Consider the following 61,310-nt stretch of genomic DNA (forward strand, 5'->3'; position numbering starts at 1 on the left):
CACCTCGTTCTTCATCATCTCCACGTGGAACCGGTAAGACTGCTCCAGGGAGTAGGGGAGAAGCAAAAATCCCTAAGACAGTGGGGGAGGAAAACGGGACTGCCCGCACTGCAAGGCCGAGAGTAACGAACTATGGTCTAAGCCAGGGTTTCCCAACTCCAGTCCTCAAGGCACACCAACAGATCATGTTTTCAGGATTTCCTTTGTATTGCACAGGTGAAGCAATTATCACCTGAGCAATACTAAGGAAATCCTGAAAACATGATCTGTTGGTGTGCCTTGAGGACTGGAGTTTGGAAACCCTGGTCTAAGCAAGGGGCCCGTTAGGTGTTTCCGCTGCCAAGAGATGGGCCACATTGCTGCGTACTGTCCGGTCACTGCTGAACCCATGCAGTGCGACGTCACAGACTCTAAAAACCGCATGTCTATAGTTGCACGTGTAGTGAGTGTGAATGCCGGTCAAAGGGATGTGGAAAAACACTTATGTGATTTAACTGTTGATGGCAAAAATGTGGTGGCATTGTTAGCCTCGGGAAGTGTGGTGACTCTGGTGAAGGCCAGTCTGGTGTCAGCCCCGACTGGACCATCAGACAAATTTTCTGTAACGTGTGTGCATGGAGACACCTGTTCATACCTCACCACGGTCATATGCATTACTACTTCCTTTGGGTCTGTGCAACATAAAGTGGGACTCGTCCCTGCGTTATTGCATGATGTTATCTTGGGCCGGGATTTTCCCCACTTCTGGCAATTGTGGGAGAATCAGTTGATACCTCAGGGTAATAGTGTACATGATTCTTCTCCCAGGGCGCGTGTGGGTCCCGAACCCCTAGAAGAGGTCTTCCCGGAAGACTCGGGGGAAGAGTCTGCTGGAAATGACCTGCAGTTCCCGTTTTCAGTCATGGCGGGTGATACGGAGGAGACCGGGGAAGAGGAGGAGGCCGACAGCCGTTCCACCTCCCCGTTTGCCGGATTTGGAAGTTCAGAAAGATGACTTCCAAAGCGAGCAAATAAAGGATCCTACCCTTTCTCAGGCTAGGACAAATGTAAAAGCGATAAATGGGGTACTCGTAGAACCTGGCTCTAGGCTGGCATATCCTTACATGGTCCTGGAGAATGATTTACTATATCAGATAGAGAAAAAGGGGGAAGACACGGTGCAACTATTAGTTGTGCCAAAACCCTACCGGCGTCAGGTGCTGGACCTGGCCCACGGACATGTGATGGGAGGTCACCTGGGAGTCCAGAAAACCACCGAAAGGATATTACACTGTTTCGTTTGGCCAGGCATGCATCACGATTAGAGTTGAGCGAAACGGGTCGAAAAATTTCAAAAGTCGCCGACTTTTGGCAAAGTCGGGTTTCATGAAACAAAACCCGACCCTAGGATGAGGTCGGCCACGAGGTCGGCGACTTACGTGCCAAAGTCGCGTTTCAAAAGTTTGTTTTGCGCTCTTTTTCAGCCAATCAGGATCCACGGACACTGTGGGCAACGTGATGACATAGGCAGGGGTCACCAACATCTTTCAGAAGGGCATGCAAGTGATTGGCTTGCTTTGGTGGGCGTCACAGGGGTTATAAAAGGGCGTGCACGCCGACCGCCATCTTACTTCTGCCGATCTTAGCATAGGGAGAGGTTGCTGCTGCTGATTCTGTAGGGAGAGCGTTAGGCAGGGAAGAAGAAAAAAAAACTGCTTCTGCTGCTAGCGATTTTGCCTGTACAACACACCAGTCACTGTGTGTGCAGTGCAAGGGGAGGCTATATTGTGGTGGATCAGCGGTGTTGGTCGTTAGGCTGCCTTCTAAGGCTTCCTGACAGCTGCATTGCTGTTTACCCACTGCTCTGCAAACTGCTTTTTTAAAAGCAATCCCAATTTTTTTTTTGTCCTGCTGAAGTACTGAGCGTGCATTTTTTCACACCATACAGCTGTGTACGCTCCTCACACAGTACCGTGTAACGGCTGTTATCACAGCCACAGTGAAGCTATCTGTGTGTCACTGTGGAAGGATAAGTGGAGAACTTGTTCCGTTCTTACAGACCTACACTCTAGGGAGAGTCCTATTCTGCCCAATTCTACATACACCTTGTAGTTTGTGATACACTAGCCAATTTCTGCCTGTGACATAGCGCTCTGATATTCAGTGGGCCTCACACAATCCAAAAGTGTCCAGTGTCCACTAGTGTGTGCAGAAATTCAAAATCTCCCTTATCCTGTAGTCACTTTTTTCACACCTGTGCCATCGAGCCTGTGACATAGCGCTCTGATATTCAGTGGGCCTCACACAATCCAAAAGTGTCCAGTGTCCACTAGTGTGTGCAGAAATTCAAAATCTCCCTTATCCTGTAGTCACTTTTTTCACACCTGTGCCATCGAGCCTGTGACATAGCGCTCTGATATTCAGTGGGCCTCACACAATCCATAAGTGTCCAGTGTCCACAAGTGTCTGCAGAAATTCAAAATCTCCCCTGTCCTATAGACACCTTGTACCTTGTTTTACATTACTATATAGTTTGTTGGATTTTGTCTACATTTCTACCAAAAATGAGGAAGGCTGGTGGAAGAGGCCGTGGAATTGGGCGGGGGTTGGCAGCTGGTAATGATGGTGTTGGTGGTGGATCTGATGGTAGTGGCAAAAGCAAAATAGGACCGAATGCAGGAGGTGTTGAGCCTGCGTCATCGTCTGGCGCCACAAGGCCTCAAAGGCTTAGTTTTCTAGGAGTTGGCAAACCGCTTTTAAAGCCAGAGCTTCAGGAAAAAGTTTTGTCTTATATTGCTGACTCAGCCTCCAGCTCTATCGCCTCCTCTTCTTCAGTTGTAAAAAATAAAAGCACTGAGTCGTCATTGGAGGCTCATGTTCATGAACCACACCTTTCCTTGTGTCCTTCACCCCAACCAAGATTGAAGGATGACGCAGGCCATATTACTGATTACTCCATGGAGCTGTTTTCACATACCATGCCTGGATTATCAAGTGAAATGGTGAATTACCCAGGCCAAGATGAATCTGACATGGAGTGCACTGATGCACAGCCGCTGATAGATGATTCTGCTGGTACATTCACTCAGAGCACTACATTGTCCTCGTAGTGTACAGAGCCAGATTCTGACCCTGATGAGACTCAGGTGCCCCTTCCCGCACACTATACCACCATACACGGTGACACAGAGGAAGGTACACATGACATTGAAGAGGAGGTGATGGATGACCCAGTTGTTGACCCAGATTGGCATCCATTGGGGGAAGAGGGTGCTGCTTCCAATAGCTCAGATGAGGAGGAGCATCCACAGCAGACATCGACATCGCAACAGCTGTTATCTGGCAGGCCCGGAGCACTCCAAAGACAGGTTCCAAAAATCAAAAGAGTTGCTGGACAGCTTGTCCAGAGGGTCAAAAGATCACAGCGTGCTAGGCCGCAAAATGTCTGCCAAAGTAGGAAGAGTGCAGTGTGGCACTTTTTTGAACAAAATCCTCATGATCAGGCCAAGGTTATCTGTAAGAAGTGCGCAAAGACCTTTAGTCGAGGGAAAAATCTGAAAAATTTGAATACCAGTTGCATGCTTAGACATTTAACCACCATGCACTTGCAAGCGTGGACACAACACCAAACCTCAAGTGCCACATGTGCAACTGATCACAAAGAAGGTAGTCAACAACGCTACATTGTTTCCCCCACTGTAAGCCCACCGGTTAGCACAGCAGCAAATGTTGAGGTGTCATTGCAAGGCCACAGCAGTCAGGGAATCCCACTGTTATATCAACGAAATACTGAATCTAGGCCATCAGAAAGAACACCAACTCCATCACCATCATCAACCCTCGCTCAGTCCGCCCTGTCCACCGCTACTTCCACCATATGCAGCTCTCAAGTCCAGCTCACCCTCCCAGACACTATGAGTAGGTCAAGAAAGTACTCAGTCTCTCATCCGCGTACACTGGGTTTGAACGCCCAGATTGCCAAACTAATCTCGTTTGAGATGATGCCCTATCGGTTGGTGGAAAGCGCAGCTTTCCGCGAACTCATGGCCTATGCAGTACCACGCTATGACCTACCCAGTCGCCACTTCTTCTCTCGCAAAGCCATCCCAGCCCTCCACCATCATGTAAAAGACCACATTGTCCATGCACTCAAGCAGTCAGTGAGTGGAAAGGTGCACCTCACAACTGATGCATGGTCCAGTCGGCATGGCCAGGGCCGTTACGTGTCCATCACTGCGCACTGGGTTAATGTGGTGGATGCAGGGTCCACAGGGGACAGCGGTGGTGGGACAGTGGTGCCTAGCCCACGGTATAGGAAACAGTTGGCTGTAGGCGTTCGACCCTCCTCCTCCTCCTCCTCCAGAAGCGAAAGCTCGTCCACAGAGCGCAGTCGTACGAGCACTCCATCTGCAGCTGCCACTGTTGCACACGAGGTGTCCCCCTATCGAGCAGCTAGTGGAAGGCGTCAGCAGGCTGTGTTGCAGATGATGTGTTTGGGCGACAGACCCACCGCCGAGGTGCTGGCCGAGTACTTGAAACGACAAACTGAGTCATGGCTGGGCAGTGTACATCTTGAGGCAGGCAAGGTAGTTAGTGATAACGGCCGTAATTTTGTGGCAGCCATAGCCCTTTCAAAACTCAGCCACATACCTTGCTTGGCTCACACCTTGAACCTGGTGGTGCAGTGCTTCCTCAAAAATTATCCGGAGTTAACAGCCCTGCTCCAGAAGGTGCGAAGACTGTGCGCGCACATCCGCCGGTCGCCTGTACACTCCGTTCGTATGCAGAAGCTGCAGCGATTGCTCCACCTTCCCAACCACCGCCTCATTATCGACATTGCAACAAGGTGGAACTCCACCCTGCACATGGTGGAGCGGCTGTGCGAGCAGAGGCAGGCCATAATGCATTTGTGGGAGGATACACGGCCAGGCACTTTGAGAGCAGACATGGAGTTGACGGGTGTGCAGTGGTCGAAGCTGAAAGACCTTTGTAAAGTCCTTCAGTGTTTTGAGGAATGCACACGGCTGGTAAGCGCAGACGACGCCATCCTAAGCATGAGCATCCCACTTATGCGTCTGCTCATGCAAACTTTGACGCACCTTAAGGAGCAGGCGTCTGCAGCCAATGTTGATGAGGAGGAAGAGGAGGAGGGAATCCTTGATGACATTCAGCCATTGTCTGCTCAGGGACCTCTCCTGGACGAGGTGGAGGAAGAAGAGGAGGAGGATGATGATGGGGATGATTACTTAGGGGAGGAGGATGCATCTCGTGGGGCAAGTGAAAATGTTGGCGTGGCAAGGTCTGGTACAGGGTTTGTGCGTGACTGGAGGGATGTGGATTTGCCAGAAAGTGCTCATCCACCCAGCACTCGCAGTGCATCATTGACACCGGGAACATTGGCCCACATGTCAGATTATGCCTTGCAGATCCTAAAAAGGGACCCCCGCATTGCCAAAATGATGAACGATGACGACTACTGGTTGGCCAGCATCCTGGATCCACGCTATAAAGGCAAATTACAAAACATCATGCCACAGGAGAACCTTGACCTAATATTGGCTAATAAACAAGCAACTCTGGTAAATCGGTTGCTTGAGGCATTCCCAGCACACAGCAGCGGTGATGGTTCTCACACGAGCCGTACGGGCCGGGGGCAGCTTGGCAGAGGTGTTCGTGGTGCACACAGCAGAAGTGGCGTTGGAGACAGGGGTTTCATGACAATGTTGTGGACTGATTTTTCAAGTACCGCTCACACAACTGGTAATACTGCATCGATGGAAAGTGACAGGAGACAGCAGTTGTCAACTATGGTTACAAACTACTTTTCCTCCCATATCGATGTTCTCCCACACAGGTCATTCCCCTTTGACTATTGGGCCGCTAAACTGGACACCTGGCCTGAATTGGCACAATATGCCTTAAAGGAGCTCGCTTGCCCAGCTGCAAGTGTGCTATCGGAAAGAGTCTTCAGTGCAGCTGGATCAATCCTGACAGAAAAAAGGACCCGTCTGTCAACCCAAAATGTGGATGATCTAACCTTCATTAAAATGAACCATGCATGGGTTTCCAAGGATTTTGTCCCACCTTCCCCTGATGACACATAGGGTGACAGAAAAATGGCTTGCTTTGGTCCACCTCTTCCTGGGACTTGACCTATTTCGCCTTTTGCATCAGCTGAATGTCCAACATCAACACATGCCACTTTCTAAAACTCCCTAACTGTGCTGCCTCCCCCCCCCCATGGCCGGGGTCACCACCTAGCGCACGACACCGTGCGAGTGCCGTTGCCCTGGACAGGTGGGTAGGCCGACTCTTGGGCGCGGGCACTGGCACAGGGTCCCTCATAGTGCAATCAAGTGTCTCTGACGGTGGTGGTGCACACCCGCCGTCAGACACACCGCCGTACTATGAGGGGCCCAGTGCCAGTACCGACGCCCACGAGTGGGCCCCCCTTGCTTGGGCAGGGCCCCAGCATTTGCAATCTTTACCTCTCCCTGCTCCTCCGCTGTGTAGTCTGGGCCGTCAAATCCATACTGTGCCTGACACCGTCTGAGCCTGCCTCCTGATGTATAGACTTATATTTTGAATGTGTACGCTATCCATACATGTTATCTGGGGATACGGTACCCTTTCTCACCTTTGTGCAATCACGTGCAAGCCATACTGGGCCTAACACCGTCTGAGCCTGCCTCCTGATGTATAGACATATATTTTGAATGTGTACGCTATCCATACATGTTATCCGGGGATACGGTACCCTTTCTCACCTTTGTGCAATCACGTGTAATCCATACTGGGCGTGAGAACGGCTGGCGAGCTGTTAAGCAAGCTACAGCACCTGTGGTTTGCACACGTAAGTTTTTCATTTTTTCAGGAATGACGGTTAGGCCTAATTCCGGAACTGCGTTTGACCTGCACTTACTGGGAAATCATCGTTCGCGGGTAATAATTGTAATCAGTGATCCCCATCACTAACGTTGTTCAGCAGGTTATCTGCACCTGTAAGCGACAAACGCTGGCCTTTTCAGTGTAGCGCACATGCAGCCACGGACATGTAAGAGCATGACACACCAGTTATTGGCCAATCTCATGTGCCAGAGCCTCACGTGTCCCTCTAGTAAGCCGGACTCGGACCGCGGGGCGTGACGGAGTCTCGTTCGTTAACGGAATTAAGCTTGCAATGTGTGCATCTGTTCTGTAGCTGGCATGGTTGAGGTTTCCCAGGTGGAGTCGAATTTAACCGTAGGCTCCACTCCTGGTGGTGCCCTTCTGGACATTCCTTTAAGGTTCAGCTTTGCAACCATACTGCCCACGTAAAACAAACACTTTGCCTTCATGAACGCTGTTTGGAGGGTCATGACTCATGGGAATAACGCCGCCCAATCAGTTAACCTGCTAGAGAGATCCTTCGTTGCTCCCAAGCATGACATCACACTCCCTAGGAGGAAGGTAATGCCACTGTGGCGACCGTACTCCTGGGGGCGATACAAGTGCACTGATACCCAGCCACTGCTCGATGAATCTGCTGGTACATTGACCCAGACCACTACATTCCCCTCGCACGCTACACGGCCTGAATCTGACCCTGATGAAACTCAGGTTACCCTTCCCATATACAGTTCCATCTTACACGGTGACAAAGAGGAAGCTGCAGATGAAAGTGCAGGTTCGGCCCACCCGCCATCAGACACACCACCGTACTATCAGGGGCCCTGTGCCAGTGCCGTCGCCAACGAGTGGGCCCCCCCTGCTTGCTCAGGATCACAGCTCTTGCAAGGTTGAAATACTGTGCAGTGAGATGGAAGATGGGGACGACGAGGAGTCCAGACTAGTACAGGGATTCCCTAGCGAGGAGACTTATTTGATTGTTTTCAATGTTGGGACAGCAATTTTTGGGGAGCACTATACTCTGGAGAATGATAGATGGGGCCCACCATACACTGGAACATTCCAAAGGTGGACATCAGACACTGGAGCAGCATTTACAGGGCCCATTATACACTAGAGCATTAGAAATGGGGTCCATTATGTTTGGAGCATTATTTGGGCCCATAAGACAGTGGAGCTTCATCCATGGGGACCAACATATACTGTAGCATTATGTGGAGCTCATCATATACTGTTTCAAACATTATATGGGACCAATGATTCTGTATGGAGAAATAGATGGGCCTCGTCATGAGATGTAAAAAGTGAAGTATTTTTCATTGTACTATACCGCTATTTCTCTGCCGTATCGGAGCATGATGAGTTGTGGTATGTGTTAAAGGGGCGCTCTTTCGCCCAGGGCACATGAAAACCTGGAGCCAGCCCTACCCCCCCACAACTTTAGCCAAATAACCCCCATTTTTCAGTGCGTAACTTGTATTATGAAGTTAATTAAGGTTGACAAGCTTAAGTAAGAAGAATTGATGCTTTTGGAATTCAAATGGGCACTGTAGGTGTGTTTCCTGTCCTCCTCTCACTGCCGACTTTTATTCCCCATTGACTTACATTGGGTTTCATGTTTCGGGACGACCCCGACTTTTCCCTATAATCGGCCGATCTTGCTCGACCCGACTTTTGGAAAAGTCGGGTTTCACGAAACGAAACTCGACCCTAAAAAACCAAAAGTCGCTCAACTCTAATCACGATATTCGTGCATATTGTGAGTCTTGTCCTGACTGCCAAGCCTCTGCGCCTAAGCCCCGGTTCTGTAGCCCTTTGGTACCCCTACCTTTTATTGAGGTCCCGTTTGAGAGGATTGTGATGGATTTAGTTGGGCCCCTTCCACGGTCTGCACGTGGACACCAACATATCCTGGTCATCTTGGATTATGCCACTCGTTACCCGGAGGCCATCCCTTTGCGTAACACGGTCACCAAGACGATTGCCAAGGAACTGGTGCATGTGTTTAGTCGGGTCGGTATACCAAAACAGATACTCACCGACCAGGGGACCCCCTTTATGTCCAGGGTAATGAAGGAGCTCTGCCGGTTGTTACAAATCGAACCGTTACGCACATCCGTGTATCACCCTCAAACAGACGGGTTGGTCGAACGGTTCAATAAAACTCTGAAGCAGATGCTGAGAAAGGTGATAGACAAGGATGGGAAGAACTGGGACTATTTACTTCCGTATTTGCTTTTTGCCATCAGGGAAGTGCCCCTGTCTTCCTGTGGATTCTCGCCTTTCGAGTTATTGTACGCCCGACGTCCTCGCGGACTGTTAGACGTCGCCAAAGAAACCTGGGAGGGTCAGGTCACTCCGTTTAAAACGGTGATAGATCACGCATCCCAATTGCAGGACTGTATTGCGGCTGTTATGCCTATCGTCAAAGAACACATGATGCAGGCTCAAGGAGCCCAAAAAAGAATCTACAATAGGGGCGCCAAGATCCGTACGTTTGCACCCGGAGATAGGGTGTTGATCCTGGTTCCCACGGTGGACAGTAAGTTCCTAACAAAGTGGCAGGGCCCCTTTAAGATTAAGGAAAGAATTGGTGAAGTAAACTACAAAGTATACCAGGCAGGTAAACGGAAACCTGAACAGGTTTATCATGTAAATCTGATAAAACCCTGGAAAGATCGGTCTGCCTTGTCAGCGGAGCTGGCCCGTCCCGTCTGCTCGCATACCGTACCGGAGGTATGGGTTGCAGAGACTCTCTCGGAGCGGCAAAAGACTGAGGTCAGGCAGTTTCTACTTCACAAGCAAAAGTTTTTCTCAGAAAAACCCGGGCAGACTACGCTAATGAAACATGACATCGTAACAGAACCTGGTGTCACAGTTCACGTGAGGGGCAATACCCCGAAACAGCTGTATGTGGATGGATACCATGTTTTGGCATAGGTGGTTTCCTTCACTGGAGACTGCCCTTCCCATGGTTGTTCCTTCCCGGGCAAAGACCTGGCTGGTCATTGCTTGCGTTGAGAAACACGTGATGGTGTCTCCGCGGCTTCTGTTTTGCATGTTTTACATATTTCCCATAAGGGATGGGGGCAGTGCTCTAGAATCACTGCGTTGAGAAACACGTGATGGTGTCTCCGCAGTGTCGGATGTTGATCTCCATGAGTTCATTCATCCTCCTTTTCACAGTTCACGTGAAACCCTACAGAATTCCGGAAGCACGCCGTGAAGCCGTTTCCCGAGAAGTGAAGGCAATGTTAGAGTTAGGTGTCATTGAGGAATCGCACAGTGCTTGGTCCAGCCCGATAGTGTTAATTCCAAAACCGGATGGCATCATCCGGTTCTGCAATAACTTCAGGAAACTGAATGCGGTCTCAAAATTTGATGCCTACCCTATGCCCCGGGTCGACGAGTTAATAGATCGGTTAGGAAAAGCCCGGTATATTATGACCCTAGACCTAACAAAGGGGTATTGGCAGATCCCTCTGGCGGAGGCTGCCAGAGAAAAGACAGAATTTGCTACACCGGAAGGTTTATTTCAGTATGTGTATATGCCGTTTGGACTGCACGGGGCACCAGCGACCTTCCAGAGACTGATGGATCGAGTCCTGAGGCCACATAGGCAGTACGCTTCGGCCTATTTGGATGACATTGTCATTTACAGCTTGGATTGGGAGACTCATCTCCAGAAAGTACAAGCTGTGATTGACAACCTGTGGGAGGCAGATCTAACCGCGAACCCCAAGAAATGTCATATCGGGCTAGAAGAAGCCCGGTATTTGGGATATGTAATTGGGAGGGGTATTGTTAAACCCCAGCTCGATAAGATTCAGGCGGTTCAGGACTGGCCGCAACCTGTCAACAAGAAGCAGGTGCAAGCCTACCTGCGGCTATTATCACCGGTTCATACCCAATTTTGCAACCATTGCTAACCCCCTGACGGATCTTACAAAAGGGAAAGACTCTGTCATGATTAAATGGAGTTTAGCGGCTGAAGAAGCCTTCCATAGCCTAAAACGGGCACTTTGCTCTCAACCCGTACTGGTGACTCCGGACTTCTGCAGCGAGTTTGTGGTACAAACAGATGCCTCTGATACCGGAATCGGGGCAGTACTGTCACAAGTGAGGGACGGAGTGGAACACCCGGTCCTCTATCTCAGCCGGAAGCTGAATAAACCCGAGCAAAAGTATGCAGTCGTAGAAAAAGAGTGCCTAGCCATTAAGTGGGCTCTAGAGGCCCTCAAATATTACCTGGTGGGCCAAAAGTTCAGGCTGATCACTGACCATGCCCCTCTCAAGTGGATGCACTTGCACAAGGAACGGAATAGCCGGGTGACCCGGTGGTTCCTTGCCCTGCAGGCCTACACTTTTACGGTGGAGCACCGCCCAGGGGTACAGATGGGGAATGCAGATGCCCTGTCCCGAGTGCACTGTTTGGCGCGTGTCATTGCTCGACTGAAGTGGTCTGAGCAGAGGGGGGAGGGATATGTGAGAATCGTGGGAATAGTGGATGAGGGCAGGTATATCTCGCCCAGATACCTTTCCTATGTGGCCTAGTCTGGTCAGTATCTCACCTGGTTACTAATGAATAATGGGAGGGTGGCTATAAAAGGATGCCAGGTGGTTGTGTGAGGGTCTCAGTCTGGGAACACAGAGAGCCTGTCTGTGTGAGAGACACACGTGAGTGAAAGCAGTGCCCTCTGTAACTATGGTTTGGCTGGATGGGAGAAGCCCGCCAGTTGGTAGTTAGGTTGTACCTTGTTTAGTTAGTGCCGGGCAGGTAAGGATTTACCATCAGTGTACGGTCCGTGTGTCCATTCTTACCATCAGTGTGCGGTCTGTGTGTCCGTTCTTGCCACCAGTGTACGGTCTGTGTGTCCATTCTTACCACCAGTGTACGGTCCGTGTGTCCGTTCTTACCATCTGTGTACTACGGTCCGTGTGTCCGTTCTTACCATCAGTGTACGGTCGGTGTGTCCGTTCTTACCATCAGTGTATGGTCCGTGCTTACCATCAGTGTACGGTCCGTGTGTCAGTTCTTGCCATCAGTGTATGGTCCGTGCTTACCATCAGTGTACGGTCCGTGTGTCAGTTCTTGCCATCAGTGTATGGTCCGTGCTTACCATCAGTGTACGGTCCGTGTGTCCGTTCTTCCCATCTGTGTACTACGGTCCGTGTGTCCGTTCTTACCATCAGTGTACGGTCGGTGTGTCCGTTCTTACCATCAGTGTATGGTCCGTGCTTACCATCAGTGTACGGTCGGTGTGTCCGTTCTTACCATCAGTGTATGGTCCGTGCTTACCATCAGTGTACGGTCCGTGTGTCAGTTCTTGCCATCAGTGTGCGGTCTGTGTGTCTGCTCTTACCATCAATGTGCAGTCTGTGTGTCCGTTCTTACCATCAGTGTATGGTCTGTACGTCCGTTCTTCCCATCAGTGTGCGGTCCGTGTGTCCGTTCTTACCATTAGTGTATGGTCCGTGTGTCCGGTCTTCCCATCAGTGTATGGTCCGTGTGTCCGTTCTTGCCATCAGTGTACGGTCCGTGTGTCCGTTCTTGCCATCAGTGTACGGTCCGTGTGTCCGTTCTTGCCATCAGTGTACGGTCCGTGTGTCCGTTCTTGCCATCAGTGTACGGTCCGTGTGTCCGTTCTTGCCATCAGTGTACGGTCCGTGTGTCCGTTCTTGCCATCAGTGTACGGTCCGTGTGTCCGTTCTTGCCATCAGTGTACGGTCCGTTTGTCCGTTCTTGCCATCAGTGTATGGTCCGTGTTTACCATCAGTGTGCGGTCTCTGTGTCCGTTCTTACCATTAGTGTATGGTCCGTGTTTCCGTTCTTACCATCAGTGGACGGTCCATGTGTCCGTTCTTACCATCAGTGTACGGTCCGTGTGTCCATTCTTACCATCAGTGTACTACGGTCCGTGTGTCCGTTCTTGCCATCAGTGTATGGTCCGTGTGTCCGTTCTTGCCATCAATGTACTACTGTCCATGTGTCCGTTCTGTGGTGTAATGACCACTGTGTCCACTAGGGGGCGCTGTGTGGATATCCCAAGAGAACGGATGAGTGGCAGAATCCTGAAGGATAGTTATGTATCTCAAAGTGGGTGGCTTTGAGATGGAGACTTGTGTATGTGTGATCAGCAATATCATTGCAGAGGTGTTGTTTCTAAGTGTAAGGGCAGAGTCACACTAGCGTATTTCTCCTGCGATAATCGCATCGCACTGAACGGACTGGCCGGCATCTCTCCTGACCTGAGCATGACAGCATGATGGATTACTATGCATATGTCAAGCCCAGGTCAGGAGAGCCGACAGCCAATGCGAGTTTTATGATGCGATTTTCGGATAAGAAATATGGCAGTGTGACTCCAGCCTAAGGGAGAAGTCTTCAGGTAACTAGAGAGATGGGCGGGTTCTGGTTACCTACAAATCCACCCAGGGGTGTGTCTGAAAACACCTATAGTAAAAGGCTTTGTTAGGCTACTTTCACACATCAGTTTTCTGCCGTCAGGCAGGATTCGGCTATTTTTAGAAAAAACGGATCCGGCGTAAATTTTGGACAACTGTAGAAACGGATCCGTTTTTCTGCCGGATCCGTCTAGCAGGTTATATCTGTTTCCTGGGGGCTGGGCAATTGGATCTGAGCATGCGCAGACTTAAAAAAACGGATCCGGTGGCTGGATCCGTCCTTTTCTGGATCTGGCGCCCATAGACTTTCATTGTGGCAAAAAGCCGGAAGCGTCGGATCCGGTGCTTCCGGCTTTTACACTGGAGACAAAACGTTACAGTAGCCGTTTTTTCCAGACGACGGAATGAGACAAATAGTCGGATCCGGCAAAAAACGGACGAACCGCAATGCCATCCGGCGCTAATGCCAGTCAATGGGGAAAAACCGGATCCGGCATTGCATTTCACTGGATCCGGTTTTACAAAAAAAAAGCCGGATCTCGCCTGACGGCGCAAAACGGATGTGTGAAAGAGGCCTTAGTGTGTGAAGGACCTGTGATGAGGTCATAGCCATGTGGCCCAGTGGGCGTGGCTACGGACCATATAAGGTGGCCAGGGTAGGTCACAAGGGGTGAATGCTGGGACCTGATTGGTCCAGTTTGGAAGGTCCCGTGAGGAGAAGGATCTCCTCACTAACAGCCTGTGGAGCGGCTGTGTGTGTAATGGCGGCCAGTGTCTGAGAGTCCCTAAGGAGTGAGTGGATGTCTGCAGCCTGGAGAAACAGCCATATGGGAACCCTGACGTGGGTGAGATAACACTGGGGCTGAATAGCCTGTTTAATGGACGCTATGCTGTAATGTGAAGCTATATAATGGACGCTATGCTGCAATGTGAAAATATATAATGGACGCTAAGCTGTTGTATATTGCTGCCGTGGTTTATGATGGTGAATAAACCTCACGGACTGATATGGTTTTATTGAAAATCCGTACCGGAAGTGATTTATTTGCTGCCAAGCGAGTGTCCCCCAACCTTGAATGACAGCGCTACCTCACAGGTCTTACCATCAGTGTACGGTCCGTGTGTCTGTTCTTACCATCAGTGTACTATGGTTCGTGTTTCCGTTCTTGCCATCAGTGTACTACGGTCCGTGTGTCCGTTCTTACCATCAGTGTACTACGGTCCGTGTGTCCGTTCTTGCCATCAGTGTACTACGGTCCGTGTGTCCGTTCTTGCCATCAGTGTACTACGGTCCGTGTGTCCGGTCTTGCCATCAGTGTACTACGGTCCGTGTGTCCGGTCTTGCCATCAGTGTACTACGGTCCGTGTGTCCGGTCTTGCCATCAGTGTACTACGGTCCGTGTGTCCGTTCTTGCCATCAGTGTACTACGGTCCGTGTGTCCGTTCTTGCCATCAGTGTTCTACGGTCCGTGTGTCCGTTCTTGCCATCAGTGTACTACGGTCCGTGTGTCCGTTCTTGCCGTCCGTGTGTCCGTTCTTGCCATCAGTGTACTACGGTCCGTGTGTCCGTTCTTGCCATCATTGTGTCATCAGTGTTTTTCTTGGATGGATAAATGACCAGGCTTCCTCTTCCCTTTGCAGTCTTAAATACAAACAGCACAGACTGTTCACTGCGGCATTCCATGTGCTGGATGTGTTTTTCATGGACCCATAGACTTGTATTAACCATTGTCATCTGTGATACCGGAAAAAGCAGACATGTCTCTATGACTTTTACACGGACACACCATGACAAACACGGACATGTGAATAGCACCAAGGATTATAATGAGCAAGTACGAATGAGGCCTTAGTTACAGTTGTGGCCAAAAGTATTGACACCCCTGCAATTCTGTCAGATAATCCTCAGTTTCTTCCTGAAAATGATTGCAAACGCAAATTCTTTTGTATTATCTTCATTTAATTTGTCTTAAATGGAAAAAAAACACAAAAGAGAATGAAGCAAAACATTGATCATTTCACACAAAACTCCATTAATGGGCCAGACAAAAGTATTGGCACCCTCAGCCTAATACTTGGTTGCACAACTTTTAGCCAAAATAACTGCGACCAACCGCTTCCGGTAACCATCAATGAGTTTCTTACAATGCTCTGCTGGAATTTTAGACCATTCTTCTTTGGCAAACTGCTCCAGGTCCCTGATATTTGAAGGGTGCCTTCTCCAAACTGCCATTTTTAGATCTCTCCACAGGTGTTCTATGGGATTCAGGTCTGGACTCATTGCTGGCCACCTTAGAAGTTTCCAGTGCTTTCTCTCAAACCATTTTCTAGTGCTTTTTGAAGTGTGTTTTGGGTCATTGTCCTGCTGGAAGACCCATGACCTCTGAGGGAGACCCAGCTTTCTCACACTGGGCTCTACATTATGCTGCAAAATTTGTTAGTAGTTTTCAGACTTCATAATGCCATGCACACGGTCAAGCAGTCCAGTGCCAGAGGCAGCAAAGCAACCCCAAAACATCAGGGAACCTCCGTCATGTTTGACTGTAGGGACCATGTTCTTTTCTTTGAATGCCCTTTTTTTTTTTTTTTTTTTTTCTCCTGTATACTCTATGTTGATGCCTTTGCCCAAAAAGCTCTACTTTTGTCTCATCTGACCAGAGAACATTCTTTCAAAACGTTTTAGGCTTTTTCAGGTAAGTTTTGGCAAACTCCAGCCTGGCTTTTTTATGTCTCGGGGTAAGAAGTAGGGTCTTCCTGGGTCTCCTACCATACAGTCCCTTTTCATTCAGATGCCGACGGATAGTACGGGTTGACACTGTTGTACCCTCGGACTGCAGGGCAGCTTGAACTTGTTTGGATGTTATTCGAGGTTCTTTATCCAACATCCGCACAATCTTGCGTTGAAATCTCTTGTCAATTTTTCTTTAAAGTCCACATCTAGGGAGGTTAGCCACAGTGCCATGGGCTTTAAACTTCTTGATGACACTGTGCACGGTAGACATAGGAACATTCAGGACTTTGGAGATGGACTTGTAGCCTTGAGATTGCTCATGCTTCCTCACAATTTGGTTTCTCAAGTCCTCAGACAGTTCTTTGGTCTTCTTTCTTTTCTCCATGCTCAATGTGGTACACACAAGGACACAGGACAGAGGTTGAGTCAACTTTAATCCATGTCAACTGGCTGCAAGTGTGATTTAGTTATTGCCAACACCTGTTAGGTGCCACAGGTAAGTTACAGGTGCTGTTAATTACACAAATTAGAGAAGTATCACATGATTTTTCGAACAGTGCCAATACTTTTGTCCACCCTCTTTTTTTATGTTTGGTGTGGAATTATATCCAATTTGGCTTTAGGACAATTCATTTTGTGTTTTTTCATTTAAGACAAATTAAATGAAGATAATACCAAAGAATTTGTGTTTGCAATAATTTTCAGGAAGAAACGGAGTATTATCTGAGAGAATTGCAGGGGTGTCAATACTTTTGGCCACAACTGTATTCTTGAAAGAGGCTTGTTAGCTGAAATGCTGCCTGGGTGATTATACTGAGATTGCTGCTTCCGTCTCCTTTTCTTAGATATTTAGATAGAATCCAGTTGTTGTTTTTCTTATCATTTACAATATATATAGATCTGTGACTCTATTATTGACAACTTTTTCCTTTTTCAGGTAAATACATGGAGAGTATGTCACCAGCAGGACAGATTTTCTATCATTGTATCTGATATTTGCTGCAACAAAAGGTTGTTGTGAAACCAACTACCGTAAGTCATAAAACTGCGGCACTGAAGTCGTTGTGAAACTACAAGTCCTAGCATGCCTTGACAGCCTGGAGTAGTGTAGGAGGGTGGATTGATATCTGGACCTGTCTGATGGAGAGAAGGCAAATGTAAAATGTGCAGTGCACGGTGCCTTATTGTAGCTTGCATATATGTGTGGGGAAAACAGCAATAATTAGCTAGAGACAGTGTAGTACTGAGTTTTGGCCACTAGAGGGAGATACAGGATGGTGAGAAGAGGACCTAATAGCAGCTGAAGCTAGGAAACGCCAAGTCATGTTGGGCGGAGTTACAGGGACTGAGAAGGGGAATTCCAGAGTAAGGGAATAAAAGGAGGGAGAGTTCCAGGGTAGAGTCAGAGAGTGGGGAGGTAGTGGTGGCCCTGACAAGACAGCTGCAGACAAACGACGCCTGGGGTACCGGACGGCTGGACACTGAAGGGGTAGTAAGTGTTGCAGTGGAGACAAACGACGCCTGGGGTACCGGACGGCTGGACACTGAAGGGGTAGTAAGTGTTGCAGTGGATGGATGGACTTGACAAGGAGAAGCGCTGTGGCCGTGGGCCTAACGGCAGCCACAGTGATAGAACCTAGAGGGCCGTCGCAAACAGGAGAAGGAGGAGGTGACAGGTATCCAGGCCAGTGTGCAGGAGCTGTCATATTGCTGTGGATGTTGGATAAGACACCCAATAAAGAGGACCTGATTGAATGTACGTCTGACTCCAGGCTCTTTGAAATTGGATGGGACCACCCCCTCCCCAGCCGGCACACGATCCTACAGTAGCAGCTGGATACCCGCAGGTTTCTGACACGTCCAATTTTCTTTTTTACTAAATAGTTGTAGTGAATTTATTTAACTTTTCTTAAAAGAACACTCCATGCAGAAATGCTACATGGTTCTGCCTAATCCAAAGGGAAAGAACATGATGGGTATCTGTTTTACAGGATGCATGGCAGCTTTCTTACAAAAATAGCGCAACGACTGCCAATGGATGGTGTCTGGTATTGCACCTGAGCTTTTCTGAAATACAAATGGCTTAGGCCTCTTTCACACTTCCGTTTTTTACAATCAGTCAAAATCCGCCAGGTTTTGAAAAAAACGGATCCGCAATTTTTTTTTTTTTTTTGCAGATCCGTTTTTTTCCCCATTGACTTTCATTATTGGCGGATTTTGACGGATTGCCGTCCATTTTTGGTAGACAAAATTTTTCTCTCTCTCTCTTTCTCTCTCTCTCTCTCTCTCTTTTTCTCTCTTCTCTCTCTCTCTCTCTCTCTCTCTTTTTCTCTCTCTCTCTCTTTTTCTCTCTCTCTCTCTTTTTCTCTCTCTCTCTCTTTTTCTCTCTCTCTCTCTTTTTCTCTCTCTCTCTCTTTTTCTCTCTCTCTCTCTTTTTCTCTCTCTCTCTCTTTTTCTCTCTCTCTCTCTTTTTCTCTCTCTCTCTCTTTTTCTCTCTCTCTCTCTTTTTTTTTTTTTCTCTCTCTCTCTCTCTTCACATCAGTTAAGAACGGATCCGCTTGTCTGCCTTTTTGGTGGATTTTAACTGACACAAAAAACTAAAGTGTGAAAGAGGCCTTAGGCACACTACCATGACCGGTAGACAGGTTTGGTGCTATTTTTGGGGTAAAGCAGCCATGTTTTTCTATCCCTTAACCCTTTTGAGCACTATGACATATTCGGCAATCACAGTGTGGGGTGAGCATGTGAAGGTGCCTGCTGTGTTATGCTGCTGTTTAACCCAGGGCTGTGGAGTCGGAGTCAGGTAAATTAAGGAGTCGGAGGTTTGACTTACCGACTCCACAACGCTGGTTTAACCATTTAGATACCACTGATAATCACTGATTATGGGGAAGCAGTGGGTTGCCTTGGCAGCCAGAAACCTAATGAGGGCTTCTGTAACTGCAATCTCAGTCCTATGAAGCCCAGCCCGTGGTTTGGCTTCATATGAGAACATCAATTCAAGTCCTCTAGGAAGAGTAAAAAATAAAAATGAATAAATAAAATGTTTTAAAAATGTAGAAACAAACGTTTAAATCAAGTCTCAGAAAATCATTTTTTTCCCAAGTTCTGAATTTTATAACCAGTAAAAAAATAACAAAAAAAACCTACGTTTGGTAATAATCTAATTGTACTGACTTGAAGAATCATGTGGTCAGGTCATGTTTACCATAAAATAAAGCCACTGAAACAAAACAAAATACCAGAATTTCAAGTTTTCAACATAGCTGGAATTTTATTCTCCATTTTCCAGTGTACATGATATGTATGTAAGCCCCCCCCCCCCAATACGGCTACACTGATGGAAAGAAAAAAAAAAAAAAGTTCTCTTATAAGACGAGGAAGAAAAAATAAAAGTGCAATAAGGAAACTTGGAATGGGTGGGGTTGAAGACTTAGTCCTATCTCAAAGTTGGATAGTGCTTATAAAAACAAGAACTTTGGCAATTTACTGTTTATTAATTTTTTTTTTTCTTTCCGTTTTTGAGATATTAACACTTTTTTTTTTTTTTTTTGTTTTTTTTTGGAGCTTTTTGCCTAGGAGGCAGACCACTGCTACTGCCTTTCAGTGGTTGAATGAACATGTGCAGTGTGTTAGGGCCTGCAGAACGCATCAAATAATATGAAAGGAGATATGAGGTGCGTTCGCAGCCCGGGGTCCACCGTGCAGAGATGGAACCTGCTGCTGAGTAATGGCAGAACAAGATGGTGGCTAAACGCTTGCTTACACGTGGGTTAACTTCACCCAGTGTGAATAGAGGTGAACTCTGCTACTCCACAGAGCCGCTGAAACAAACGCTGGAGCCTGTTGTACTCACAGAGCTCGGCAGAGTGATTGCTAATTAGGGTCACAGAGCCCTGTCCTAGAGACACCGGACTAGAGCTCCTCTAGACCATCAGCGCTTGGCGCCGCGGCTGCAGTGCCAGCAAAAGGTAATAATATATTTAATTGCACCAAGTGCACACAGTGCCGCTTCGGCGGATGCCACTAACCACCCAGGATGGGGAGGAAAGCACTAGAGGTGCGCACGGCGGTCACAGCTACCTGGTTTGGTACGACAGTGCCCGTAGCAGGGAGGCACAGTCGGACGCTAGTCTGCGTAGACTACTGGGAGCACAGTGGCTTGAGCATAGCCACCCATTGGCGCTGACTCTCACTCTGAATCCCTAACCAACATGCGTATCAAAGGGAGGGGAGTCTTAATGAGTCAGTCACCAGATACATGCATCCATCATCATACACACAAATAAGCATAAGAGTCTATACTAGCGTATGGCCGAGTAGCCATGCGACACTTTTTATAGTGGCGTCCTTCCGGGGCCTTCCCTGTGGTGGACCAATCCGAGCAGGAGCGGGACCTGCGCATGTGACCTCAGAGCTCCAATGAGAGGTCGTCCCACGGGCATGCTCAGTACCGAAAAGATAGGACTTAGTCCCAGAAGCATCTACTTGCCGCTGACTCAGGCATGGAGTTATAGCAGAGCCAGAAGGTGCAACCAGACGCCTAGCATCAGCCTGGGCAAGACGCCTGGAGCGGCGACCCTGCTGAGCAGGAATCTCTGTGGCTGCAGAGGAATGGGAGACCGTAGAGAGCATGACTCGAGATTCCCCCTGTGCAGTAGGGAAACTCTACGCCTAACATTACCCCCTCCCCCCCGAGCCTCGCTACCCTCAAATGCCGCAATAAGGAGCGGAGCGTGGATGTTCTCCACTGGCTCCCAGGTCTGAGCCTCTGGTCCATGACCCTTCCAGTCCACCACATAAAACATTTTACCACGCACCACCCTGCGTCCCATGATGGCATTGACCTGAAACTCGTCTGAAGACACGTCTGATGTCCCGGTTCTCCGAGTCAAGTGAACCGGCTTAAGAAGGGACACGTGGAAAGTGTCAGAGATGGCCAAGTGAGGGGGAAGGGCCAGGCGGTAGACCACTGCATTGATCTGCTCAAGGACCTTGAAGGGGCCAATGTAGCGAGGAGTGAACTTAGTGGCCTCTACCCGCAGCCTGATATTACGGGCGGAGAGCCACACTAAGTCGACAGGAACAAAGGTCGGAGCGGGGCACCGATGCGTGTCGGCGGAAGCCCTCATTCTCTCCTTAGAGGCCCGGATGGCATCCTGAGTGCGGTCCCAAATGTCACGAGCCTCCACCTCCCAGTCTGCCACCATGGAATCGGTGGACGACCCGGGCATAGGGTCAGGGACACGCGGATGCTGGCAGTAGTAAAGGAAGAACGGCGTCTGACCAGTGGAGTCGGCCACCGTGTTGTTCAATGCAAACTCCACCCATGGTACCAAGGATGCCCAGTCATCCTGCCTGGCCGAGACAAAATGTCGTAGGTATGTGACCAGGGTCTGATTGGCTCTCTAAACCAACCCATTCGTCTCGGGGTGGTAGGCCGACGAGAGATTTAGCTTACTACTGAGCAGACTACAGAGCTCTCTCCAGAAGCGAGACGCAAACTGGGGACCTGGGTCACTGACTATCTTGTCTGGCATACCATGCAGGTGAAAGATGTGTTTAATGAACAAGGCTGCCAGGCCTCGTGCAGAAGGTAGCCGCGAGAGGAGTACCAGGTGCACCACTTTAGAAAAATGATCGGTGACAACCCAGATGACCGTGCTGCCACTGGACTTGGGCAGGTCGACCACAAAGTCCATGCCGATCATCTCCCAAGGTCTGCCCGCCGCCAGCAGGGGGTAAAGTAGCCCGGCAGACCTCTGACAAGACCTGTCCTGGGCGCAGGAAACACATGCCCGAATATAATCTCCCACGTCTCGTGCCATGTGCGGCCACCATTATGTCCTCACCAAAAGTTCGGTGGTCCGCTTCGTTCCAAAGTGACCTCCCACCCTGGATGCATGGGCCCAAGAGAGAACCTCTGGCCGCAGACGGGCGGGGACAAAGGTCTTACCCGGGGGCACCGATTCAAGAGCGACCGGGGCCACAGTCCTCAAGCTCTCGGATGGGACAATTAGCCGAGGCTCAGTCTCCTCTTCCTCCAGTGACACCATGGAGCGAGAGAGAGCATCGGCCCGGACATTCCTCTCACCGGACAGATGGTGAAGGGTGAAATGGAATCAGGAGAAAAACAGTGACCATCTGGCCTGGTGGGAATTCAGCTGCTGGGCTGTTTGTAGATATACAAGGTTTTTATGGTCGGTGTACACTAGGAAGGGGAACCGCGCACCCTCTAGGAGATGTGTCCACTCAGAAAAGGCCAACTTCATGGCCAACTCCCTGTCCCTGATGGAATAGTTCCTCTCCGCAAGTGAAAAGGTCTTAGAGAAGAAGCAGGGATGCTTCCGACCTTGAGCGTCCTTCTGATAAAGGACCGCTCCTGCACCGACGGACGAGACATCTACCTCCCAGGATAAATGGTTTATCCACATCGGGACGGTGGAGGATGGGAGCACCAGCAAAATGTGTCTTGATGGCGGAAAGGGCCTCGGAGACCTGTTCATACCATACTTTAGGATTGTCTCCCTTTTTGGTGAGAGCGACCAAAGGAGCCACCATGGTGGAGAAATGGGGAATGAACTGGAGATAATTAACGTACCCCAAAAAGTGCTGTAGCGCCTTAAGGGAGTGGGGTTCTTGCCAGTCCATTACCGCCTGCAATTTGGCCGGATCCATAGCCAAACCCTGGGCTGAGATGATATAGCCCAGGAAAGGCAAGGACTCCTGCTCAAACTGGCACTTCTCCAACTTGGCGTAGAGGGAGTGCGCTTGCAGGCGGTCAAAGACCTTGCAGACGTCTCTCCGGTGGGAAGCCAAATCTGGAGAGAAGATAAGAATGTCGTCCAGATAGACGACCACCACCGAGGTGGAGAGCATTTCCCGGAAGATGTAATTTACAAAGTCTTGGAAGACTGCTTGGGCATTACAGAGGCTGAAGGGCATTAACAGATACTCATAGTGGCCATCCCTGGTGTTAAAGGCCATCTTCCATTTGTTCCCCGCACGAATACATATCAGATTATAGGCTCCCCACAGATCCAACTTGGAAAATACCTTCACTCCACGTAACCTATAGAAAAGTTCCGATATCAAGGGCAGAGGATACTTGTTCTTAATGGTTATGGCGCTAATGCCCCTGTAGTCGATGCAGAGGCGTAATTCTCCATTCTTTTGGGCAAGGAAGAATCCCGCTCCCGCCGGTGACACCGACTTCCTAATGAATCCTCTTGCCAGATTCTCCCTGATATACTGAGACATGGCCTCTGTCTCTGGGAGAGATAGGGGTAGACTCGACCCCCGAGGAGGCTTGGCATCGGACAAGAGGTCAATAGGACAGTCGTAAGGGCGGTGCAGCAGAAAGGTCTCCTCCGCCTTCTTGGAGAAAACATCTGCATACTGCTGATAGGGCTTGGGAAGCGAGGAGAGATCTGCGGGAACCTCAGAGGTAGCGACCTGTATGCAGTCCCTCAGACACCTACCCTCGCAGGACTTGCTCCAACTGAGAATTTTCCTCGAGGACCACTCTATATGAGGAGAGTGAACTCGTAGCCAGGGAACCCCTAAGAGGACCTGGTCAATACCTTCAGGCATAACAAGGAGAGATTAGATCTCCTGATGAGGAGACAGTGAGAGCCTCAGTGGAGCCATCTGGTGGGTGATCTGGGACGGTAGTGTCGCACCATTCACCACTCTGATAGTGACTGGTTGGGTTAGCAAGACCAAAGGGATTGCGTGTTGTTGGGCGAAGGCAGATGACATGAAATTGCCCTCCGCCCTGGAGTCCACGCAAACTTCGATGAACAGAGTGGAAGAATTGAACTCCAGCGCCCCTTTAAACAAGAGCTTGGAGGAGAAAGTTGCTGTGTCTAGTAGGCCCTCCTCCGATAACCACTAGACGCGAGCATTTCCTGACCGCTGTGGGCACTGGTTGGCAAGGTGACCAGTCTGCCGACAACGGAAACAGACCGGGAGTACCCGTGCGGACCGGAACTTGGAACCCGTGCGGGACACCTCCATGGCCTCTGGAGACTCGGGCGCCAGAGCGGTAGGTTCCAGCGGTCTAGCAAAAGTTGGGGCCAACCTATACGGTTGACTGGACTTGGAGCGCTCCAGCCCTCGCTCCGTGAAACTAAGGTTAATTTGGGTGGAGACAGTAACGAGTTCCTCCAGAGTGGTGGGCACCTCCCTGGTGGCCAGGGCGTCTTTGACATGATCAGCCAGACCTCTCCAGAATATAGGTATGAGAACCTTATCTGGCCACTCCAGCTCTGGGGCCAGAGTCCTGAAGAGGATGGCATACTGGCTGACCAGAGACTAACCCCGAGTTAGGGCCAGCAACTGAAGTGCGGTGTCGTGCGTGACCTGAGGCCCCAGGAAAACCTGCTTCAGAGTGACCAGAAAATGGGTGGCATTCTGTACCAGGGCATCCCCACGCTCCCACAGCGGGGGGGGGGGGGGGCCACTCCAAGGCCCTGCCCGACAGGACGGAGATGATCAATCCCACCTTAGCCCGCTCAGAGGGAAATCGTGTGGCCAGCAACTCTAGGTGAATGGAGCACTGACTCACGAAACCCCTGCATGATGCACTATCACCCGAGAACTTCTCGGGCAGCGGGAGGCGGGACAAAGTCGGAGCAGGGATGTCCGTGGAGACACGGGAGACAGCCGCTGTTGAAGCAGCCACAGAGGCTGAGGTAACATCCGCAGCTGAGGTGGACCACTCTAGCGCTGCCAACCTGCCTTCCAGCTGCTGGATGTACCTATGCGGCGACCCTGCTGAGCAGGAATCTCTGTGGCTGCAGAGGAATGGGAGACCGCAGAGAGCATGGCTCAAGATTCCCCCTGTGCAGTGGGGAAAACTCAACGCCTAACACAGTGCTTACGAGCTCGTTACTATTGAGCTTGAAAGCACTGCTTTTGAAGCTGGTCAGAATCACCAGAGTGTGCTCCTTTTACATCCAGCTTCAGGGCAGCGCTTACAAGCTAGAGAGCAGTGGTGGTCGGTCTCCCAGTCAACGTCCTGTAAACAAAAGAAAGAAGTCATGTTTAAGGGGTTGACCACTTTCAGAAAAAAATGGGGCCCAACCTGTACAAAATGCCCAAAAAAAACAAGCTCTGAAAGTACTCACCCTCCCTGGGTCCAGTGACGGCTCTGGTCAGGGCCTTGACAGCAGGGACGACATCATGTCTACAGCACACCTCGCCGCTCTGGCCAGTCACCGAGCTCAGCGTCGCATGCTGTCACAGTGACGTGTGCTGGTGGCGTGGCCATTGTAGGCAAAACACTGGGATTGGTGCAGTGTCAGGGAGTCAGAGATAGACCCAAGGTGGAGGGAGAACCTGCTGAGCTTTTTTATGCAGCTTCCTGAAAGTGGACAATCTTTTCATTTATTTTTTTTCCTTTAGTTTACATGTTGTTGCCTAAGAGACCGACCACCGCTGCGGTCTAGCGTGTAAGCTCTGCAGTGAAGCTGGCCAGGATTAGCAGGTAAGAGTGTGCACCAGCCATCCTGGCCAGCTCTAAAGTAGAGCTTAGAGCTCAGTGGATAAGAGTTTGTAAGCAAGGGCATGTTCGGATAAACCCCAGCGGTGGTCAGTCTCCTAGGCAATGAGCTCTCTAGAAAGGAAAAGTGATAATAGCGCCAGAAGAACTGCGCATACTCGGCCACAAGGTAACAAGCTGCATAGAAATGTATTACTTTCTCAAGAAGGGCTGCAAATGGTAATAAGTAGTAGATGGCAGCAGTGATCGTCGTCCCCGACACTATCGGACAATGTCCATCTGCGACCTGAGGAATAACACTCTACACTAAAACTCTTTGGTGTCTAGGGTAACCAAGCATTGTGACTGGTTGCTATGGACTACGTAAGCTTTTATTTTATCCAGCTTTCATCACTGTCTCAACTTTAAATAAACTTTATTACACCGCAGATGCAATAAACAGTACACATGACCTATATTATCTATTTGGGGTTCGCAGTCCGCCATGATGTCGCGTTTCCCATCATGCCCTGCGAGCCACAGACAGTGAGCCGACCACGGGACCAAGCCCCAGCTCTCCGTCGGATTCCCAGCAGTCACGTGCGCAGTCATGTGACTGCTTGATCACCTGACGCCTGAAGCTTGTGACTGAAACGTTACTTGTGAGAATCGGCCAATAGGAGAGGAGAGTGGGCGGGATTATGTTTATAAGAGGTCGTTCGCTGGCGGAGGGTTAGGCTGCGACTCTGACGCTGCGGACAGGTGAGCAGGTGCGCGCTGTGCACCCTTGTCGCCACAACACTCTGCAGCCGCCATGTTTGCTTTCCTTGTAGCAGAAAGGAGTTGGTCACTTGGCTCCTCTCAGTGCAGGTGTCTCACCTCTGCCACTCACTCTGAGCCCGGGTGTCTCCTCCATGACAGAGGCAGGGCTCTATGTGGCACTATTGCTCTAGGCTGGAGGGGTGTGATGACTTTATTCAAGTGCCCCCCCCCCCCCCCCCCAAAAAAAAAAAAAAAAAAAAAACAGTTTACAATCTGCAGCTTTCTTGTGACTGTCCCCAGAGCACAAGCAGCCGCAGTAATAACACTGGTGTGAATGGTGACCAGCAGTGTGCAGGGCTGGGTGTGAGGGCACACTGGGGTTATTGAGCCTTTACATGCATTGTTGTGGTTGCTCTATTCATAGGGCCGGACCCCCAGCAATCAGCATGTTATCCCCCAGCTCTTGTGCATAGAGGCTAGCTTGTGCCCTCAGCTCTGCTACATCTGTGCTATAGGTGCCGCCTATTGTCTTGTTTTCTAGTCGTGTAGGCGCTTCATTACATGTCTGCTGAGCGATGGCGTCTTGGATGCTTGGGGCCAGATTGTGCAATGTTATCTGATGTCCCAGACAGACCTGTTCGCCCTCTGTATTCCCAGACTCCTGTGTCCCATAGAAGTGATTGGTGCATGTGCACTAATGCCATTTATATAATTGCTGTTGGGGGGCCTAGCTGTCTGTTTAGAAGGAACAATTCATATACAAAAGGATCTGTTGCAGAACTGATGTGGGGGTCTGTGGCTGCTCATCGTGGGGTCTGTATGGGTTCTCTTCCCAGCTTTTGGTATTGAAGGTTATTTTCTGAATCCCAACTACTCAGAGCTCAGATGGACCTCATAATGAAATAATAATCTTTATTTTTATATAGCGCTAACCTATTCTGCAGCGCTTTACAGTTTGCACACATTATCATCACTGTCCCCGATGGGGCTCAGTCTAAATTCCCCATCAGTATGTCTTTGGAATGTGGGAGGAGAACTGAGAACCTGGAGGAAACCCATGCAAACATCTGCAAACTCCTTGCGAATGTTGTCCTTGGCCCCTCTCTGGCATCATTTACACAAAGGACCCATCTTGCACATGAATTTGGTTTCTGTTCCTCAAAACTGAATGTGGAAGTGTGAAAAGAGTGTGGGATCAGCAGGACTTGGGTGTGTACGCTCATCCTTGAGTTAGTAGCTGCCACAGGGGCTGTTGCGTTTGGGTAGGTTTTCTTCTAGTAGTTTCCTATTAGCTCAGTTTCAGGCAGCCATAGTATTTGCCAGACCCTTCTTGATGGCTGGTGTAAACTTTGCTAATTCTTCATGATCTCTTGCTTCTGATTTCCCAGTCTGGGAAAGATGGGTGACACCCTTTCTATGCTGCCAGTTGGAGTTACTAAAAGTTCCAGATTCTCCAAATTACGGACGATTATGTTCATGTCTGCTATTCTGTAAGCTTAATAAATTGCTTTATGAAACCAGATCGGGCTGCGGGCGGGGGATTTCCTGCTGGTGAGAGGACAATGTGACTTGGTTCCAAGTTTTCTTTCACTTCCTCGTTTAGAAACTCCTTAGTCACTTAGCACCATGGAACTAGCAGAATGCAGTCAGATCATGCCCTGCTGGAGTTTGTACTTGTCCCTCTTGTGCCAGCCATGGGTCATAAATGAACGATGGTTGGGGGTGGGTGAAGTTGTAAACTACAATAGGACTTATAAAGAACTTAACTTCAAGATGGATTCTATTTCTTTGTTTGTTTCATCCCCCCCCAAATAACCCATGTAGTGTGTGGGTCCTCTGCATCCACTTGTATAACTGCATATTCCTAAACTGCAAGGGCAGGGCCTCTCCCCTCTGTACCAGTCTGTCACTGTCCATTTCTTGTATGTATCCCCTCAGTCACTGGTGCTCAAACACACAGGATTTTGACTGGCTTGTATCCATGGGTTAAGTGAATTTTGGGAAGCGTAAAGTGGTCTGCTCTCACTGTGAGGAAAGTATGATGGAAGGAGGGGGCACTGGTTACAATAACACTTATTGGTACAGAAAGCTGAATTATAGCAATAAGACACTTCAGGATTTTTTTATAATTCTGCAGAATACAGGCTGCCTCCTAGGCTTATCTGCTTTACTACAGTCTGCCATAGTTTGATAGCATAGTCTGCTGATGGGTTAGGGGGCTGCTCTGTAGCATCAATGATGCGCTAATGTTTCCCACTCGATAAGCATGGACATGTCACTGTCTGGTCTGTACAGTGGCAGGACTCGCTGCAGCCGATAAGAGTGTGACAGTCAGCACCAGAATCCAGAGGTGGGACTAGGAAGGACACCTGGGGGCACCTGAAGTATGGAACCGCAGTATTTACACTGGGGCATCTTTACAGCACCATTCCAGTGTCTTATTTAGTTTCAGTGCTGGAGAGGTGCCACTAAAGTAAGGTTCCTGACCCTAATATTATACGTGCCACCCATCTTCAGCTCTTCCCAGCCCTGCTTTGGTGCAGCACCACCATCTTGTGACCACAACTTCTGACTGACCAGAGAAGTCAGAGGAAACGGTCACAAGCTCTGGGTAAATCTATGGGAGCCTCGTTCTGGCCCTCATTTACTTAGATGGAGTTGTGACTTCTGGCTTGCCTACCAAACACTGAGGTGAACCAGCAGGTCACATCCTGCAGAAAATGACCAATAAAGATGAAAATGGCAACTGGTAAGTAGAAGATTAGGGGTGACGAAGTTAGAGTGGTGCATTAGTTTTTGTATGGAGATGGCATATGGGGTATACACGCCATCAGTTTGTAGTTGTGGGGGTCCTACATATATCTGATCTGAAAAACTTGCACACTCACTTCTATGGGAAACTGCTGGCGTTGGGATTGGGGCCACACATTAGTTTTTGTACTGGTGACATGTAGTTCTAAGCCACAAGTCTGTGATCATCAGCGCAGCAGTTTCCTTTCAAATATTGCACTTATTTTTGGAATATCCAGATAATGTGAGAAAAATCTATTTTCATTGTGAAAACACAAAGATCTCATATCTCATCCAAAGTCTCCTCTTCCTGCTAATATCAACCAGGTTGTTACTTTCATTATCCAGCAGGCATATGAAAAATTACAGCTGAAACACTTGATTGCTGTGGGCAACAGTTCAAGGGGTTTTCCCACAAAAAAAGTTAATTTTAATTAATGGATCTTGTAAGAAGTTCCACAATTGGATGGGATAAATAAAATGTTCCTGTGCTGGGATAATCTTATAAATGTGCGCATGCTGTGTGCTGTATAATGTCTGCTGCAGACCTCTGTGGTTGTCATTGCCAGATTGCTATGAGTGCTGCCCCGTGTATGGGTGCTCATAACAAGTGAGCATTTCTGCTACACACAGGCGATCTGATCATTGCCTCTGTAGCAGACTGCAGCTTTTATTCTCCTATGGAGACTATTGAAGCATGCAAAAAGTAAAAAAATGAAAATATAAGTCAAATGACTCCCCTTTCGCCCCATTCAAAATAAAATAAAAATCAAACATACATATATTTGGTATCACCTTTTTCAGAATCTCCCGATCTATCAATATAAAAATAATTAACCTGATTGCTAAACTGCATAATGAGAAATTAAAAAATGTTTTTGGTTGCTGCTACATTGCAATAAAACGTAAAAGCAGGCGATTAAAACATTGTATCACACTGAAATTGTATCAATAAAAACATATATGAGCACAAAAAATCCCTCAACCAGCCCCAGATCATGAAAAATGGAGACGCTACAGATCTTTGAAAAACGACGCAATTTTTTTCTTTAACAAATTGTGGATTTTTTTTCACTACTTAAATAAAAAAAAAAAAAATAGTCACACTTGATATGTGCGATCTTGTAATGACCTGGAGAATCATAATGGCAGGTCAGTTTTGGCATTTAGTGAACATGGTGAAAAAAATAGAATTGTACTTCACCGCACTTGGATTTTTTTTTTTCCCATTTTCAAGTACACGGTATGTTAAAACCAATGGTGTCGTTCAAAAGTAGAACTTGTCCCGCAAAAAACAATCCCTCACATGGCCATATAGACTGAAAAATAAAGTTGTGGCTCTGGGAAGATGGGGAGCAAAAAAAAAAAAACAGAAAATGGTCCAGGGGTTAAGCTTTTCTTTTTCACAAATGTTAAACTTATCAATTTACCTGTATGCTACATAGATGGTCTATGGTGGCAGGAATAAGTGAATCTGCACACATGGATCATGTCTATTGAGGTGATGGGGTGGGCAGGGGCATGAATGATTCACGTTCATTTGTGGAGGGGAACGTGTCACAGAGGGTGTATTAGACACAGCGTTTAAGTTACCCAGAGAAGCATTTTGATATAAGAAGGAGCTCTAGGGTGGTACTTGTCTGAATATTTTTGGGAATGGGACTCGGCAGTGCACATGGCGCCGGGAGAGGAGGCTAGTGAATGGATTTGAGATTCAGGATATATAAGAAAAAGGAAATGAAACAAAGCCTATTGCTCAAAAAATTCATGAGATTTCTGCATGGCCACTAAAATGAGAAACCACCAGTCAATCTGATATAGATTATCAAGAGTTGATTACTCTAGAGCTTTGTACAATATTTGACAAGTCTATAAAACTACTTGCCTTATGTAACAAAGTGCCCCATGCCAATATACAAGGAATGGGGGATGTGTGGTCGTGCAGTGCTGTAATGGTTTCCGAAAGGCACCAAACAAAACCGCAGTCAAAAAGGTCCCATAAAATATTTGCTTTATTGGATTACAAATATAAAAGGTAAACAACCAGGTATATTGAGAAAGAGGTGGGAATAAAAATGCAACCACCCATGGATCACACATCAAAATCGGGCACAATCCCCACCCATCCACACTGCAGCAATAGATAGCCCATATTAAATGTATATATCTGGCTAGAGACAATGCATAGTAGCAGAGCAAGTGCTCATATAGCTAAGCAAATTCATTTGCCACAAAGAGAGGACAATATATGAGGGTAAATTACCTACAGGCTGCAGAGGTAGTGAGGTGGGCCGCCCCGACGCACGTTTCGGAGGGCAAACCAGTGAGTTGCCCCCTGGTTAAGAAGTGTTTGCGCTCCGAAACGCGCGTCGGGATATATATATATATATATATATATATATATATATATATATATATATATATATATATATATATATATATATATATATATATATATATATATATATATTTTTTATTTCTCAACTTATTTTTATTTAGATTTACATGGCCTTCTTTTCACATATATAATGCATGCTGCAATTGTGTTATGTAATGGTTTCTGGTAGAACTGGATGCCCACTATGGGCTTTTATATTATCCAGATTCTGCAATACAGGTCTGTTTTGTGGTACGTGCACACACTGTGGAATCTGCTGTGATTTGGCCCTGCGGATCTGCAGCAGTTCCACAGACATTGTACAGTACAATGTTAGCCAATGGAATTTCAAATCCGCAGTGCACATGCTGCGGATTTTTCCGTGCGGATTTGCTGCGGTTTTAAATCCACAGCATGTCAATTTTCTGCGGATTCCGCAGCGGTTTGCCACCTGTTCGATTGTCCAGGTGTCAAACCGCAGGTCACTTTACCTCCGGTTTTACCTGCAAATCTGCGCGGAAAAATCTGCAGCGTGTACACTCACCCTTATGGTGATCAACTTTTCCAAATGTGGAATACTAAAAGCTGACATTTAAGTCTCCAATTTCCTTCCAAAAAAGAAACCGTAGTATACAGAGGCGTATATGACTGCGTTGGCACCGGCACTATAGCATCTATTGCTGCAGTGATTGTGTGCGAGAATAATCTAAAAACCACAGTGCAGGGGCCGAGCTGATAGTAATATAATAGAGGAAGAAATCTGCTGATAGCGGTGACAGCGGTTTATCACCAGGATGGGAAGTGACAACTCTCGGCAATGAAAGTGAAATTAACAGGAAGTAGATAAAGCGGGCGCTGTGTGATGGCGGCGTAACTGTAGATGGTGATCAGATGGGGCTTCTGTCATTACTACCTCTGCTTTTTCTTCTACTATACCAGGTGCAGAAGATCCATCATCATGTAAAGCACTAATAGAGATCACATTGCAAACCTTGTTCTGCATCTGGTAGTCGTGATGACCCCATGTAGGCATATATGCTGACAGCACTTGGTGAAATGATGTATTGGCACCCCAGATGACACCTTTCTGACAAACGGCCTTATTTATGCATATTCTTTTTTTTATTTCAGAATGGTTCCTCCTTGGTCTCTCCTGCTGTTGGTCGCCTCCTCTCTTGCATTACAATGCCCTGATGGGACAACCTGTGGTGAAGAAACACTGTGCTGTGAGCTGTTTGATGGGAAGGGCTATGGGTGCTGTCCTGAGAATGAGGTAAGATGTGATGGCAGTCATCAGATTAAACTGCAGGAGGAAGCCTTGTCCCTGTGCCCTTGCCATAGCTTTAAATGGGCTTCTCTTGGGGTAAAACATGGTGGTTACAGTAATTGTAAGAAAATGATCATTGGGTCTGCAACAAAATCTGAGACTTCTGCCATATGATCTGTCACATCTCATACAAAGAAACCATGGCTGCAATGTATTAAAACTCAACCCAGTTTTGCATCAGATTTGACCTCTATGGACATTTTTTGAAGCGAAGACTGCAGCCATACTGTGTGACTTCTTAATCTGATTGTGTGCAATGCTCACACTGTCACGATCCCCTGTAGGTGCAGTGAGTGAGTGGAGCCACATGACCACGTCTGAATTTTCCATACTTGACGTACGTGCGGATTTAATTCTCATCCGCTTCTCTCATTGTACCATTGAGAAGCACTGGAGTCTAATCTGCATGTGGGCAGAAGTATGAAAGTCCCATAGATATGGTCATGTGCCCCCACTTGTGCTGCAAATACAGGAGAAACGTGGCTGAGCATTGCAGGTATCTGAACCAAGTGACTAGAACCTGTTCTTGCTAGCATGGAGAACCCTGGATGCTAGACTCTAAAACATGGTGGAGAAACTCACAAAAGTAACCTTAGATCATCATCAGAATTCCCAGCATTATGAAATGGGTTCCCGAGTGTGCCTGGCACAGTCCACATGATGGTATTAGTCATGTTGCAGATAAATCTGTAGTAATCCAGAAAGGTTCTCATTGTTTCCAGGTTGTGACTCGGTCCCTCCCAATGATCACATCTGGGGTATTCTGCTCCAATGACGAGGGTTGTCCTGACGAATATTCATGTGTTGTCACTCCGCAGGGAGACTCTGCCTGCTGTCCATTTACTCAGGTAATTGTGCACATTTCCTGTATGGTGGAGGCAGTGGTAATGCTCTGCAGCTATAATCCTTGTGTTAATACAAGGGGCAATAAATGGGCCAATTTTGAGACCTAGCTACTGTAGACTTGTGACCTATTAGACCATGACCTACAATGCTTTAAAGGGAACCTGTCAGCAGGTTTTAGTACCCCAACTGATCTAGTATGTTAGGTTGGTGTAATGCAGATTAAATCCAAACCTTTTTCTCAATTCTTTATTTCATTCAGGAATTGCTTTTCCAATTGTTATGGAACTGATCTGCAAGTACAGGGTACTTGGCCCTGCAATCTCAGGATTCTGGGTCACTCCTCTGACCTGCAGAGGTCGCTCGCCAGCGCTGTCACAGTAAAGTCTTGATGGGCTTAGCTAGACCCAGATGATCGATCTGTGCATGTGCTGCCCAAGGAGTTGACAGCACTTGAGACCTGCAGTGTGGGAGGCAGGTCACTCAGACAAGAGCAACTTGTCAATCAGTGACTGCGGTGGGTGGAAAAGGGAGAGAGCCCCCTACACTTGCTGCTGATTTATAGAAAGAATTGAAAAAACAAAGATGCTGACTTTATCTGCATTAGTGACTTGTACTTAGTAGTTAAAAAAGTATTAAAAAATAAAATAAAACCACCAGAAATGGCTGGGTGGGGGTGAAACACTGCCCCTTTAGGCTCTGTACTGTATGTAGCAAGTCGTGTTCTTTTAAAGGGAACCTGTCAGCAGAACTGTGCACAGTAACCTACAGTGTCAAGTTGGTGCCGTTATGCTGATTAAAATGATACCTGGGTTGATGAAATCATCTGTTTAACTGAAAACTACAAATACAGATTAATGAGATCCTGTGCTTCAGGGTGGCCTGTGGGGGTGTCTTGATGTGGTGCTATGCTTGCATATGAATCTGTATGGCTTGACAGGTCACTGATCCCTCAGTGACATGCCCCCTGTTCATAATGAATATAATATAAAGGCTTAGAAAAAAAAATTTAACTTCAGCAAAATGGCAGAGCATGTGCAGTCGCAGCCATCACTTGCTGCTAGATGCTACTGCACAAGCACCATTTTGTTGGAGGAAAAAATATTGCCGCAGAAAAATGGCGGCGCTTGTGCGGTGGCATTTATCAGCAAGTGATGGATGCTACTGTGAACTGAAGTTAATGCATATAATATTGATGGCTTTGAAAGGAAAAATATTATGTAAAATGGGGGGGCGGGGGCACAGGTCACTAAAGGATCAGGTACCTGTCATGAGCCCTTAAGGATGCATATGTATGCAGAGCACCACATAAAGACCCCCTCCCCCAGAGCACAAGAATCTCATTAACTGAAAAGTACAAAGATAGACTTGATCAGCCAAGGTATCATTTTAATCAGTAGAACGCCCACCAACCTGACACGGTCTGTCAGTTACTGAGAAACCTTGCCAACAGGTACACTTTCAGGGTGCAATTACCCTAGGAATTATTTGTGCACAAACCTGAGATTCACACACAACCAACTGTTAAGTGGGAAATTTACATGGCCATCCAAAGAAATGGATTTGAAAACTCCTTTGTGACATGTCATGTATTGAATTGGGAACAGAGGGAAGCAGCTCATGAATTGGTTTAATTGAATGTGGCAAATCCATGTGCAGACCCATGGAAGTATAAACTGCAGAAATCTGAGCATTGGCATAGAGTGATCAGTGAATTCCACTGCAAATACACAATTGTTACGATTAAATCTCCTGTGAATGTATGCATCTTTCTGACAGCTTTAGTCTACCACCATTATAAATGAATTTCTCTATATCCAGGGATCATCTTGCCATGATGGACATCACTGCTGTCCTTCAGGCAGCCATTGCTCTGAAGATGGTCGTCATTGTGTCCCAGGTGAGAAATCGCTCAATAACTGACTTCAGCATGGCTTCGCTCTTCTCTGGCTCATTACGTTCTGCTTCTTTCAGTTTCAAACCTATCGGCCATAGTCTGTCCTGATGGAAAATCAGAATGTCCTAGCGATGCAACCTGCTGTCAAGTTTCTGACCAAACCTGGGGATGTTGCCCTATGCCACAGGTGAGGAGATCGGTGACTTTTTAGGGGGCTTCTAATGCTGCAGAATGTGAAGGCCATATTCTCCATGCTTACTGTTCCTGAACTTTGGCTTTATAGGCCTGATTTGAGCAAAATCCTTATCAAAAATTAATACTAATGTAGCCTTGAATTGTGCATGATTTTTAGGCAGGACCATTTAAAGGATTAAGTATTAGACTTGCCCGTGTCCTAGCCGTGCCTTGTGGCTGGTACTGCACCTTGGCTTAATTGATGTAAATGGGGTTTAGCAGCAGAAACGTGAACAGGTCCGGTATGTAAAACAAACCTTGCTTCTGACATGGATGCTTGACTTAAACCTTATATTTGTAGGCAACATGCTGTAATGATCACCTGCACTGCTGCCCACACTCTGCTGTATGTGACTTGGAACATGGCAGATGTGTATCTGAGAATGGGGATGTTCCTCTGCTGAAGAAGGTTCCAGCCAGAGTGAAGCTAATCCGTGCCAGTTAGTGTCATTCAATCTGACTTGTCTCTTTTTTAATTTTCTTTTCTATTACTAGCATGTTACGTGTACATTTGTTAGCCAGACTTAATGGTGGAGGTAGCTTGAGTTGGATGGGACAATTCATCAATGTTTTGATGCCAGAAAAATGGCATGGAAGCTTTAAAAAGTTGCAAAATTTTTGCACACTGGAAAACTGCCTAAAACTTTTGTAGTTTTTTTGCAACTTTCCCATCAGTTTAAATTGGCTCAGTTGGAATGGGCTGGGATAGAGGCATGGACACACTTGCCCATGAAAATGTTGACATTTTATATGCCAGAAGTGCTACAGCAGTCCCTGCACACAGCAGGTGCACATGAATAAAGTCCTCAGCACAAAAACATATTTTTTTTTTTAATACTTCCAGTTGGGGATCTCATTACTCAAAGATTTATGGATTAAAATGTTGACTAAAATTAACTTTTCTTGGGAAAACCCCCCTTTAGCCTCAAAGGTGGTTTGCAGGTTAACCCCTTCACTCCTGGAGCTTTATTCGATTTTTCAATCAATATGGCCATGTGAGGGCTTATTTTTTGCGGGACGAGTTGTACTTTTAAATGACACCATTGGTTTTACCATGTTGTGTACTCGAAAACGGGGAAAAAAATTCCAAGTGCGGTGAAATTGCAAAAAAAGTGCAATCCCACACTTTTTAGCTTGGCTTTTTTGCTAGGTTCACTAGTTGCTAAATCTAACCTGCCATTATGATTCTCCAGGTCATTACGAGTTCATAGACACCAAACATGTCTATGGTCTTTAATCTAAGTGGTGAAAAAAATTCCAAAGTTTGCTAAAAAAAAAAAAAAAAAATTACGCAATTTTCTGAGACCTGTAACGTCTCCATTTTTTGTGATCTGGGGTTGGGTGAGGGCTTATTTTTTGGGTGCCGAGCTGACATTTTTAATGATACAACTTTTGTGCGGATACGATCTTTTGATTGGCCGTTATTGCATTTTAATGCAATGTCGCGGCGAGCAAAAAAACATAATTCTGGCGTTTTGATTTTTTTTTTTTTTTTCCCGCTACTTCGTTTGGCAATCAGGTTAATGCTTTTTTTTTTTTTTTTATTGCTAGAGCTGGCGATTCTGAACGTGGCGATACCTAATACTGTATGTGCATGTAGGATTTTATTTTGATTGGGGCGAAAGGGGGGTGATTTGAACTCTTCTTTTTTTTTTTTTTTTTTCCTTTAACTTTTGGCATGCTTCAATAGCCTCCATAGGAGGCTTGAAGCATGCAATACTCGATCGGCTCTGCTACATATGGGCGATGAGCAGATCGCCCATATGTAGCAAATTTACTCCTGTGCTTTCACCGCCAATCACTGGGTGGCACTGAAGGCCATCTGCCTGGAACAACCATAGAGGTCTTTGAGACCTCTGGCTGTCCAGGCAACATGACGCCGACCCCCTATACGTGACTGGGGTCGGCAATGAGCTAATTTCCGGCCCTGCAGCCGGAAATGCTATGTAAATGCCCGCTGTCGTCTTTGACAGCGGGATTTAACTAGTTAATAGGCGCAGGCGGACGGTGATTCCGCTCGGGCCTATTGCGGGCACATGTCAGCTGTTCATAACAGCTGACATGTTGCAGCTTTGAGGTGGGCTCACCACCAGAGCCCACCTTAAAGCGGGGGACCTTACCGATGACTTACTATTCCGTCATCGGTAAGGAAGGGGTTAATGACAGGCCAATTTTTACAATTCTGACCACTGTCCCTTTGAGTTAATAACTGTAAAACACTTCAATGGATTTTGACGATTCTGAGGTTTTGTTTGACATTGTTCTTCATGGTAGTGGTAAAAACTTTTCTATATAACTTGCGTTTATTTGTGTAAACAGAAATTTGGCGAAAACGATACCCAATATATGGGGAAAAAAACACTGTTTAGGTGCAAAGTTTATAATTTAGAGCCATGAAAATAAACCTTTTTTCACAAATGATTTTTTAGCCCCCAATTTTTTATTTTCACAAGGATAATCGGAGAAATTGGACCCGAAAAGTTGTCCAATTTGTCCTGAGTATGCTGGTACCCCATATGTGGGAAAAAACTGTTTGGGCACACATCCGGGCTCTGAAGGAAAGGGAAGTAGTGACGTTTAGGAATGCAGACTTTGATGGAATGGTCTGATGGCATCATGTTGTGTTTGCAGAGCTCCTGATGCCTAACAATAAAAAAAAAAACAACCTCATTTTGGAAACTATACCACCTTAAGGAATTTATCTAGATGTGCCTAAACAGTGGCAATGATCAACAAGTGCCCCCTTTTTGGAACTAATCTAAGGTTTCCTGGTATGTGAATCTTTTAATGTAGTGGCATGTGAGTTGTGTAGTTTGTCAGGTTGTCATGTGTAAGTTGGTTAAAGGGAATTTGTCACCCCTTTTTCTTTATCGCCTTATTGGGGGACACAGATTACCATGGGTGTATGCTGCTGCTGCTAGGAGGCTGACACTATGCAAAACAAGAAAATTAGCTCCTCCCCGGGAGTATACACCCACCGACAGGCACCAAGTACCTCAGTTTGTGCTTAGTGTCTGTAGGAGGTGGACCGGGATCTCCCCATATCCGCAGTTTTTAATCCAATTTTTCTTTCAGGTTTAGCTTGAACTTTTTAATCTTTTCCTTTTATCTTTTAGGTTTTTTCCAGTGGGAAACAGGGTATAGTTATCATCCTGATTTCCTATATCATGCGGCTGAGCGAGCAGTGTGGTGTCACCCACATCGCAACTCTCAGTACCGCAGGCAGGACTTTTCCCTATCACCTTCCGGTGATAAGGGTTGTGGACAGGTGGCTGGTCCTTGCCGAATCCCCCTCCTCACCCCTTTCTCGGGACAGGGCTGAGAGGAAGACGGCGATCGCAGGTGTTTCAAGCCGTCTTCTGCAGGATGCGGGTACAGAGGACTCCTTCCCCTCCCAGCGGCCTGCCGTTTCCCCGTGCCCCTGTGGTCATCCTCTTCTGGGACGTCAGGTAAGTGCCTGTACGTTCCCTCCGGCCCCGCATAAGCTTCAGTGCATGGGAGAAGAAAAAAGGACCTTGGTGAGGTCCACAGCATTTGAATCTCCCGCCCTTTCTGCCTGCCGGGCGCTTACACAGCCGCTTGTGGTCCTCCCCTTCCCCTGCTCTAGTCAGGGAGACTCTGGGGTTCCCCTCACTCACTGCAGCGTCGCAAGCAGCAGGACCGCGATCAGATGGCCACTTCCTTAGCGCGGTATGTCGGGGTCGGCATGGGGCTGCGGCGCCGTCACTTTCACTTTCACTTTCCCCTCAGCGTGGGGAATTCTTCTGCTCCCTCCTCCCTTCCTAGCGCGCTTCTTTCTCTTTGAGATGCCAGCCTCCCCCTTCTGCCATGCCCTCTCCGTCGCTATTAACCACTCACGGCGCAGCCGCTATGCTCCGCCCCCATCTTCCAGCACAAGGATCTCCTGTTCCTAATCACTCCTTCCTGCGCTGCTTGGGGGACACTTTGGCGTTTCTTCTGCTGCTCGCACAGAATCTCGGTAGGCTCTGCTCTGAGGCAAGGATTAGCTCTCCTCGGCAGTTATTCCCTAATTCCTGCGGCCATTCAGTGCAGTTTACTTATGCCCAACCCTTCAGGGGATCTCTGCTTGAGGTCCACCGCTACCTATTACGCCTGTGCGCGCTGTAAAAAGAAGTGGGCATCTGGTCGGTCGTCCCCATTCTGCCCCCCCTGCAGTCCTTCAAATATGTCAGCATCTCAGGAACACACAGAGTCCCGGCCTGAGGGCGCTCTTCCCTCCTCTCTCCCCCCGGAGTGGGCCGTTACAATGTCAGTCTGTCTCTGATTTGACAAAAGTATCAGTCGCTGGTCCAGGTCTTAGAACGATTACCTGAGCTATCCTCAGCCACCTCTGCCCCGACCGCCTCTCGGGGTGAGTCGTCCGCACCTGACCGCGACCTTCAGAGAGACAGAAAGGGTAGGACTTCTAGGAAGCGGGCTCTGTCCACTTCGTCCTCGAGCTCGCAGGGCCCTTCCGCTCCCAGGCCTCCTTCTCCTTCCTCGGATGACAACCTTCAGTCAGGCGATGATTCTCAATCGGAAGCTAGTTCTGAGGGGTACAGCGTTTCTAAAACGCGGGACATGGTCGATAGTCTTATTGCAGCTATCTTCCAAACACTAAAAATTAAACAGGATGAGGCTCCACCTCAGGAATGCTCGGTTCTCCTTAAACGAGCAAGACCTCTGTCTCGAACCTTTCCCAGTCACAACGATTTCGATACTACCTTATCCAAACACTGGGAGCGCCCTGAGCAACGTTTCTCAGGCCGCAAGTACTTGGACGTTCTGTACCCCTTTGACGCAGAACTGCTCTCAAAGTGGTCCAAGGCTCCCGAGGTGGATCCTCCAGTTTCCCGGATAGCCTCAAAAACGGTGCTCTCTACCAGATGGGGCATCGCTCAAAGATCCTTCTGACAGGCAGATTGAATCTCTAGCTAAATCTATCTTTGAGGCATCTGGCGCCTCTCTGCCCTATTTTCGCATCCGCCTGGGTGGCGAAAGTCATTTCCGCTTGGGCAAAAATTCTTTGCAGAGGCATCTTAGCGTCAGCTCCTCAAGACTAGTTGGCGGATCTTGCAGATCAGATTAACCATGCGGGTAAATACGTTTTGGCCGCCTCCTTGGACGCGGCCGGCTGCGTTGCAAGGGCTAACAGCAACATAGTAGCTGTACGCCGAGTCCTCTGGCTAAAGTCATGGAATGCGGACACTACTTCAAAAAAGTCGCTTACCAATCTGCCATTCCATGGCTCTAGACTCTTTGGAGCAAAGCTGGATCAGATAATTTCCGATGCCACTGGAGGTAAAAGTACTTCGCTTCCCCAATCTCGACCAAAACGTTTTTTTGAACAGAAAGGGTTTTCGACCATTCAGGCCCTTTCGTCCCTTCTCTGCCACGGAGAGAGCCACTCAACAGGATCAGCCGCCCGCCACCAGGGAGCGGGATCAGAGGAAACCTTCCTACAAACCCGCTCCTCGCTGGAGATCTAGAGCAGGGGTCCCCAACCGCCGGTCCGCGGCCCAGCACCGGGCCGCTGCAGTGCCCTTGCCGGTCCGCGGACACAAGGGGAGCCAGGGGCGGTCAGTGGCGTAGCGGGGGCTGGGGCGGCGCGCAGCAGTTCTTAGCGGCGGCCAGGGAGCGCGGAGCTGCAAGGACCCGTCCACTGCGTCCAGCTTCCTGCCCGCCGCCCGCGCTTCCTGTCTCTGACTGACACAGAGAGGAGCGCGGCCGCTGCGGTGTCAGAGCGAGGAAGCGCGGGCGATGCTGCGACAGGTGAGGAGAGGTGTGTGTGTGTGTGTGTCTGTCTGTGTGTGTACGTGTGTGTGTGTGTTGGTCTGTGTGTGTGTAGCCTGGCCCTGGAAGAGATGGGGACATGAGGGGAGTGATGGGGAGACGGCAGTGATGGGGAGACGGCAGTGATGGGGAGACGGCAGTGATGGGGAGACGGCAGTGATGGGGAGAGGGGAGTGATGGGGAGATGGCAGTGATGGGGAGAGGGGAATGAGGGGGTGAAGGCAATGATGGGGAGAAGGGAGTGATGGGGTGAAGGCAATGATGGGGAGAAGGGGGTGATGGAGCACTCATTCAAAACCTATGGTGAGTTGAGTCACATTATAAATGTTTAATTATAAGTATGCACTGCTAAACTACAACAGTGTACATAGCCCCGCCCCTGCCACACCTCCATCCCCGCCCTGCTGGGCCATGGAAGAATGGTCTTGCTTGAAACCGGTCCCTGGTGCAAAAAAGGTTGGGGACCACTGATCTAGAGGACAATATTCCAGATCTGCAGGCGCCAATTCCGGCAGATTTTCGTCTAAGTGACGGGTCACCCCCACCTGGAATTTCTTCCAGGGTGGGAGGCAGACTTTCCTCTTTCGCGGATGCTTGGCTGTCCGTTGTCGACGACGCTTGGGTCAGAGAACTCGTCGCATCCGGATACAAGATCGAATTTGCTTCACTCCCGAACAGACGGTTTTTCCGGTCTCGGCCTCCGCGACAGCGGGCCCAGATTCCGGGTTTTCTGCACGCCATTTCCTCCCTTCTTTCCGCCGGAGTCATTGTTCCTGTTCCCTCAAACGAATGGTTTTCCGGGTTCTACTCCAATCTCTTTGTAGTCCCGAAGAAAGACTGCTCTCTTCGTCCTATTCTGGACCTCAAATTGCTCAATCGCCACGTGAAGATTCTTCATTTCAAAATGGAGTCTCTTCGGTCGGTGATTGCTTCCATGGAACCCGGGGAATTCCTCTGCTCGGTGGACATTCGGGATGCCTATCTGCACATTCCAATTTGTGCGCAGCATCAGAAGTATCTTCGATTTGCGTTTCAGGGAGACCACTTTCAGTTCACAGCTCTTCCTTTCGGCCTAGCTTCAGCGCCCCATGTTTTCACGATGGTGATGGCGACCGTCATGGCCATCCTTCGCTCCAGAGGGATCCTCATCATCCCTTATCTGGACGATCTTTTGATCAAGGGTTCGTCTCGCCAGGACTGTCTCCAGAGCCTTCAGATAACTCTGGACACTCTCAGCCGCCTAGGTTGGCTAGTCAACAAGGAGAAGTCCATTCTGATCCCCACCCAGCGTCTGACCTTTCTTGGGCATGGAATTCGATACGAAGCTAGCCCGTGTTTTTCTTCCAAGGGAAAAATTTACAACTCTTTCCAAGGGCATCAGGACTCTTAAGAGGCCTGCTCCCATTCCCATTCGGTTCTGCATGAAGGTCCTGGGGAAGATGGTGGCTTCCATGGAAGCAGTACCCTTTGCGCAGTTTCATCTTCGCCCCCTCCAGCTGTCTCTGCTTTCAGCCTGGGACAAGACCACGATGTCCTTGGACCGTCCTATTCTGCTTCCTCTCAGAGTGAGGCAGTCTCTCACTTGGTGGCTACGGCCAGCGTCAGTTCTCCAAGGGAGGTCCTTCCTTCCGCCTCAGTGGCAAGTCATCACCACCGATGCGAGCCTTCTAGGATGGGGGGCCGTGTTCCATCAGAAAGCGGCCCAAGGACGCTGGAAGCCACAGGAGTCTCTCCTCCCAATCAATCTTCTGGAGATCAGAGCAATCTTCCTGGCCTTTCATTGGCAGCCCCTCCTGTCCGGCAAGCCGGTCCTTATTCAGTCGGACAACGCCACGGCCGTGGCGTACATAAACCATCAGGGGGGCACGCGCAGCAAGCAAGTAATGTCAGAAGTGGCCAAGATATTCCGCTGGGCAGAACGTTATGTTCCGACAATCTCCGCCGTCCATATTCCAGGGGTGGAAAATTGGGCAGCCGACTTTCTGAGTCGCCAGGGCCTAGCGTCTGGCGAATGGTCCCTGCACCCCGCAGTCTTCTCTCAGATATGCGACCGTTGGGGCACCCCGGATGTCGATCTCATGGCATCTCGGATGAACCACAAGGTGCTGCAGTTCGTAGCCAGGTCCAGGGACCCTCTAGCCGTCGCATGCGACGCACTGGTGACTCCGTGGTCCCAGTTTCAACTTCCTTATCTGTTCCCGCCTCTGGCCTTGATCCCTCGAGTGGTCAAAAAGATAAAATCGGAAGGCGTACCTGTGATTCTAGTCGCTCCAGATTGGCCAAGACGGCCTTGGTACGCGGAACTGGTCAACATGCTCGCGGACGTCCCCTGGAGGCTTCCAGACCGTCCAGACCTTCTCTCGCAAGGCCCCCTTTACCACAAGAATTCTCAGTCTCTGAGTTTGACGGCATGGCCGTTGAGACCGCAATTCTGGAGGAATCAGGTCTGTCCAGTCAGGTTATTCAAACTATGATCAGAGCCAGGAAACCAGCCTCTTCCCGCATTTACTATAGGTACTGGAAGGCTTTTTTCCGTTGGTGCGATGATGAGTCTTCCCAATGTCCTTTTCTATCCCATCTATCCTTGGGTTTCTTCAGTCTGGGTTAGACGCGGGTCTGTCCCTCAGTACGTTCAAGGGCCAGGTTTCCGCTCTCTCTATCCTCTTCCAAAGAGAGCTAGCTTCTCTACCACAGGTCAAAACCTTTCTGCAAGGGGTTTCCCACGTGGCTCCTCCTCATCATTCGCCAATAGACCAGTGGGATCTCAACCTCGTTCTTCGCGCTCTCCAGAAGGCGCCGTTCGAGCCTCTCCAGGACATCCCTTTGTCCCTTCTCTCTTGGAAGGTCACCTTTTTGATCGCCATTTCATCCATCAGAAGAGTTTCTGAATTGGCGGCCTTGTCTTGTCGTTCCCCTTACCTGATTCTCCATCAGGACAAAGCCGTTCTCAGGCGCGTTCCTTCTTTTCTTCCAAAGGTGGTTTCCGCTTTCCATATCAATGAGGATATCGTCCTTCCTTCTTTTTGTCCAGCTCAATCTCCTCCTCTTGAGAAGTCTCTCCACAAACTGGATGTAGTTAGAGCCCTGCGTGTCTATCTCGCCAGGACTTCTTCCTTTCGTCGGTCCGATTCCTTGCTGATCATCTCTGAAGGTCGCCAGAAGGGCCTTCCGGCTTCCAGATCCGCGATCGCTCGCTGGATTCGTTCTACCATTCTGGAGGCGTATCGTCTTCAGGAAAAGCGACCCCCTTCGGGAATAAGAGCTCATTCCACCCGGGCTGTGGCGGCTTCGTGGGCTGCTCGTCACCAGGCCTCGGCCATGCAAATTTGCAAGGCCGTAACCTGGTCATTGCACACTTTCACGAGGTTCTACAGGGTTCATACCCAGGCCTCGTCTGATGCTGTTGTTGGTAGGAAGGTTCTGCAGGCGGCGGTGGCTCACCGGCCGACCTAAGCCTTTCCATTACTTTCATTCCTTATTGCTGTTCCCACCCTTGGGACTGCTTTGGAACGTCCCATGGTAATCTGTGTCCCCCAATAAGGCGATAAAAGATGGATTTTTGGTTCTTACCGTAAAATCTTTCTTGGAGCCTTCATTGCGAGACACAGCACCCTCCCTGTTTAAGTTGTACTGTGTTGGGTCTTAGAGTCCCTTGTTGGGTTGGTACATATGTTTAGAGTTCTCTTTGCTTCTCCTACTGCTTTTTCACCGACTGAGGTGCTTCGTGCCTGTCGGTGGGTGTATACTGCCGGGGAGGAGCTAATTTTCTTGTTTTGCATAGTGTCAGCCTCCTAGCAGCAGCATACACCCATGGTAATCTGTGTCCCCTAATGAAGGCTCCAAGAAAGAGATTTTACGGTAAGAACCAAAAATCCATCTTTTGAGATCATATGATATAATTCAATTGTCACATAAGGATTCTCTTAGTACTTTTGCTTCCCCCTGACCCCGCACCTTTCATGCATAAATAGCTTTTTTATATCGGTTCAGATGTATGTAAACTGCCGCTGGGCAGGGCTTATTCACCTGCTCCCCCCTTCCTGTTTTGCTCTACACAAGAAGAAATGCGTAGAGCAAGACTGGGAGGGGGGAGCAGGTGAATAAGCCCTGCCCAGCGGACCGGACTGCGGCAGTTTACATACATCTGAACTGATATAAAAAAGCTTTTTATGCATGAAAGGTGCAGGGTCAGGGGGAAGCAAAAGTACTAAGAGAATCCTTATGTGACACACAATTGAATATCATTATATGATATCTCAAAAAAGGGGTGACCGATTCCCTTTAAGTCAGAAATGAATTTAGTAGTGCATGGAGGTGTCGTACAGTCTGAAACAATCTTTCATACACAGGCCAGGTTTTTTGGGGCAGGTGTCACATTGATAAATGGTGTCCTTGCGGATTCCCCTTTGGTAACACACTCTGCACCTTTTTTTGCGTTTTTTCCAGTTTGGGACCTCCCTCGCGAAATGCTAACCTGGTACGATACGAGAACCTTCAGTTCCAGAAGTACTTGGGACCTGCTCATTCCGGAGTGCCAAATATCGGGTCCTTGATCACTATCTCCTGGAACTGAAGGTATGACGTATCGGTGTTGTGTGCACATCGTGACAGCAGGAAAGCATTGAGCATTGCCATCTGTATGGTGTGCACAGCCTGCTTCTTGTACCACACCTTGGCCTTTCTCAAAGCACTGTACGGCTGGAGGAGTTGATCAGATCAATGCCCCCATATTTTTCTTGTACCCCAGTACATAGTCTAGTCTGCTGACCTGTGCAGAGTTACCTCGTACAGTGCCAAGGGCATCAGTGTATGATGGTCAAGAAAGACATCCCTCTTGTACTTGACCACCAGTAGGTGGTTGCTACATTGGGCTCTGCTGTCACCTTTTCTGAGCATCTGCCCAAGTAGCGTTTTTGGGCGGTCGCTCTGATTTTTGCGGACAGTACCGCAGGCTGCAGTACCTCACACAGAGGGATTTGAAGAGCAGGATGCTGGTATAAGTTATCCCTGTAGAGGTGATAACCTCTTATCCAGCAGTGGGTGCACCAAATCCCACACAATTTTCCCACTCACACCTAGGACCAGGAGGACATTCAGGGGGTTGAATCCTGGTGTCCTTCCCTTCGTACACTCTAAACCTGTGGGTGTACCCTGAGGTACTCACACAGCTTAGTTTAATTCCCTACCTGGCCCTCTTGCTGGGCAGGTACAGATGGAATCTGAGTCTTCCTGTAAAATGAACTAAGGACTCATCCACACGATGTCCTTTTGGGGCACTAGCACTTCAGCAAACTTTTTGTTGAAGTGTTGGACTGGCCAGACTTTGAACACTGTCAAATTTGGGGTCATCTTGTGGGGGACACTGCATTATTTCTCTAATGCAGGAATTTGTGGATGGCTTCAAAATGTGTCCGGGCCATGACTATTTGGCACACTGGAGTGTTGTATAAAACATCAACACTTCAATATTGCCGAAGTTCCGGCTCTTCAGGATCCCCATATGAAGGACCAGGCCCCAAAACCGCACCACTTCAACTGTGTCTACAGGAGACTGTTAGAAAATGATTAACTGGGGCTTTGTGCCAAAAATTGAGCATACAAATTAGTTTGGCCCACCATAAGGTTACTTTGAAAGTCCATTTCTGTGAGGCCGGTGGTGTCAAACTTGATTCCTGATTCTGCCACAAAAAAACTGAGTCGGTGGCTCATAATTCTTTTTTTGGGGGGCGAGGTGCTCGATCCTAGGCTGGGACATCAGTGTTTCAGGCAGTCTGAAACCATGAGAAATGCTGCAATTGGCTGTTCAGAATTGAACAGCCAATCACAGCGATTGTGAGGGCAGCGATGCCCTCCAGGATGACTGCAGAATCTACCCAGACGTAAGATGGCACTGGAATTTTAATGGGATCACCGCGACTTCGGTCAGTGTCATTGAAAATGACATAATATTCCATCCATGGTCAAATAGGTTCAGGTCACATGGATGGAATATTGTCAGAAAGGGGTTAAATGGAATTGCGCTTCAGTTCCCCTGCAGCATGGGAGAATAAAGGACTGGCAAAGACTTCCTGGTGCCTTTTTTTTATTCTTGGTATCATAGTGGTCAAAGATGTAGGACCTCCATAGTTCATAATGTAGATAGTATACTAGCAGTAATGGCCATCACTTAAGGTATTACTTATGCACAGTAACCTACAGTGTCAGGTTGGTGCCGTTATTCTGATTGCAATGATACCTTGATTGATGAAATCAGTCTTCTGGTTGTTTTATTTTCAGCTTTGAATTAATGTGTGACCTGTGGGGCGGTCTTCATGTGGTGCTCTGATTAGCTATTCATAATACAGACTGCTGACAGGTCACTAATCCCTCACGGACCTGCCTCCTAGTTTATATAATGAATAGCTGTACGTACTGAAGAGAAAAAAGGTTTAGTGTCCACTTAACTATCGATGAGCAAGTAAACCAATTTGAAAATGGTGCCAGCCACGCCTGTGCAGTACCAGATATCTGTGGGTGTATAGAGATAGCCGAGAGCTGCTACTGCGCAGGTGTAGGCAGTGCCATCTTGGAGGAGGAATTTTTCCTCCAGCAAGATGGCACCGCCTGCCTAATAGCAGCTATTGGAACTCTATACACAGCTGCTACTGCACATTCACGGTGGGTGCCGTTTTCAAATAGAGGTTGGGTTTTTTTTTTTTTTCCTTAACATCAAGAATAGTTGGCTATTAACTGGACACTAAACATGCAATTATGTTGCAGCGCAGGTGCCACGGCTGGCGCATCCATGTAGAAGTGGTTTTTTTTTTGGCTTTTCTTTTCTCATTATGTACAGGTATTCATTATGAAAACTAGGGGGCAGGTCCGTGAGGGATTAGTGACCTGTCAGAAGCCATACAGGTGAATACCTAATCAGAGCACCACATGAAGACCCCCCCCCCCCCCACATCCCTGTATTAGGGCATGAGCATATCATTAACACAACTGAAAATAAAGATTAAAAAACATCCACAAGACAGATTTAATCAACCAAGGTATCATTATCAGTATAATGGTGCCGACCTGACACTGCCTGTAGGTTACTGTGCACAATCCTGTTGACAGGTTCCCTTTAAGTGTTTCCACTTCAGTATAAACAAGATATAGTTTGTCTTATTTTTTTTATACCAAACTTTTGGTTTACTTCCAAAATAGGCTGTGAGCTTTTTGCTAAGCCTCCGACTAAACTGCATGTTAAACTTTCTGAATTGACATCACAGAAATTGTCCAAGAAGTAAATTGTCTTGATGGATCTTCCTGTCCTGATGGAACAACCTGCTGCCAAACTGAGGATAAGCGTTTTGGGTGCTGCCCCTTCCTGTCTGTAAGTATAATTGTGGCTACTAAGATCTCTATAATGGCTAGTTGTCATTTTGCTAATCCGTGTCAATGACTTGCAGGCCGTATGCTGTAGTGACCATGTCCACTGCTGTCCTTCTGGGACCACCTGTGATCTTCTTCATAAGAAGTGTGTGAATGTAATCTTTGAGATTCCAATGTACAGCAAGATCCCAGCTTTACGTGAGGAAGGTAACAAATTCTTCTGTCTGTGCACCCACTAAATGTACTAGATTGGTGTGTATTAATGAGATTAGTGCTCCAAATGCAACATGTCACATTCACTACAACTTCCAACATCTGTAGTTTGTCTCCTGCTGAATAGAATAGCAAAGCGTTATTAAAAAGATCACATTAATATATTTTCAGAAACTCATAAATGTCTGTACCCCAACTCTTTGTAGTCAGATTTTATTGGAATTCTTCCGCTTACTGCAGCTGAGTCTTAACTCTGAGGCAGCTCTTTTCTAGAAGTTTGTGTAGTCATAAAGCAGATTTCTACAAGTGAGATCTCCATGCCAGGTCGAAATGTATTAAAATGCTGATTTTGGGGTCATTAGTCCAATGTCCCATCCCAGTTAGCATGAATTGGCTGCAGATTCCTAACTGATTAAGCGCTATGAGTTTACCATTCAACGTGACTTTTCCTGTCTCTGCAGCCACAGTTAAATGTGATGATACAGCCTCTTGCCCTGGCTCTGCCACCTGTTGCCGCTTGGCCTCTGGAGAATGGGGTTGTTGTCCTTATGAGAAGGTTTGTACCAGTAGCTTTTAGGTAGATGAGTTTTGAGGACTTGCTCTGGAATTACTTCATTTCTTCTTTCTAGGCTGTGTGCTGTGATGATCATGAACACTGCTGTCCCAATGGGTACACCTGTGTCCAGGGGCAATGTCAGCAAGAGGTGCTATCAATCCCTTGGTCTAAGAAGACTTCTGCAATTAAGGAAGAAGGCAAGTTTGGGTTCTAAATTAAACAATGGGTTAGAACCTTTATTCTCAAATTCTGTAGTTAAAGGATGGTCCATCAGGGATCAGACTAGAGATGTCTAATGGACATGTTTTGAAATGCTCTACCTCTGCAGCCACTGTGAAATGTGATGATGCAGCCTCTTGCCCTGGCTCTGCTACCTGCTGCCGCCTGGCCTCTGGAGAATGGGGTTGTTGTCCTTATGAGAAGGTTTGTACCAGTAGATTTTGGAGGAGAGGTAGGGAGTTTTAAGATTCGCTGTAAAGCATTTAAACTTTTTTTGTTGTAGGCTGTGTGCTGTGATGATCATCAGCACTGCTGTCCCAATGGGTTCACCTGTGTCCAGGGGCAATGTCAGCTAGGGGTGCTGTCCATTCCGTGGTCTGAGAAGATACCAGCAATTAAGGAGGAAGGCAAGTCTGTAGACACTCTGACCACAAAGGAAAAAATTTTTTGTCAGCTCACCAAACCGTAGCAAATGCGAAGTCTGGAGGAATGCAATCAATCCTGGGCGGTGCAGGGAACTTGGATTCCGGAAAATCTTGTAGGCACAATACTTAGGAGATGTTCCAGCAACTTCGACCAAAGGATGGTTAAAATCAAAAGACTTTATTCCAAAAAAAATTTTAAAAACAGAATAGATACATAAAAAACATATGGTTCACCAATGTGACAGACGCTTACGCGTTTTGGACTAGAGGGTCCTTACTCATAGCTGAGTAAGGACCCTCTAGTCCGAGACACTCTGACCAGTCACCTTTGTTTCAAGAACATGGGAGGGCATACAATGTCCATTACATGTCAAAAACACACTTAAAAATTACTGTTAATGTGGTCATCATACTGACCAATTGCTTGTATCAGACTGGAGATGCCTAATGCACAAAGTCTAGTTGACAATGTGGCCTTTTTTTTTTTTTTTTTAACATCCTTCTCCCCTCTTCTGCAGCCACTGTTAAATGTGATGATACATCTTCCTGTCCTGGCACTGCCACCTGCTGCCGCCTGGCCTCTGGAGAATGGGGTTGTTGTCCTTACGAGAAGGTAACATGTGAACATGTTAATACCAGTATCTTTGCAGAGTTGAGATGGTAAAGGAACAATTGCAAAAAAAAATTTTTTTTCTCCACCACACCACCCCCAGGCCGTGTGTTGTGATGATCATCAGCACTGCTGTCCAAATGGGTATACCTGTGTCCAGGGACAATGTCAGCAAGCAGCCCTGTCCATCCCTTGGTCTGAAAAGATTCCAGCAATGAAAGGGAAAAGTAAGTTTAATTACTAATGAACTAAGCTGAACCTTGTCTGTCATGAAGCACTTTTAGATGAGTGCCAGCTTCTGTCTCCACTTTTATTTTCTATGATTAAAAGGCCTAATGTTTAAGTGACAAATGTATGCAAATATCACCTGTAGCACCTTGCAGAGCTTAAGAATAGTAATGTGCACTAGTCACCAAGTTTCTACCCTTATAGGTACCGACGTCAATTGTGATGATGAAACCTCTTGTCCTGATGAGACAACTTGTTGCCGACTTGAATCTGGGGAATGGGGTTGCTGCCCCTATGAGCAGGTATCATGTCATGTGTTGTGTAATAACCTGCCCCCGACTCTGACTAACCTTCTCTGCTTCTGTCTGTCTTCTGCATTTCTATAGTTCATGTCTTTCCCCTAAATAGGCCACATGCTGTCCCAGTGGGTTGACTTGTCATGAACAGGCTACCTGTGTGTTAGGTCAGTTCTCATCCCCACGACCTGGCAAGATCAATGCACATGCCCCTGAGGTGAAGTGTGATAAGTCACACAGCTGTGCCCAGGGGACCACATGCTGCCATACAGAGGGTGGAGGCTGGGCATGCTGCCCCCTGGAGGAGGTGAGGTACAGTTCCAACCAACACTTATTTTTGAAGCCCATTGGTAAACATTTCTAAATGACGAGAAGGTTTCACTGGTGAAAGTGGCATCGTTCCTAGTGCCTCTTGATTCGTTGAATATTTAAACTGACCACTATGCTGGTAAGGGACCAGTAGTTGGGTGTTCAGCCGTTATATAAATCTACAGTGGCATGTAAAGGCTTGGGCACCCTTGTTCAAAATTATTGTAAACAGTTAATTTAACCTACAACTTGCTTATCTCTAAAAGGTCTAAAGTTAAAAATTAAACATTTCCTTTTTGTATATTAGGCAAAAATATAAATATCTTTTACACTTTAAAAATTACAAAAAAAATGGGCTTATGCAAAAGTTTGGGCACACTTTGAGATTTGTGCTCATAACTTTGACTAAGGTTTCTGACCTTAATTAGCCTGATGGGATTAAGGCTTGTTCACGATCATTGTTGATAGGCCATCTGATTTCCCAGATTTTATAAAATTTTTAAAGTTGTCCTTTCCTCAGTTTGAAATGTAATTAAGAAATGGCAGTTAACAGGAACAGTGGAGTTCAAGAAAAGGTCTAAGACCAAGCAAAACTTCAGTGGGGATGCTAACTGAACAACAATTTGTGGAGAAAAAAGCTGAAGTAGAGAAGAGGATGGCTGCTACAAATGGATTCTGATCCTAAACACATCAAAAGCCACAATAAACTACCTCAAAAGGGGCAAGCTGAAGGTTTTACAGTGGCACTCGGTCCTATCTGGACATAAGTGAAAATCTGTGGCTAAACCTTTACACCCCCACCCCAGGCTGTTTGCACCTTCATGACCAGGTGGATGTTTACCGTTCTGAGAAGTGTCAATTTGAGAATTCTGGAATGCTTCAACAGATCCCGGTGATTCTGAGCTTTGTTTCCATGACATATCGTACTTATGATGGTGGAAATTTGTTAGATATAACTTGCGTTTTTGTGAACATTTTGCAACATTCAAACTTTTAATTTGTATGCCTGTAAATCTATTATGTCACACAAGTTAACATTTCCCACATGTCTAATTTAAATCAGCACAATTTTTTAAACGTGGTTTTTTTTTTTTGTTTTTTTTTGGTAGGAGGTTGAGTGACCAGTGATCATGTTTACAAACCCTTTTTTTTATGGGCTACATTACATTTAAAGTTACTTTGAGCGGTCTATGACAAAAATCCCCAAAAGTATCACTGTTCTAAAAGGTGTACCCCATCAAGGTACTCAAAACCACATTCAAGAAGTTGGTTAACCCTTCAGGTGCTTCACAGGAAGTTTTGAAATGTTGAAGGACAAAATGACCATTTAACTTTTTTTTCACAAGTTCACTTTAGACTCCACTTTATTTTTAATTTTCATAGGGATAAAAGGACAAATGAACTGCAAAATTAGTTGTGCAATTTCTCATGAGCATACCAATATCCCATATGTAGTCAAACTACTTTTGAGGCACAGTCAAAAAATCCATAAGATAATATTTTATTGGTAATACTTTTAAAATTGGACAATACAGTACATGGAAATGAGAGGAGTAAAAGACAAGTGTGCCCAAGGGCAAAAGGGCCAAATACCCCAGCAATGTGGGCCCAGGATAATTAGCCTTATACATAAATAATATCTCAGAGCACATACTCATAATAGATGCAGTGTACCACAAATCATTATAAATAAGGTGTCATTACCTGGGAGCGATGGAGACAGAGGTAACGGCCTAACCCTGACACGCCCCCTGAGGAAGGAGCTGTGCGCTCCGAAACGCGCATCGGGGTTAGGCCGTTACCTGTGTCTTCATCGCTCCCAGGTAATGACACCTTATTTATAATTTGTGGTACACTGCATCTATTATGAGCATGTGCTCTAAGATGGTTTCTCCTGTGTCATGTTAGGGAGTTTCTGCAGTGTGTGACTATAATTATTAGCACTTGCTATGTGATGGTTTTTTGATAGTTATTAACCACTGTATTTACAATGTCTTTTTGACCTCCCAGAAAGGTGTTTATTATCCTTTGTATTTATGTATAAGGCTAATTATCCTGGGGCCACGTTGCTGGGGTATTTGGTCCTTTTGCCATTGGGCACGCTTGTCTTTTACTCCTCTCATTTCCATGTACTGTATTGTCCAATTTTATAAGTATTACCAATAAAATATTATCTTTTATGGATTTTTTGACTGCTTGTGCTTTTGGTTGATTTTCAGTAAAATTGCAGTTGTCCTGTTATAGTCCTTTCCATATATACATATGTGATTAACCATTCCTTTTGATCTATTTGGCTATGTGATCTAGAATACTTTTGGTTTCCACATATATTATGTCTACTACAATTTTGCTTCATTTTGAGGCACAGTGCAAAGCTCACAAGAGAAGCACCATAAGAGTTCAAATTTTGAAGGAATGGTTTGAGGGTCCCAGGTCACATGCCAGAACAGCAGAAACCCCCATATCTGACCTCATTTTACAAACACTCCCCAATGAATTCATCCAGGGATGCAGCAAAAATGTTGACACCACATGTGCCTCACAGATTTTTATACTATTGGACGGTGAAGAGAATAATTTTTACCACTAAAATGTTTTAGCTCTAAGTTTTGCGTTATTCAAAGGGCTAATAAGAATAAATGGACCTTATTAAGTGGAGCTGCCATGAACCCACCGGAAAAGCCCCTGAGGTGCCAGAACAGCAGAATCCCCCCACACCCCCTTAACTGACCCATCTTAAAAAATACACCCCTTTATGAATTCATCTAGGGGTGCAGTGATCATATTGACTTAACAGGCGGGTCACAGAATTTTATACCACTACAGTGACGAGAACTATTTTTACTACAGATTTGTTTTGGCCCCATATTTTACATTTTTACAGGCTTCTACTAGATCACAGGGGAGCTGATCGGAGTGCAAAGGGGGCTCCCTACTTCTGCACACCTACTAAATTCTTCGCTCTCAGTATTTTGGGGGTCAAAGTGCCTGGAGGGGTGTGCACCATTCCTGCAGGATTGCCAGGTGTAAGCTGTCAGAATCGGCTGCCACCTGGCGGTAATCGCATGCGCACAGCATCTGTGATTGCAAAATCACCTGGTCATACTCCATATTTCCATGGGCGGTAAGTACCAGTCGACCATGATGTATGGAGTGTATGTCCAAGGTCGGAAAGGGCTTGCTACTAGGTACGAACCATGCAGGGTGCCCAAACTTTTGCATCATCCCATTTTCCTTATGTCAAGGCCTTTTAACAATTTCATCTTTCAACTTGACAGTTCACAATAACAGTAATTATGACCAGGGGTGCCCACACTTTTATATCCCACTGTACGTTTATCTTCATCTTGCACTTTCTGTCCTTAATCTTCTATGACTTGCTCCATAATGGAGTCTTCCACTTCTCACCTGTGATCTATGCTGACACTACTGGCCTGTGGGGGCAGGTTCTTTAATCTCCCTTTTCCATCTTGGTATTGTCTGTTTGCTTTTACAAACTGAGTCGTCTTGACTTTTTTTTTTATGGAGTCATGAGAGCAAAAAGCCCATCTGTTCGTCAGCACTTACCACATGCACATTCTGCATTGTCTTTGTCCATGTTCTGACAGCATCCTTGCACTTTTTCCATTGACCTTTATGACTTTTCTCACCTTTTATAAGGCTGTATGCTGTTCAGACCACCTCCACTGTTGTCCTTCTGGATACACCTGCGATGTGGCAACAGCCAGCTGCAATAAACCATCCGACTCCATCAAAGAGGCTACTCCAATCCAGCCATTGGGCTATGTGTGGTGTGACGCAGGTCATTATTGCTCTGATGGGCAGACTTGTTGCGTAGGACTTTATGGACCTTGGTCATGCTGCCCTTACCCTAGTGTGAGTATTTGGTCTTCAATATTAATGCAGTCTTGATCATACTAGCAGTGTCTCATGATGATGGCACCCGTGTCTTGTTTTTTTTGCAGGGTGTGTGCTGTCCTGATAGAGTGCACTGCTGTCCTTATGGCCATGCGTGTGTAAACTATGGAGCACAGTGTAGTCGCAGTGAAGGTCTGCGGTGGGATCTCGAATGGAAAGAGCAGAAGTCTCAGCTGTGAGAATCTTGATGGGTTATTTCCTTTTATGTCTGTATCATTGCACTAAACACAGCCAATCATGCAATCTGAACACTGGAATAAAATTTTGTATTTAAACCAATGAATGATGTGATTATTTCAGGATGTAAAAGCTAACCCCCCCCCCCCCCCCTCCATTTCAAGGCCAGGAACCATACATTAGATATTGTGACTATAAAACTGTAACCAGGCCACAAATGGGCATGTAATAGGTTTAGCTATGCAATACATGCCCAGTTATGCCAGCATAATGCACTTTGTGGGCATCGGACTGGAAACCTGGGGCTTCTGCTACATACAAAGGGCAGAAACGATGCATCAAATTTAACATGCCACATAAGCAGTTTTGATAAATGTGGCACAATTTAGACTACAGTTTAAATTTGTCAAAAAATCCTACATAAGTAGACTACTAAAAGCAATTGCAAACCTGTGGACCTCAGACAGATGTCCATGTACGTACTATTAGACTCGACTAGTAAAAAATGAAAGCAGAAATAATGCAAATGAAGAAAATGCCAATAAATGCACATCCAAATGAAAATAGTGGGAAGAATAGGACACAAATAGGAGGGAACCCTACATGTATTGCTACTACTTAATTATGTCTATCTTCATCTTATTGGGATGACTATTTATTGGCATTTTCTTTGTGTTCATGCTTCATCTATTTCTCTACTAGTGGGGGCTGTCCAGTTATTGTAATGGGCCGCAGTATGGACAGAGCTAGTGGTCTGATATCCACAGGCATGCGCTCTATAAATCTAGGATCTGCACTAGTGGTTCATAATACATTATTTTTTTTTTTTTTTTTCTCCCCTTCATCCAATGGCTGGATTCTAGGTATAGTGGAATCTGGCATGAGGGTGAAATTTTGGACTGTTTCTCCAAACACTCACAGTAATGTCTCCCCCAGAAATCTTGTGAGGAACAGTTAGGCTGGAGTCACACATAGCGACTCACCAGCGATCCTGACAATGATATACCTGGAAGCTGGGCGGCCGACGATTGGGGGCTCCGCTCTCCTTATGAAAGGCCGCTCCCATCTCCGCTGCGGCGCGACTCCTGCCCGCCTCTCCTGCTCATGGGGGATTTAGTTAGTATAGTAAGGGGCAATTTGGGATTGGAAGAGACGGAAGTGGAATGCTCTATTCAGGATGAAATGTTTGGGGGACTGAAGCCCAAAAGGATTCCCATTCACGAAAACATCCGAAACCTGGTTATGCAGGCATGGGCCTTTCCCGAGAAAGAGCTTGGTGTTCCCTCAGACCTGAAGAATGGGTTTCCCTTAGAGGGAGATTGCTCCCTATGGGAGGTCCCTAAAGTGGATGTGCAGGTGTCCAGAGTGACTAAGAGAACGGCTCTTCCATTTGTAGATTCTTCTCAGCTCAAGGATCCCATGGATCGGAAAACGGAGAGCCTGCTCAGGAAATCCTGGGATGCCTCCACGACCCTACTCAAGGCCAATGTAGCCAGGTCCCTATTCCGCTGGCTGCGTATGCTGGAAGACCACCTCAAGGAACCTCCAGAGAAGAAATCCTTGACTCTCTTCCCCTATTATACAAAGCAACAGGGTTCCTAGCCGATGCTTCTGTGGAATCCATACGAATAGCAGCAAAGTCTGCGGTCCTCTCTAGCTCAGTCAGAAGAACACTGGCTGAAATCTTGGGGAGGAGACTGTCAAAAACAAAACTCTGCGCGATTCCCTTCCAGGGAAATTACATGTTTGGCCCAGCTCTGGATGACATCCTGGAGAAGGCCACAGATAAGAAGTCTCTTCTGGAACAAAGGAAACTATTTTTTTTGTCCCTCCCAAGAGAGATCTCAAAGGGAAGGGCAAGACGGGCCGGTGGAGTTATCCGAAAGGAGGTAAGGGTAGAAATATAGAAATATTCTGGCCCCCAACAACAACAAAACCCTACTGACAAACAATGACAGTATTCCGGTCGGGGGCCAACTCTCGAATTTCATAGACCAATGGCAGTCCATAACCTCAAACCAATGGGTTCTTCGCACCATTCGCAAGGGACTGGAATTCGAGAGTCCTCCCGCCCTCAGTGCCTGAGAATAACCTCACTGCAGGCGCACCTGCAAAGATCCTTGCTGTCAGACATAAAAACTCTTCTGCAAGCAAGAGCGATCTCCCCAGTTCCACAACAGAAGGTGGGCTGATGGGCAGAGGCCACTACTCTCGCCTCTTCGTAGTCATAAAACCCTCAGGGAAACACAGGGTTATTATAAGAAACCCTTAAACCAAGTGGTGAAGTACAGGTGATTCAAGATGGAGTTGGTCAAGACAGCAATCCCCCTCATAGGACAAGATTGGGTCATGGCTACAATAGACCTGAGGGACGCTTACTACCACGTTTCGATTCATCCAGACCACAGGAGATTCTTCAGGTTTGCAGTGTCCCAAGTCCACCACTACCAATTCAACGTCCTGCCGTTTGGAGTGTCATCAGCCCCTTGTGTGTTTACCAAGGTGATGGCAGAGGCAATGATCTTCATTCGCCAGCAGGGGATCTGCATTGTCCCCTACCTAGACCTTCTAATAGCTCCATCCATATCTTGCCTGAACCAGGATGTAGGAAAATCTCTGGAGATTTTACAATCCTTGGGTTTGATCCCCAACCTGGAAAAATCAGACCTTCATCCCTCAACAAGGAAAAAGTTCTTGGGGATACTCCTGGACTCAGAAAAGCGAACATCTTTTCTACACCGGGAGTGACAACTCAACCTGGTTCAGAGAGTCTCCAAGTTCAGAGCCCAGAGGGCACCAACCCTGAGAGACTCAATGTCCATGCTAGGTTCGCTTACAGCATGCATCCAAGCCCATACTCGGATCCTTCAGTCCTATGTACTCAAGTGTTCAAGGAAACACCGGAATATACTGACCAGGAGAACCCCCTCTTCCCGGTCATGTGAAGGCATCTCTTCTATGGTGGCTGAACCACCAGAATCTCCAACAGGGGGTTAGCTGGGATCAGCTTCCCCTAAAAATCACCACAGCTGCCAGTCAGAGAGGCTGGGGCGCTATGGAGAAATCACACTTCCAGGAGATATGGCCCCCAGACGCCAGAACCAGCTGCTCAAATGTGAGAGAACTAAGAGCGGTAGAAGCACTGAAGGCAGCATCGACCCTTGTCCAAAATCATTATGTACGTGTCTGCTCAGTCAATATGACTACAGTGTCCTACATACGTCACCAAGGAGGCACGAAATTTTGCAACCTAAAATTTGGTGGCGGCAAGAATCTTCTCGGGCAGAGAAATATCTACTGTCCACATCAGCAGTACATCTAAGGGCATTGGACAATGTGGAGGCAGGAAGGATGTTCATCCCGGGGAATGGAGCCTAGACCATACATTCTTTTTGTCTCTGGTCTCAAGATGGGGATATCCCGAGGTGGACCTTTTTGCCAGCGGTCAAAATACAAAGGTGAAAACCTTTTTTCTCCCTCAGCCCCACCGACAGAGCGTGGAAAGTAGATGCCTTCTCCCATCCGTGGCAGTTCGATCTGGCCTTCGCCTTTCCTCTGATTCCCATGATAGCAAGAACACTGCAGAAGATACGGGCAGAGCAAGTCACTACAATCCTGGTGGCTCCCTTATGGCCGGGGAGAGGCTGGTACGGAGCCCTACGAAACATGGCTCAAGAAGGTCCAATACTTCTGCCCCAGAGAGCCAATCTTCTTCACCATGGCCCTCTACGGCACCCAGACCCGCGCAAATTGAACATTGCGGCCTGGCTACTGAAGCCAGAATTCTAAAGGCTAAGGGCCTATCTGAAAAAGTAATCCAAACCTTACAGAAAAGTAGGAAACCAGTCACTAATGCCATTTATGGGAAGGTCTGGAAGGAGTTCTCATCTTGGTGCTCCCCAAATGCTCCAGATCCCTTCCATCCTAATATTGCACAGATCTTAGAATTTCTTTGAGACGGTCTGGATCTGGGACTCACACCTAGTACTTTAAAGGTACAAGTGTCAGCCCTTAGTTCATTCTACGACCAGGACCTGGCAAACCATCGACGGATCAAACGATTCATAACCTCAGCGTCTAGGATCCGTCCCAGACTCCATAGCCAGATCCCCCCCACTGGGACTTGAACCTAGTTCTCAGGGGCTTGACCAGTGAGCCATTTGACCCACTGTCTTTCACAACTCTGAAAAACTTAATGCTAAAAACCGTGTTCCTGGTAGCAATCGCTACTGCAAGGCGCATAGGAGAATTGCAGGCCCCTTCAATACAAGAGCCATATGTAACCATCATGGAGGTTAGCATCATCCTGAGATTAGATCCCTCTTTTATGCCTAAGGTAGTCTTGAACTTTCACAGGTTCCAGGACATCATATTACCTTCCTTCTGTCCAAACCCCTCCAACACGAAAGAGGTGTTCCACACCCTCGATGTCCGCAGAGTAGTTCTCTTCTACATCCAGCAAACGGTGAGTTGGAGGCTTGATCAGAATTTATTCATTCAGATTTCAGGACGAAATAAAGGCAAAAAAGGCGGCAAAAAATACAATCGCGAATTGGATCAAGCAAGCGATCAACCTCACCTACTCGTCACAGAACGTTCCCCCCCTCCTACATCGCTAAGAGCCCACTCTACTCGTTCAGTAGCAACATCATGGGCAGAAAGAGGGAATGCATCTTTGGAGCAGATATGCAGAGCCACCACCTGGTCATCTGTCCATACATTCACCAGACATAGACTAAATTTCAACAGGGATTTAACGTTTGGCAGACGCTTTCTGCAGGCTGTTGTCCCTCCCTAAGAAACTAGTTGTTGGTATTCCTCCGATATGGCTGTCGTGGAAGGTGACTTTAGAAAATAGAATGTCTTACCGGTGATTCGGTTTCTAGGAACCTTCCATGACAGCACTAATTTCCTTCCCTATCTGATGCTCTACTGGATGATTCCTGCACTTTGGTGGTAACTATACATGCTAGTGTGTACAGAAACACTCGAGGTGGTAGAAAGGGAAGGGTTATTTAACCTCTTGTGCACTTCCTGTCCCGCATTAGGGCGGGGAGACATCCTCGGATATGGCTGTCGTGGAAGGTTCCTAGAAACCGAATTACCGGTAAGACTCATTCTATTTTTCATCTTCAGCCAGCACAGACCGCCATCACTTCTTCCAGCCAGGGCTCATCTCTGCAGGAAATAGTCATATGTAAAAGTTTGGGCACCCCTATTAATGTTAACCTTTTTTCTTTATAATTTTGTTTTTTGCAACAGCTATTTCAGTTTCATATATCTAATAACTGATGGACTCGGTTATATTTCTGGATTCAAATGAGGTTTATTGTACTAACAGAAAATGTGCAATCTGCATTTAAACAAAATTTGACTGGTGCAAAAGTATGGGCACCTCAACATAAAAGTGACATTAATATATTAACATGACTGTAACAGTTATCTAGAGCACAGCTTGCAGAACACATTACTTATTTCTTCCCAAATTCT

At 47.3% G+C, this 61,310-nt stretch overlaps 1 protein-coding gene across 3 annotated transcripts; it reads left to right on the top strand.

The window, feature by feature from the left end:
• The first annotated feature begins 26,106 nt into the window (after positions 1-26,106).
• On the top strand, positions 26,107-55,922 carry GRN (granulin precursor). 3 transcript variants are annotated; one of them, XM_073572835.1, is made up of 18 exons: positions 26,107-26,249; positions 32,548-32,689; positions 33,466-33,591; positions 35,408-35,486; positions 35,561-35,670; positions 36,019-36,157; positions 48,767-48,870; positions 48,947-49,076; positions 49,544-49,638; positions 49,712-49,835; positions 49,967-50,061; positions 50,141-50,264; positions 50,801-50,895; positions 50,996-51,119; positions 51,325-51,422; positions 51,529-51,723; positions 55,386-55,601; positions 55,691-55,922. In XM_073572835.1, exons 2-18 carry the CDS (start codon positions 32,549-32,551, stop codon positions 55,820-55,822), a joined length of 2,127 nt encoding a protein of 708 aa, XP_073428936.1. In that variant the 5' UTR covers positions 26,107-26,249; position 32,548; the 3' UTR covers positions 55,823-55,922. The 3 variants fall into 3 exon arrangements, with proteins under 3 accessions (XP_073428936.1, XP_073428938.1, XP_073428937.1); XM_073572836.1 differs by having other exon boundaries at positions 26,150-26,257; XM_073572837.1 differs by lacking the exon at positions 51,529-51,723 and having other exon boundaries at positions 26,108-26,249.
• Positions 55,923-61,310: the final 5,388 nt, after the last annotated feature.

This window comes from Dendrobates tinctorius, unplaced genomic scaffold (assembly GCF_039654945.1).
Source record: "Dendrobates tinctorius isolate UK_male_01 unplaced genomic scaffold, ASM3965494v1 ptg000032l, whole genome shotgun sequence".
Lineage (NCBI taxonomy): Eukaryota > Metazoa > Chordata > Amphibia > Anura > Dendrobatidae > Dendrobates > Dendrobates tinctorius.

Excerpts from the sequence above, each read along its gene's own strand:
- GRN (XM_073572835.1), top strand. The coding sequence starts at position 32,549 with ATGGTTCCTCCTTGGTCTCTCCTGCTGTTGGTCGCCTCCTCTCTTGCA. Across the intron at positions 49,077-49,543 it reads CCCAGCTTTACGTGAGGAAG|CCACAGTTAAATGTGATGAT; the intron begins GTAACAAATTCT and ends CTGTCTCTGCAG. Across the intron at positions 51,423-51,528 it reads GTTGCTGCCCCTATGAGCAG|GCCACATGCTGTCCCAGTGG; the intron begins GTATCATGTCAT and ends TCCCCTAAATAG.